Source organism: Ursus arctos, unplaced genomic scaffold (genome assembly GCF_023065955.2).
Source record: "Ursus arctos isolate Adak ecotype North America unplaced genomic scaffold, UrsArc2.0 scaffold_4, whole genome shotgun sequence".
Classification (NCBI taxonomy): Eukaryota; Metazoa; Chordata; class Mammalia; order Carnivora; family Ursidae; genus Ursus; species Ursus arctos.
In genome coordinates this window covers 67883656-67955744 of record NW_026623056.1, presented here as the reverse complement: position 1 = coordinate 67955744, position 72089 = coordinate 67883656, and the positions used below count along the sequence as shown (strand labels likewise).

The following is a 72089-nucleotide window of genomic DNA, read 5'->3' as shown; positions in this document are numbered from 1 at the left end:
CCTCTTTTTTTCTAAGGACTGGATTCAGTATTTGAAGAATCTTCTATTATAGAGGGTTTCTGTGTGCGGTCTGACTAAGCTGACTACTTGCCCATTCTTGCAAACTCCGTTTTGTCTGTTTTCTTGAAGTAATTTCAAGCCCTTGTAAGAGAATAGCTAGAACTAAATGTTAGGTATATTTCGTCAACACATGTCTGAAGCGAATCACAACCAATTCCTTAGATTTACTAGATTAAATCCACTGGGGAGCTTTTGTATTTTGCTCTACATGGATTTCATAAAAAATGACAAAAATTACAGAGAAATTGAAACATAATTTTGCCATTCACAGTGTGTGCATGAATGGTATCTGTGAATATTCAGCTAATGTACAACTAAATTTACTAAACTATCAAATAATGGTCTGATGATAACTTCAAAAGTGTACATCTGTGAAACAGCAACCATCTCTCAAAACTTTACAATCATGACCTTGAGGGGCACATGGGTGGCTCAGCCTGCTGACCCTCTGACTCCTGAGGATTTCTCTCCCTCTCCCTCTCCCTCTCCCTCTCCCTCTCCCCCTCCCCCCACTCGCTCGTGCACACGCACGCTCTCTCTCTCTCAAATAAATAAATCTTTAAAAAAAAAAAAAAACAAGAACATTACCTTGAAGTGTGTCCACTGTGTGTCCAAAAAAGACCACAGGTGTGATGCACTTCATTGAATAGTATCTCTGGGTACCATTGGTTTTTCTTTCATGTTCACCTTTGTCCCACCTTCCACAGGACCCTTTGCTGGACCAGGTAAGGAGGGACAAGCTCGTTCTGTAAATGGCTGCATTTTATGATGTGAGGCTACTGAAACCGTCTGTGACTTTCCCTTTCTGAATTTCTTTTTCTTGTATCTAAATGGACTTATGAGAAGACTAATTTCTACATATCAGGATACATGCTTCATCTATGAAAAGCACGAGATACTTTTCAGATTGGAGTTTATTTTACCGGAGTGCATGAACCGGACCTTTGCAAAATCAAGATGACATGCTAGAGTCCAATACTCCACTAAGGGCTGGAATAGGAGCTTTAAAACATTTCTCAAGTGTATCCAGCGGACCCACTGATTACACTGAGTCAGTTTGAAGAAAGTTGAAGATACATGGCAGCCTGTCCTGAGTAGATTTAATAATCCCCTTTAGTTTCAGGGAATTGTTAGTTGTCAGGAATTCTTGGCATCACGACATGATGTAGCATATATTGTAAAATAATATACTAGTAGACAAATGGCTAGAAAACATTGCAGCAAAGGTAGTGCATTCTTGGCAGAAGTGACAACATTTGGCATTAACCTCAAAGGTACAAGCAGAAGATTGAAAGCATGATATTTTCAAATTAGTATTTTTTTCTAAGATCCATTTATTTTTACACTATGAGTTAGAAGCTATAAGTCCTATTCATCCAATACTCTCTTACAATTTTAATACACTTTTTAAAGGTTATTTTTGCTATTTGATATTTAGGATTAAAACTCCCTGTATCTGCTCCCCCAAAAGGATGAGAATCTTACTTCATTTTCATTTTCTTCTTCGTTAACTCCAGCACTTCTCCTATTTAATTTAACTGAAATTTTTGCTCCAAGTGTTTATTATGCTTTGGGTTTTACATTGCACATCAAGAATTACTTAGATATTACTAGGAATGTGCTACTCTTCTTTTACATATCTGGGACTCCTTCACGCCCTTTTTTGGGATTCGTTGTTTATTTGTTGCTTTGTATCCTCAACTAATTTTTTCAGAGATTACTTAACTTGGTAAACACTCAGAGGCTTTGATTTTCTGAATATTTATTTATACTACTTTTCACTTTGATGCCAGCTTGGCTGAGTTTTTAGGAGTATAGGTTTGAAATAATTCTTCCCTTTAATTTGGAAGATCGTAATCTCTATCTTCTAGTACCAAATTATGCTCACGAGAAGTGATGCTGATGGCAGGCCGATTTTTCAGGTTTTGGGCTTTTTCTTTTTTTTTAGGTTGCCTATTTTTCTCTTTCTTTTCTTTAAAAAAGCCTTAGGATTTTATTAATCCTTGCAATTCTGAAATTTCACAATGATGCATGTGGTTTGGCTCTTTTAAAGTCTGGCTTAGCACTTTCGATTTAAAGAGCCATCCTTTCTTCAGACCTGAGAATTTTTTAGCTTGTTTTGATTTGATCATATTCTCTGCATTTTCTCTTTTTTCTTATTCTGTAATTCTATAATCTAGATTTTGGAATTTCTGGATCTACGCTTCATATTACTGAACTCTACACTTGTATTTCTCCTCTTTTTATCCATATGTTCTGCTCTGTGTGAGAATGTCTTAGCTCAGGTTTTCAACCCAGTATTTCACTATACAGAACTTAACACTGCTATTGTTGCCTCTGTGTTGAGATTTTCATTCCTGTTTCTTTTAGCCTGCAGTTCCAAATGCAGCTCTCCAAGTAAGTCTCCTTTTAAATGCCCAGAGTTTTCCCTTAATTCTTGGAATTGTTGACACCAGGCTTAGAGACTTTCAGACCTCTTACCTCCACAGCAGGCTTCTCCTACATGTGTAAGAAGCCTGTCGTTTCCCCCAGTTCTGTTGTGCTGAAGATCTGTTTGTATATGCTTTCTAAATCTCAGAAATTCTAAAAAATCTGTGGTTCATTGATTCTACTTTTAATACTTTAAAACATATTTTCTATACTTTTACTTTTTTGTTGTTTTGTGTGTATTAGAGTGAGGCGGGATAAGAGAGATATGCTAAAGCTATCCTCTATAAGAAATCATTCTTACAGGAAGAGCTTACAAAAGTAAAATTATTTTCCTTAAGTTCAGAAGAACTACTTCAATTCAAGAGTTTATTTCCTCTCAGCACAGGGTTTTCCAAATATGGGCATGGTAAATTACATACCACAAGCAATCTTGGATCAAAGATATTTTCTCAGGTCTTTTTGCGAGACAATAAGGTGAAGAGAAGGTCCTTTCAATTATTTTTTTGACCTTATACCCTGCTATTTGGGGATATTTTTTCCTAGCAATGTTCTCATTACAATAAAGTTTCACCACAATAAATGTGAAATCTCCTTACAGTTTATTGTAATTGGTGGAGATATTAATTTTTAATGGAGTTCTCATGAGGACAAGGAGACATCCTTTGGGATCATGTGGTGGTTTTATCCTTAGAGAAGATGAAGTCATTTTGAATATAGAGCATCCTTTAACTTGCTTAATGGGATCATTGACCAATAACTTTCTATCAGTGACCTGACTTGACTTCAGTGCTGAGTTGTCTAAAATATATGCAAGACTGTGACATTTAATTACAACACAGTTTTCAGAAATAGTATCATTACATGTTAGCCACTAGATCACGTACTTTTGGCAGTGGATATGGGCTAATTTCAACAACGCAAACTTCTTATTTTAAACTGCAGTTGCAGAGAGAGAGCGCAAAAACTCTCTGTGCTACTCTATGTGGCTATAATCCCAGAGTGATGAATGAGAAGGCATTGCAGTTGGTTGACAAAATAATGCTGAATATTAACTCTAGAGTACTCTACCTTCCTTCTCTCTTTATTTACTTCTTTCTCACAGCAGAGCGTGAATATCCATGTTGCGGATCTTTCAGCATGTTTCTGAATTAACGTATCATATTTTCTAAAGTTTGGGAGATCACTAGAAAATTACCGATAATAAAGAAGCTTCAGGAGTCCTCGTAGTCTGTAGTTTGATTAGATGCTTCCACCATTTCTTCCAGTAACTCAAACTGACTGAATACTTTCTTATTTGTAAGGAGATGTGCCCACAGTAGAAAAATGCACATACTTGCTGATTTAGCAATTGACTCAACGCTATTGGATTCAAAATATGAGTGATAGAGCTCAATCTAAAAAGAATATTTTTGTTTTTCTATAGCAAAATTGACTTTGACTTTCACATTCCGTTCAACCATAGCACATAGGCCTTTTTTATATGCATGTTAATTCTCTAATGTTAAGTCATTCCTTAATATACATGGGAATGATTCTTAATTCTGTTTTAACAATGAGATGGAAAAGTTCAGTAAGTTCACCCAAGTCCTACAATCAGTCATTGGTAGATCCGAGGTTAAACTTTAAGAATTCTGGCAGAAATGCAGAGAGAATTTTCCAATGACTCAAAAATCTAGTAACAAGGCTATAAATCCGAAAAGAGATGGCCCGTGGTTCAGAAAGCAGGAGGCTGGATGAAAATTACAAATACTCTCCAGAGTACCATCGATGCTGAGATTTCCAAGCACAACTGAAGGGAACTTCCTGATCCCATTCTCAAATAATTGGAAGCCAGTGGCAAACTTAGTCTAACTAAACCTATAAAAATGTCCAAACATAACTAGATTATAGATTAGATTGACCTAGCACACCACACTTATACTCTGACAGAGGAAAGGGTATGATTTTTCTGTGGGAAAATAATGTTTTAATTTAGTCTTTACTGTTCTTTTATGCGAAGTGTCCAGAATACAATTTAAAAAATGAAGAGGCAAGTGGTGAAAGGAGACATAATTCATGTTAAAGAGAGGACACAGTCAATAGAAGCAAAACTGAGATGTTTCAGGTGTTGGAATTACCAGGCAGGGACTTTAGGGAAACTATGATCAATACGTGGAAAGGATGGATGATGGGTGAACAGATGGGAATTTTATTAGAGATGTGAACATTTTTAAAAAGGCAAATGGAAATGCTAGAAATGAAATATACAGGAAATTAAGAATTCATTCAGTGGATTTATTGACAACTGGACTGGGCTCAGAAAAGAACTGTTGAACTTAAAAATGGGTCAGTAGAAATTATCCAAAATGAAATGGAGAGAAAAGAAACCCAACAATGAAAATAATAAATTAGAGTATCTGAGATCTGTAATTTGATGATTTACCATATGTGTAATTGCTATCCCAGGAGAGAAGAGAAAGAATGAGGCAAAAGAAATACTTGAGGATATAATGAGAATTTTCCAAAGTTAGTGAAAGACATCAAAGAAGTACAAAAAATCCCAAGTGGAGTGTATACAAAGAAATCTCCACCTAAGTTATATTTTTAATTATTTTTAAAATAGAAAAATGAAGAGATGTCAAGAAACAGGGGAACAATGATAAGTATTATGGCTGCCTTCTTATCACAAACAGTGTCGGCTAGAAGAGAAAATAATAACATTTAATGCTAAAATAAAAAGCTATTCACCTGTAATTCATATCCTATAAAGATAGCCTTCAAAAATGAAGATGAAATTAAATCAGTTTCAGAGAGAAAAAAGGTTGAATTCATTTACAGCAGATCTGTACCACGACACATATTTAAAGAAGTTTTTTGGAATGAAGAGAAATTATGCCATATGAAAACTAGGATATGCAGGGAAGAAGTAAGAGCACCAGAAAGAGAAATACATGGATAAATATGGGAATGGCTGTCACTACTTCTATTCCACATTGTACCAGAAGTCCTACTTACTGCAACAAAGCCAGGAGAAAAAGAGAGAGAGAGAGAGAGAAAGACATAAAGATTAAAAAGGAACAAGTGAAACTGTCGTACTTCACAGATGATATAATTGTGTGTGTATAAAACTCGAGGGAATCCACACATATATAATAATTAACTACTAAAACTAATAAGTGAATTTAGCAAATTCTCAGACACCGGTTCAGTATTCAAAAATTATTTGTATTATATTATTATTGGATCATTAAAAGCTATAAAATGAAATTTTAAAATACGTTTAAATAACCTCAAAAAACCTTAAATACCTAGAAATAAATCTAACAAAAGTTGAGCAAATTTCAGAACATTACTGAAAGAAATTTTAATGAACTTAAATACCATATTCATGAACTGAAATCTCAACAGTGTTAAGATGTCCATCTTCCCCCAAATTATTTATAGATATGATGCAATTTCAGTAAAAATATCAGCAGACTTTTTTGAAGAAATTACAAGTTAGTCTAAAAATACAAAGGACCCGAAGTAGCCAAAAACAAAATTGATAAAGAAGAACAAAGGTGATGCGTTTATACTACTTGATTTTAGAACCTAATACAATGTCACAGTAATCAAGACAGGATGGTAGTGGCATAACAATAGACAAATAGATTGACAGAATGCAATTTTAAAAATCCAAAAATAGGCACATACACAGATATGTGATATATACACATTATGGGACACACATACACATATATATGATATCTACATGCACAAATATTGAGTATTTGACCAAAGCGGCAAATCAAATCAATGACGAGGAAGAGATAACTCTTGTAAACATGATGTAGAAATAACTGGATTTCCATTTGAAAAAAATTTGTTGACCCGACCTCACCCAATACACAAAAAAGGTATTTTGCAATGGATCATAAATGAATGGTAGCAGAATATGCCACCCCAAAATATGCCATGTTGGCATAAGGGTTATTTTGAGTTAAAGATGCTTGAAAAACAGCAGGTGCAAGAAGAACACTCTGACCTCCCTTTTTCTTTCTAAAAGTAAGAGGAAAGATGCCCTTCTACACCAGGAGGGAAGAAATATTCTTATAACCAGAGACAAGGGCTTGAGGCCAAGAGAAATCTGTACAAACAGACCTTTTTCAAATAACTCTTATCTTCCTTTATTTTCTCTATACATTTACTTTTCTAGAATTGTCTCTTTTTGTTCAACGTTACATATAAACACTTAGGCCTGACCCATTCTCTGGGTCTTCATTTTCCTAGGGACTCCCCCATATATGTAAAAATCTGCATGCTGCTTTTCTTCTGTTAATCTGCCTTTTGTCAATTTAATTCTCAGAACTAGCCAGAGACCCTAAGGGGGGTAGAGGTAAAGTTTTGCCTCTCCTACATAAACTTAAATATAAAAACTGTAATAAAAAATCTTCTAGAAGAAAACAAGTTAAGAATATCTTTGCCTTCCTGGGGTATGCAAAGATTTATTAAACAGAATTTAAAAGATACCACCCTAAAAGAATACTTGGGTTTCATCAAAATTAAAAATTTCTGCTCCTGAAAACAAAAGGAGTGGGCAAGCAACAGACTGGGAAAAATATTCTTATCATTTCTATATCATGAATAAATAATATCCAGAACATATAAAGAACTTTTACAAGTCAACAATAAAAAGTTAGACAGCCTAATAAAAAATGGGAAGAGACCTGAACACATACTGCATGAAAGAAATTGTAAGAATGAGCCATCCTACATAGGAATGAGGCCAATGACCACGCGAAAAGATTCTCGGCATCCTAAGTCATCAGGAAGGTGCAATTTAAATATAATGAGACAGCATTTCATATCCATGGGAATGGCTAAATGACTAACAACACCAAATATTAGCGAGAGTGTAGAGCAACTTAAATACACATTGTTGTCCATCATAGAAAACATTACAACTATTTTAGAGAATGGTTTGCCAGTTGGTTAAAAATTAAACATTTATGTACCAGGAGTTCCATTCCTAGGTATTTATCCAAGTGATATAAAAAATAGATGGCTACAAAAATGCTTATATAAGAATGATTGGAGAAAACCTGGTTGTTAAGTATCTATATTCAGGAAAACGGATGAGCAAATTGTAGCACATTCATACAATGAAATATTCCTCAGCAGTGAAAAGGAATGACTTAGCAGTATCTGCCACAGCATGAGTGAAGCAAAAACATAACGTTGAGCTAAAGAACCAGATACAAAACAGTGCATATGGTGTCTTACTTCAAGGACAGGCAAACTCGACCGATGGCGACAGAAATCAGTCCAGTGGGGTCTGCCTAGAAAGGGGCAGGAGGAAAATTTCTGGAGCAACTGAAGTGTTTTGTATCTTGGGTTTTTTTTTTTTTTTTAAAGATTTTATTTATTTATTCGACAGAGATAGAGACAGCCAGCGAGAGAGGGAACACAAGCAGGGGGAGTGGGAGAGGAAGAAGCAGGCTCATAGCGGAGGAGCCTGATGTGGGGCTCGATCCCATAACGCTGGGATCACGCCCTGAGCCGAAGGCAGACGCTCAACCGCTTTGCCACCCAGGCGCCCCCTGTATCTTGGTTTTTGGTGGTGTTACCTTGGTGTGTACGTCAATTATCAAAATTCACACAAGTGAACACTTAAAATATGGGCATTTCTTAATTTTAAAATTACATAGTTTATAAAAGTGTAAAAGAGAAAAGGGAAAAAACAACAGCAGTTTCAGGCATCATGACTCCCTATGAACTGTCATTTTTTTTTAAACACTTGATTTTCATCTAATAAATGTTTTAAAGCAAGACTACGGTGACCGGTGCAGGATTTGCTAAGATATTTGCTCAGGTGGAAGGAAAAGGTTAGGTCGGCACCACCTGTTTCTGGGACTCTTCTGACTAGACAGCAGATTGCCTACTGGCTTATTCCAGCTTTTCTGAACACAGGGAGAGTCACAATAATACCAGGGAGCCTTCTGCTTGCAAGATGGACACCATATGTTTTCACTATTCGTTCAGAGCTCCTCTCCTCTCTCTCTTTCCTCTGCCCTTTTAGCATCGAGATCTGATGACCCCAAGAAATTTAATGTAAGAAGATACCGTGAATGAAATGTTCTTATTTTTTTAATCAAACACAAAGGGAAGACTTATATGTGTTTATTCTCTTCAGCCTTCCAATAGCTGTTACTTATCTAATTACCACCCAAACTTTCAAACTGTGTCTTAAAACGAATATCCAGGCTTTATATGGATAGCTGTGAAAAGTTATTAAGAAATCCTACACATATTATTTAAAGATACAACTTACCCAGTATAGGAATTCTGACTAAAATACATTAAATGTCAGGGAAATAGCAACATGTGGCAGGATTTCAGAAAAAGAAATTTAGTACTTAAAGACAGGTAAAGATATTACATTTTTTTAAAAAGATTTTATTTATTTATTTGACAGAGAGAGAGTATAAGCAGGGGGAGCAGCAGGCAGAGGGAGAGGGAGAAGCAGGCTCCCTGCTGAGCAGAGAGCCCAATGCGGGGCTCGATCCCAGCACCCTGAGATCATGACCTGAGCCGAAGGTAGATGCTTAACTGACTGAGCCACCCAGGAGCCCCAAGATATTACATTTTTAAGGTGGGATTGTGATGAGGTATTGAGCTGGATCTCTGGGTTTTTTTAATGACCAGATAAGGATTTAATCACAAAATAATTTATGCATAACTGTGATTTGAAAGACTGTAGCTGTTAAATTTAAAGTATACGTTTCTGCCTCTCTTTCATTCCATTTGCGTGCAGGAAGGAAGAAACATTGATCCGTCAAACTTGGTGCTTTTGGCCACAGGCATCTGTTTACAGTTTCTTGCCCTGGAGATATTTGAAATGCCCAGAGGAGGAGGGGGAAAAAGTTGTGTGTGAAGGGTGATATTAGTAAAAGGCACAGAAGGAGTGCAAAATTTGCAGACTGGTTCTGCAAGCTTAGGCCTGTTTTAGGATTTAGTTCTACATGGAAGTCCAGAGAAACATAATCCTATTGGCTGTATTATGATTACTAATTTTTTCAAACTGCCCCTTATTTGTGGAGCTAATTTCTTCCCAGCCACTAAAAATAATTACTTGCCTCTCGAGCCACATATTGTAGTAATAAAACAATGTAATTTACTTCTGAGGAAAAGAATTTGTCTGTAGCTTTAATGCTACATTGCATGCCTACAGTTTGAGGATGTCTATGAAGGAGTGAGGACAAGCTGCACAGGGTTGCAATCTACTGCCATCTTTAGTGTGGGAAGGCTACCTTCCCCATAGCCTGCTCTCTCCTATATGATCCACAGAAATTACTTCTGTTCTCATTTTATCGCCTTATCTGATCTCTGCTATCTCCCTCTCCCTCTCCAACTCCTGCGTGTTTTTCAGCTCACTCTTAACTTCCCACGCTTTGATTTATAATGCTCAGCTTTGGATCAAATGGTCACAAAATACGCTGCACCCAAACATAATTGGGAAAGCCTAATGCCACAGAAAAATAAACGACTGTTTCGAAAAAGAAGTAGGCCGTTGAGAAAGATTTCCAGGTCTCAGCTGCAAATAAGATGTGATGGTGATTCGGGGGGAACACGGTAAACAGGGTAAGGATGTGGTGATCCAAACAGCCCAGGTTTTCCGTGCTTCTCCAGCTCTCTGTGTGACCTACCGCTCCCAGCTGGCTTTGGAGGCAGCTGGAATGTACAAGCAACACGTGTCATACAGCTCGCGTTCACACTCGCCAAGGTCCCACATTTCTGACCTCTGGTAAAGCCGTCTTCTCGGGAGCCTGGAGTTTGTCCGGGGGTCACTATGTAGATGACTCTGGTCTTGGGCCAGTTTCCCCCTCTGCAGGCACTGCAAACTTTCACACAGTTCACGGTGGCCTGTGTTATACACAAGAAGTGCTACTTATTAAAACATCGAGAGCAGAATAACTGGTTTTGTATTTGCAAAGCCAGGGTGCGTGTATGTGCACTTGCTCACTCGGTAGGATGACCATCATTATGATTCAGGATTTGTGAGCATCAAGTGTGCATGTGTGTGCATTTTATTTATTTGTTTTTGTTTGTTTACTTTTGTTATTCCATTTTATTAATAAGATGGGATCGTACATTTCTCTAGCTCCATGTGTACTTTGATCTCCATACTTTTGACTCATGAAAAAACTCTCCGAGTTGTCTTCAATGTCTTTCATCAGTGTTTTACAGTTTTCAGACTCCAGGTTGTTCACCTCTTGGGTGAAGTTTATTCCTTAGTATTTTATTCCTTTTGGTGCAATTGTAAGTAGGATTGTGTTCTTAATTTCTCTTTCTGCTACTCCATTGTTGAGTTTTTTTCCTTAACGGATGTTGTACTTTGTCAAATGCTTTTTCTGCATCTATTGAGACAGTCGTATGGTTTTTATTCTTTCTTTTGGTTATTGTTGTTTTTTTAAGTTTTTATTTAAATTCCAGTTAGTTGGTTTTTTGTTTTTTTTAGGATTTTATTTGTTCATTTGTCAGAGAGAGAGAGAAAGAGCACAAGCAGGGGGAGTGGCAGGCAGAGAGATAAGCAGACTCCCTGCTGAGCAAGGAGCCCCATGTGGGACTCAATCCCAGGACCCTGAGATCATGACGTAAGCCAAAGGCAGACACTAAACCGACTGAGCCACCCAGGGGTCCCAAATTCCAGTTAATTAACATACAGTGTAATATTAGTCTCAGGTGTAGCATACGTGTGTTTTAAAAGTCATTGATTCTTTCTGCTGGTTTATCTGGTTGCCAAGGAAATTGGAAGACCACTCCAGGCACCTTAATTCACTTGCTATCAGAGTCTGTACATTATTCAAGTGCTTACTTTTCTCCCGAGTTAGTTTTATGTTCCATAAAGGCTGCTACTTCTTGGACTGAAATTTGAAGTTTAGTCTTTTTTTTTTGTCACTTGCCTACTAAGCTCCTGGGGCTGGGCAAGAATAGACCTGAAGCTTCTGCTAGCATAACATACAGAATCAGGCTTGTTCTCAGAGTATTTGAAGTCTTACCAGGTGCCCACTTGGTTAACTCAGACCTATGTTTCTTGCAAATGCTATCTGACTGGGGATATTTTAACAGCCTCTGAGGGCTGCCTCTCAAATCTAATGAGCCTTGCTTGCTTTGGCCTGGCCTATAATAATCCAAAGGTATTTCGGGGACAGCTTCGCCAATGGTAATTCTGACCCACTTACTCTACAGCAACTTCCGTTGCCATGAAATGCTGCAAATATTTGCGACACACTTTACAAAGCTAGTATGCGCTATCTTCGGCCACATTACATTTCTATTGTCTAGAAGCAGTACGCTTTTCTTACGTGTGACCATTTGGGGCGACCACAGGAAATGTAGGTTTAAACATAGGTTCACAGTTTAAAAAGAACTTAAGAACATGGGAACATAGTTGATGAGAATTCATATTACACGGATGAGGATGCATTTTCTTGACCCTAAGCTACATGTGGCAAAACACTACACTAACATGAATAATAAACGACATGATGCAAACCTTCCGTGACTTACTGTCAGAAACGTCTTCTAAATATCAAAACAGTTGCTCTGAAGCAGTGATTCTCAACTTAGGAGAGGTGGGGAAAGAGGATTTTGTCCCCCAGGGGGCACTTAGCTGGTCTGGCATCATTTTTGGCTGCCATTTTTGGGAATAGGGATGTTAATGGCATCTAGCTGGCAAAGGCCAGGGATTTTGCTAAATGTCTTACAGTGCCCGGCACAAGAATCCACGCCGCCCTCAGTAACGAATTATCCAGGCCTCAGTGCTAATAGTACAGAAGTAAAGCACCCGTGCTCTAGAGACTACAGCTCAGAGAAACGATATCCTTTTATGTCTCTTCGCAAAAATCACTAGATTAAATTTCATTCGGTTATGAAAGAAAGAGAACTTAACCTGTAAGTCCACCGCAGTATGGTAGCCACGTCTATTTTCGGACTAGCCTTTGACCCCTTCCTCCACTGCCTGTTTTCCCTGTATCGCAGGTGTGATAGCCTTCCCACTTTCGACTTTGGTATGGCTTGACTTTTGAAACATATATTCTGTATTTGAGAAAACAAGTTAAATAGGTAGGAAAGACATAAGATTCAAGCATGAGCGTGGTGAAGTTGAAAGACAGTGGACGGTGCCTCCTAGGGCCTCTCTAGACTTCAGGGATTTGTGACCCACGTTCCATAACCTAATAGCATATTGAATAATTATTTTAGAAGCTACAAATCACCCAACTGAGCAGTGTTTGCCAATGAGCACAGTGGTAGGGAGAAGCATTTTGCATAAATAAGTTTGGTTGAGTTGATATAATTTAAAGGCTAGTAGAATGATTTTTTTTTAAAGATTTTATTTATTTATGTGACAGAGAGACAGCCAGTGAGAGAGGGAACACAGCAGGGGGAGTGGGAGAGGAAGAAGCAGGCTCCCAGGGGAGGAGCCCGATGTGGGACTCGATCCTGGAACGCGGAGATCACGCCCTGAGCCGAAGGCAGACGCTTAACGACTGTGCTACCCAGGCGCCCCTAAAGGCTAGTAGAATGATTTTACATCGAATTCAAATTCTAGAATTTATAGCAAAACATTATTTTACTGCATTTGGTATCGAAAATTTCCCATATTGATCATGGGGGGAAAATGTACAAATATTAATTGTTCTAACTGAGGAGTATAAGTAGGGTTATAAAAAAACATTTTCAAAAGGAGGAAAATCTTTAATAAATTATGATACTATAAACCATATTAAAATTCCTGTCAAAGCATCCTGCAGAGTAGACCTTTACATAGAAGATGGAAAGAATTAGTTAAAAATAGTCTCATATTTTGATGTATCTTTTTATTTTTATTTTTAAAAAGATTTTATTTGTTTGAGAGAGAGAATGAGCGAGAGAGAGAGAGAGAGAGAGAGAGCGCCAGCAAGCACAAGCCAGGAGAGGGGCAAAGGGAGAGGGAGGAGCAGACTCCCAGCTGAGCAGGGAGTCCAAACCAGGACTCAATCCCGGGAATTAGGGCCTGAGCTGAAGGCAGATGCTTAACCAGCTGAGCCACCCAAGCACCCATTGATGTATCTTTTTAGAAGTGTATGTTGGGGGCGGCCTGGTGGCTCAGTTGGTTAAGCATCTGCCTTTGGCTCCCATCATGATCCCAGGGTCCTGGGATTGAGCCCCACATCAGGCTCCCTGCTCAATGGGGAGCCTGCTTCTCCTTCTCCCTCTGCCCCTCCCCCTGCTTGTGATTTCCTGCTCTCTATCAAATAAATAAATAAAAACTTCGGAAAAACAAAACAGAAAAAAAAAGTGTATGTTGGACTTAGTTGCAAGTATTTTGCTTAGTTATCCGTAGTGGATTTAAACTATGTCTGCAGCAACATTTTTTTTCCTGCTAAATGTAAATGAATTCTGTAGATTCTTTGTTTTGACTACGTGATGAAACAAACATACACACGTAACCCTTTCTCTTTGTCAGGAGCAGAATTCAGGTTGTTACTAATTATGAAAGCAGAGGCAACAAAATTATCTCAAAAAAGACTTGAAAGTTGTAAGGTATAACAAAATTAATAGCTCACCAAAGGTAAATACATCTACAGGCTTTTCCAAAGTTAACCTTACCTCCTTACGATATTGCCCAATTTAATTATCTTTCTTGTTCTTAAGATTTACTTCTGACTTACTTTTGGTTATTTATAAATCAAATTTACACTCAAAAGATGAAGCTACATTACCATAAAGACATTTAAAAAAGTATGGCACGGAAAATGAAGGCCAACTTCGAAAAGGAGCTCTAGAAAATGTTTACAGCAATAGCAACTTTATTAGAGTAAGAATGCAGCCTCCCAAATGGACGCTTTGAAAGCAACAACACACACTTGGATGTGTGAATTCTGATCTTTTTTTTTTTTTAAGTCATGCTAGTTTGTGCCTTACAATTTTGCTAGTGATACATTTCTTTCTTGGGAATGTGTATAGACCAAAGACTGCCTGTTACCCCACCAGCAAGCATGGGTGCGCGCGTGCGCGCGCGCACACACACACACACACACACACACACGGAATGTAGAAAGGACACTTTCTCTGTTGTAACGAGGCCAGCATAATATTGTGATGCCTTGGAAACATCCTTAGGTATCCACTCGGAAAAGGGAATGGCACTGGTTCAGACGCTGTGAAAGCAACAGGACCTGATGATCCAGTTTGTTTAAGGAATTAGTCATTCTTTATTCGGTTGAGCAGAACTTTGCATCTGAAAGTAGTGTGTAAGTCTCACAACTCTAGAAGGGTGAAGAACAGAATGGACTCCGAACATTTTGTCTTTAGAGTACAGATTCGCCTCTATTTCAGAAGTAATAATCTAACTACTTTCTACTTACCTAGTTTCAAAACAACTTTCCTCTTGCCTTGATGATTGAGGACTTACAGAACTACATATCACGTCCTAAGTCGAGTTTTTCTTTCTGGCAAGCAAGTCATTGTTTTTCAATACATAATCTTCCTTTTAGGCCCTTGTGACCTTTTCTCATTAAGGCATCTCCTTCCCCATCTTCTCTGTTTTAGCTCCCACCTTGCCAGCCCTCTGCTGGGTTACTCCTTCTCCTGGGTCACCCCTGGGTCACCTCACTATTTGGTAGCCTACCCGAATCAATCCCAGCCCTTGCGCTGGAAACTAATTTTTTCCACTTTCAAGCTCCTTGTTCTGTAGAAACCATGCATAATGCCAGGTGACATAAAATAAAACTGGTAAAATAGATTATATCTTGATGCATTACAACCCACTTCAGGCCATCTCTTTCGTGTCTAACACCTATTCGTTCAGTCAGTGGAGCTCCCCGCTTGTGTTTACCCTACCGTTTTTCTCTCTTCTTTCTATCCATGCCTATTCCATCTGTTTGACACGATGGAAAATCTTTGTCTGCCATTATTTCCTGTGAACAATAGCACATGTCCTTTGACCTTGCTGGCACCCAGTTGTGCTGCCACTTCAGCACATTGCCATTCACATTTTTTGGCAAGCTAGGAAGAACCATGGTGTTCATCCTCCTGAAAACACAAAAGACTGAGGTATAAAGGTGACTCTGCATCTCATCTTTATTAACTATTGTAGTCGGCGTTTGAAAGGAGCAAATGTAGATGTAAATCGAGGTCTTTTCTTAGCTGAAACTGAGAACAGCTTTTTGGATTCAGCAATGCTCCCAGGCGTGTATTTGTATGTCTGATTTGCATTTGGAGAAGGGAAGAGAGAGGAGGAAGTTTTGTGTCTGAAGCCCCGGGAAGGCTTTGGAAGTTGAGAACAAAGGAAATATGTAGGATAATGGGGTATCTCATTCCAGGACAGGGTGGTAAGGAATGGTTTGAGTCCCATGAATTCAGGAATTAGAAATCTTTTCCCCGTTTCTGCCTAGCAGGGTGGACTGAGGGGAAGCCAGAGCCCGGATGGAACTGCAGGGCTGTGCAGCGTTGGGGACACCAGGAACCGTCCCGGAGAAGGTCACATTCTCTGTAAGGATCCTGACACAGGCAAACGCCCTGCTGCCCCACGGACCATGGCAAAAAGCCGGGAGAGTCTGAACCAGCACAACCGGTTGGTTTTCAACGGGCAAAACACGCAGCTGCCAGAATCCCTTGGGTGCTAGGAAGAGCAAGCTCTTCAGAGCCCAAGATTCCTCCTAGGGAGGTAGCCGAGGGAAGCCTGTCGCTCAGTGTGCACATATGCGCCTTCATTTTAGTTGCAGACTGAGGCCTGAGGATATTGAGTTTTCATAAAGAAAGAAAGAGGAAGAGAATGTTGGGTACTATTACATGGGGGGGGGGAGTCGGGGAGAACAACATGGAAATCTGTCAATAAGCAAATATTTAAGATAAGAGAACATACTTTTTTAAAATCTCCGCTCTTCATTTCCTGTGACATATGATTTGAAGCCAGAATCATGAATTACAACTATGAGTCTCAATTTGAAATTAGACTTGAATTTTGAGATACAATACTTTTCCTTTTCTTTTCTTGTTTTAAATATTTTATTTTATTTATTTGAGAGAGAGAGCAAGTGAAAGAGAGAGCACAAGCATAGGGAGGGACAGAGGCAGAGGGAGAAGCCGACTCCCAGCCCAGCAGGGAGCCCGATGCGGGACTTGATCCCAGGACCCTGGGATCTTGACCTAAGCTGAAGGCAGACGCTTAACCGACTGAGGCACCCAGGAGCCCTGAGATCCAATACTTTTTAACAGTTTCAAAATTTTTCCATTTTTCCTCTGTAACTTTTATAAATTTACTTTATTTTTCTGGGCCAGATCTGATGTGCTGTATGGAAAATTAAAGATGTGATTCGGGCTCTTTCTATGCATGTAATTGTTAAGCAAGGTATAGATACCCTTTTTGACTATAGCTGGACACCTCAATCTACCTTACTTCTGGAAAGTTTCTTTGCGGTCTTACAGCTTGAGTTCCAGCAGGAAATGTTACATTAACCTACTTATCAAACGATTTTGCTAAATCTTTTTTTTTTTTTAAAGATTTTATTTATTTATTCGACAGAGATAGAGACAGCCAGCGAGAGAGGGAACACAAGCAGGGGGAGTGGGAGAGGAAGAAGCAGGCTCATAGCAGAGGAGCCTGATGTGGGGCTCGATCCCATAACGCCGGGATAACGCCCTGAGCCGAAGGCAGACGCTTAACTGCTTGCCACCCAGGCACCCCCGATTTTGCTAAATCTTAATAGAAGTTTTCCAAGAACAAGACTACCAAACTTTTGTCTTTGATAGGTGATGAGGTCACCAGAAGATCACTTACAATCTTACTTCCTCTTAGCATGCGCCTCTCTTAAGCGTAACTGGTTTTAGGTCACACTCTGAGAGGTTTTTGGCTCTTATCCCAACCCTCTAGTTTAAGTAAGATCTAGGATCTCTCTCCTTTGTGAGCATGTATTCTGGTACCTTCATTTTTTTAAAGTTATTTATTTATTTATTTGAGAGAGAGAGGGCACAAGAGAGAACACAAGCGGAGTGAAGAGCAGAGGGAGAAGCAGACCCCCCACCCGAGCAGGGAGCCTGACGAGGGACTCGACCCCAGAACTCGGATCATGACCTGAGCGGAAAGCAGATGTTTAACCGACTGAGCCAGCCAGGTGTCCCTCTGGAGCGAGGAATGAGGCCCTCCAGGAGCGAAGAACAGTGAGCTGTATCTGCTGGTTATCTGTGGGATCTGCTGGGTCTAGTTCCAAGTACCTTTGGGATGAAGGTTTGGGTGGTCGGCAGCACATAGTTTCAGATCACCAAGATCATTCAGATGACGGAGATGTACAAATTAAACACTGTACCCAGGGCAAAACAAAATCCCCGAAAAACAAAAAAACAAAAAACACCCAACAGCCTAATACATACCAGGAGTTTAACTTTTAAACAGGGAACCCCCAAGCTGTTTTAGCAAAGCACTTAAAAAAAAAAAAAAAGATCACTGGGAAGTTTGGTCAACTATGTGGAGAAAAATTGTTTCACCTTTTTCTTGTATTATGGATACGGACAACTAAATAACTAATTCATTTTAGAACTCTTCCAACGGCGCTCGGACCTTATCTAAATGCTAAATTTGCTAAATTCACATAAAAGCCCCACGAAACTGACAAAATATTTTGTTTCAATAAATGTCTCCAAAACTAGCCCCAAACAGTCTCTTCGAAGTTATAGAGCGCATTTTTGCATGCTTAGTTTGGTTTATAACAATTGAAAATATTTGCTTTTTAAAATTTGAGTGGAACAGAAACTCACAGGAACAATTGATTAGTCTTTTCTCTCAGAATGGCTGTAAGATTCTATGAAAATATCGGAACTCCCTTAGCATAACCAAATAGTTAAAATGGCTTTAAGAACTAGATTCCAAGCCAATGTTTATGTCTTGTAAAGCTACGTAGAAGCAATGTTAACAAACTACAGCAGGAGAAAAGGAAAAAACTACTGAAAGGTAAGTGAATTGGGCTTTTTTACTCTTAAGAAGTAGAAACTAGCCCAGAGTAGTTTCATTTAAGTGAGAGAAAGAGGTCTCCCTGGAATCCAGATAAAACTGACCCCTGAAGCGACAGGACTGATTAGCCCCTTGTCTCTGAACAGATTCCTTTCTCTCTCAAGTTGTCTCTTTCAAGGACCATGTTTTTCTGAATGTTGCTTCTTAATCTGCTTCTATTCAAGTTCTCTCTCTCTATCCCAACTGGCTGCTTCTGCTTTTTTTTCCCACAGAGCCTCAGATGGCTGCCCAGGCTTTGATCTTGCATGGCCCCAGGCTCAAATGCAGTTAATCGGTCAATTGGTCACTACCCTCTGAGCGTCCTAGAATTAATTCCTAAGGAGAAACTGGCTACACCAGGTGAATCATGGCAATTTGAGCCTCCAAGACCACCCAATATTATTAAGAGGACAATTGTGTTTTCTACCTTTCCATCTTTTCTACACAAGGTTGACATAGCTTCTATCATGTGTGTGAAGATAGAAAAGTAGATGGAAGATGGAAATGAAAATTGAGATGTTATTTGTGGGAGACACCAACCAAATGCTGGACATCATTCTCCAGGATCCTAAACGGGATTAACTTCTAAAAGCATTCATTCATTCATTCATTCATTCATTCATTCATTCACCCATGCATCCATTCATTCCAGCTTGCAGTTACCTATCAAGTATTTATTGCACGTCGGACATGTGCTAGACATCCGTGAGGTGTGGAATTGCGTCTCATCTCTAGGCCATTTGGAATTGGTTCTACACAATTTAGTACTTAAGAGATATAAGGCAGTATGTCGTTGAGTCCTGATTGCTAGTCTTGTACCTATAACCGGACTGTTTGTTTCTCATGGGTATGGCTATCGTAATTTGTATTCGAATACAAGCGGAGTATATACATCTAACAAATAGGAAAACTCCTGTACTGGCTCTTTATCTAGCTTCTTCTTTGCCATCTTGCTTTCAAGATGAAAACCTTGAGAAAAATAGGGTTTAAATATTGCTGAAAAGAAAGTCTGATTACAGTTCCTTGGAGTAGTAAGTCTATTTTCTATTTTTCCTCTTCCCTTTCTAGAAAAATTTTCCAGAAAAATTTTGTCTTTCCCTGTTTTGAAGTCTGCAATGAAGAATACTATTTTAGTAAAGGTAATACAGTATTCTATCTTGAATTTGAGTCTAAAAATTATGTTAAATTTTGTTTGACTTTGGAAGACTTTATTCTGGTCTTAGAAAAATTATCATAGTTTTTTGTACTATTCTATAGCAAACGGCATTTGGGAAGTTATTTTGCACATAATATTTATCTAAAGCCACTGCAATCCTTCATGGACGTTTTTTTTCTCTTCATCATGAGGAGACATGTCTGTGGACCTTATGCTGGGTATAAAGGAGGTATGGAAAGGCATGGGTAGGGGGCCAACTACAGAGGGTAGAGTCCTGAGGCCAATTGTTAAATGTACAAATCATAACAAGGATTCTCCAAGTTATGGTTTATCCATGGCTGGTGTTGTTTCTTCATCAAATAAATGTGGAGCATCTAGTGTGTCCTAAGCACTGTTCTGGGGATATAGTAGTGACTGAGACAGAAAAAAGTTATTTTCCTCGTGGAACTCATCTTCTAGAGGGTGAAATTCTGAAGCTTTTTGGAAAAATATATGACATATTTTAATGGTTATCCAAAACAAGATTCCGTTTTTAAAAAACTGCATAGTCATCCTCACATGGATGTTTAACACCTGATCTTTCTTTTTTTGAAGATTTTATTTATTTATTTGAGAGAGAGAGAGAGAGACAGAAAGTTAGCAAGCAAGACAGAGAGAGAGAGAGAGAGAGACAGCACTAGCCAGGAGAAGGGCAGAGAAGCTGACTCCCCACTGAGCAGGGAGCCTGAGCTGGGACTTGACCCCAGGACTCTGGGATCATGACCTGAGCCTAAGGCAAACGCTTAACTGACTGAGCCACCCTGGTGCCCCGATATTTTTTTTTTTTTTTTTTTTTTAAGTATGTCCATTGGGATGCCTGGGTGGCTCAGTCAGTTAAGTATCTGCTTTTAGCTTGGGTCATGATCCCAGAGTCCTGGGATTGAGTCACACATTGGGCGCCTTGCTCAGCATGGAGTCTGCTTCTCCCTCTGCCTTCTCTGCCTGTTCTGCCTGCCACTCCCAGTCTCTGACAAATAAATAAATAAAATCTTTTTTTTTTTTAAAGTATGTCCATGATTTTTTAAGCACAGTTTACATTGATGGACATCTAATATTTTGTTTACCAAGGACTATGTGCTCCTTTAGGAAACATAGCTTTCGTATGGTCCAAAGAAAACCCGCATCCCATTATGTTTTTAGAATTTTCTTCAAAGCTATCTGGGCTGGTTTTTAATATATATTCACGTGCTTAACTAAAACGTGGGAGATGGGGATAGGGGTTGGGGGGAAAGGATACTAGGTTTCTTTAAAATTAGGTAACTTACTTCTTTTATGTATGCTTTTATTTTTATTTTTTTATATCTTGGATTTAGGCTTATTTTCATTCTGAAATAAATGGAATGTACTCAGGATCTATAGATGGAAAAAGTTTCATGGCTGCTGGTACACAATGTTCTCTTTTACCTAGATTTTTAAAAATTTACCTTTGCATCATTGGGTGATGCTAAGTTTTCTGTTCAATTCACTGCATTTAGTGACCTTTTGTGGAGTCTGCTCTTCCAAAGCTTCTGAGATGGGAACACACAGCATGCTGTGTTCCATGTCATGTCAGTCATTACTCTCTTTGACTCTACTTGTGTTCTCAAGTCAATATGTTCCAGATTAATGAGGCATTTGTTCTTAATCAAGAAACAATTTAAGAATACAGTTTTAATTTTAATGACTTATTTATGATGAATTGTTTCTACATGCCCTTCTCATATCTGAGGATACCTCAAACCTGTTGCCTTTCTTTGTACAGTTCCCAAACGTCGGAACACTGGTCATTGCTATGACCCAGTGATCTCAAGGAACTGAAAAAACAGGGTTATTGATTTCCTTTAGAAAATCATTCAAATAGTTGCCTTAAACTAAAAATTACTTCGAATAACAATAATTTTAAAAGGAGTTGTTAAGCAAACTGCATGGTTATACATGATATGTTTTTAATGTTCCCTTTAAACATCTATATCTAATGAAGTCCTACTGTTTTATGAGGAACCCTGTTAGAAATAATTTGTGAAGTAAACTCATTTTCCCAACTGATCTGTACTATGCCATTAGCTGATTTAATTAAAATGTACTCTGTTGATCTATGTTTTATTTTTTATTTAAATAACTAACGTGTGTGTGTGTGTGTGCACATGCACGCACACACACATGCTTTATTCGATGCTATAAAAACAAGTGATTCATGACCTCTTAATAATAACAGCTGACATCTATTGAGCGCTTATTAGCTGCCAGGTTTTGTTCCCAGTGTGTTAAGTCTATTAACTCATTTACTATTCTCCACCGCCAATTTGGGAACCCTGTTTTATTCCTGTGTTATAGATCAAGAAACGGAGGCACTGAGATGATAGTGATTTGCTCAAGGTCACATAGAAGTTACATGGCAGATTAGAGATTGGAAACCTGGAAGTCTGCTCCAAATCTCAAGTCCCTAAACACAAGGCTATATCACTGTAGACAGAAAGAAAGCTCCCAGTATTGTCAATCCCTTCTTAGGAGCCTTAGTTATTTTGCACCACCTGAAATGTGTTTGTTCATTTGTTTTTAAGATTTTACTTATTTATTTGACAGAGAGAGAGACAGCCAGAGAGAGAGGGAACACAAGCAGGGGGAGTGGGAGAGGAAGAGGCAGGCTCCCAGCAGAGGAGCCTGATGTGGGGCTCGATCCCAGAATGCCAGGTTCACACCCTGAGCCGAAGGCAGACGCTTAACGACTGAGCCACCCAGGCGCCCCCTGAAATGTGTTTGTAAACCTTACTTACCCGTGGCCATTGTGCTAGCTACTTAGTTCTTTGGTCCTTCTCGTATAGGTGCTAAAAATGGAACAGAGGAACAAGACCCTTTCAAAGTTTATACATTAATTTACCAGATTCATGTTTCTTTTAAACAGAGTATATATTGACATCTTAAGAGATTGTAGAAAGTTCAGTTGAGAAATGGAAACTTGGATTGGCAGAACTCCTCTGTGTCCCTATGACGACTTTGAGCATATGAAAGAATAACACTAGTTGTCTTGTGATAATACAAATCATGTTGTTCTTGCTTAAGTAACTGACTTTCTTTTGGGTTTCATGACGAGTTCATTCCATTTCAAAGAGCTGTAGGAGAAATATGTCTCACTTAGCTTTTAAAATGAGGATTCAATATAATTATGTTTCACCTTGTTCCACCCAGGATTCCATGTTTTAGAATTATTTGAGATCCATTGCTGTTCCCAGTATAACGCCTAATGGGAATGATGGTTTTAAACTTTCCTACCACCAAAGACGATATCATAGAAAAGAAAATTAGTCAGATTCATTGATAAGAAATGAATAAGCGTGGTTTGAATTTTTCTTTCATAAGTTACTTTCTACATGCTCCTGAGAAGTCCACTGATCCGTCTGAGGCTCAGCTTCCCATTTGGTAAGTTCAGATGGTGGGAATTTTATTCATCAGGACTCTTTGGCTTACCTGTGGCAGAATCCAACTAAAACTAATTTGAGCAAAGTGGAGAATTTAGAAGACCCAACGATAGAAATCCATCTGGATTTGAGGCCAAACTGGAAATGGAGACCTGAGCACCATTAGGACTCTGTGTAGCTCTTGCCTCTTTGACTTTCTGGTGTATGAGCTTTACTTTTTTTCTCTCTTGTTTCCTCTCCTATTTTGTTCCACATGACTGGAAATACAGTTACTGATTGTTGGCCTCCTTGTTTTACACATCATTCTTTAGGCGCCCAAAGAATGACTGTCAGTTCTGGATAAAACATTCTCAGGGATGGAATTCCAATTTTTCCCATTGGTGTCGAGTGCCTGACTGAAACTCAAAAGCTTTGGCTAAGAATATGAGATCTGGGGTAGGGATTATGATAAAGTCTATTATTTTGAGTCTAGTGTCTACTCCTGGGCCAATAAACTGTTGCCCTAGAACAGTGTCTATGATAACCTCATGAATAGGGTGAGGAAAACAGGCATTTCCCAAATGAGGGGACTGGACAGATAACCCCATGTGTGTCTGCTGTAGTTAACACCTGCTTATACATAATAATAGGCCTTCTTCTGTGTTTGATCATAATAGATGATATGAGAAGTCTACTTTTTGATGGGTATAAAATATTTAGTCCCAAGCCTTCTGTACATATATAGATTCTTTTATAAAACATCTTTGTCTATGATTTTCTTGTAAATGGATACTTGTTTATTTATTAATTGATTAAAATTGAACTTTGGGATTCATGGATAGTTATTGTTTAATTGATTAAAACTGAGTTTTGGGTTTCAGTGAGAGCTTGGAATAAAGGATAAAGATTGTAGGAAGAGCATTAAATTCTGGTTTATTACAAATGTAACTAAATAATAAATAAGACTTGGGACCAGGAAAAAATAATAATATTGAATAAAAAATGGAAGGTTAATTGAATCTGGTAGATTAGTAGGTAAGAAGTGAAATTAAAAGAGTTTTTTATGAAAGCTGGAAAGCAGTATGAATTCATAGTTTGAGTCCTCAAGGAACCAGGCTCTGATGGATATTTTCTGTTTGATAGACATACTGGGAAGGAACCAAACGTGGGTGATGAAAACGCACCCTGGAAAGAATAATTTATACATAAGATGCAAAATGCAGAACCTTGCTTTTTCAAGTAAGTGTCTGCCCAGGTGTGATGTGGACAGGGCAATGTTTCCTACTTTCCCCAGTGTGGCTTTGTAGTACTCAAGGCTACTGTCAGTGTTTCGCCAGGGAGGAAGACTAACAGGAGAGTTCAATTCCTGCAAGTTCCTGGTGGCAGGAGGAGTGATGGGGAAGGTAGGCACCTTGCACTTGACACTTCATTGTACCCTGTTCTCAATAGGCTTTTAATTTTGTGAAGGAGACCACTCATAGTTCACAAAGGATCAGAGAGCAAGGCTGTGGTGTGTGCACTACTCTATCTGTCAAGTGCATTTTTCTCTCATGGGTCCAGTGTCACCTGGCATCTGTCCAAGGTTGTTTTGGTTTTTTTTTTTTTATGCTTTCTTGCCATGGAGGTCATGTGTTGTAATTTGGACTCTGGTCTGCAGTTCATGTTACTGCATGCGCTGTAAATTCAGTCAGGCATCCTTTATTGAACAGAAAGTACTTGGAGCCCTGTGTGGAGAACCCTGAACAAAGTATTTTAATTGGGAAGGGTCACTGACTAATACAAGAGTTCTAATCTTTATGGGCTCCAGATCTTTCTGTCTGTTAGCACTGGGCTGGGTGGCAGGAGGTTGTGGGCCAAAGCCTGGGAGAATTTCAGACAAAGCTTGAGGGAAGGCTTTAGACCCATGTCGGTCTAAAATCCCAGGCAGGCAACACAGATGAAAGCCATGGGACAAGAGACTGGGCCAGAGGAATCAGGAAACAAACACAAAACAGTTATAAATAGCAAGGGACAGAAGTTAGGTAAGGAAATGGGTTTAAGGACAAGGAAATTAAAACACACACACACACACAAAATCACAGTAAGAACTCGCTAGTCTCAGGGCTGGTTATTCAGGTGGAATCTGGAACCAATGTCAGCCTGACTATCTGGAGGTTTACAAGATAAGAGCTACTGGCCCATAGACTGAGGGGCAGAGAACAGATTCCATCCTTGACTTGCTTTACAACCCTCTTGGCCTCATTCAGTTTTAAATAGAGACCGTGTTTTATTCAGAACATTTGAGATGAGCTTTGTTTGGAACTCATCTGAACTTTGTGGCTGAGACCATCCTACCCCTCAGGACATTTTTCTTTCTGAAATAGCAGATGTTTCTGAATAGCTTATACCAGGACTCACAGACTAAGAATAATTGACGTCATGGATGTCAGACACTAAGCCGTGTGCTTGCCATGTAATAAACACTCAATAAACGTTAGTGATGACGATCATATGATCGTGTGATTACCATCTCTTTTTTTGCTGCTTGTCCTGGCAGATGCTGCCACACTCAGTGTCAGTCATATGGGAGTCAGTTGCCTGGGGCTCACGCAGACCTCATAATTCTTTTGAAAATACATCTGAAATCCCATTTCATCCCAACACCAGATTCCAGGCACATTGTAGCAAATCTCTTTTCTTTGACCTAAGAAATGCTATAAATGATTCTAGTTTCTTTAGCTAGCTTTAGATACCCCCCCCAAATCTATTTCTTCATCTCAAATCTTTTGGAAAAGCCAAGTGCGTGATGTTACTCTAGAGTCATCACGATCAATTTTAACGTTGGAAAGTGAAAATTCTTGTCACTGCAGAGACAATGAGAGGTCTCAGTCACCAGATTTCATTTGGCACTGTCCTCAGAGGATTTTTTTCCCCAAACATTAGTCCTAGCACCAAGACAAAGTTCACTTGTCTGAATTCCTGGTATTTCTTTTGGTCCCCCCCCCCTTTTTTTAAATGGCCACTGTACTAGAAACTGGACAATCTTCCACAACAGTTGCTATTTTTAGGAACATAGTTTCCGTCCTCATCAATCTCTGCAGTTTCACACCTTATTTGCTTCAGAACACTCAGACGAACGCCATCTGGCCGGAGGGCTTTACTGAACTTTGCTTTCTTCGATTGCGGCATCTCGTCTTCATTGGAAACTCTAATCTCTGTCTTTCTTGTGAAAAGTGTTCTCAGAAATTAGAATTTCCCCATCATTTCCTAGAGTCAAGTGTTGCCAAAGAACGAAACAAAACCCCTCTCTGGGCTTGTGTTCCTCTAACTTATTATTCCCTTCTGACCACCTACAACATCATCCAGTGGTTTATACGCTAGTGAGTCTATTATTTGGCCAAGCTGGATTTCTACTTTAGAAGATTGCCTTTTATTCACAAATGCTTTAACTTTTTCTTCTTTTAGAAGGGGTTCTGTTCAGTCTGTTGCTTGTCCTTTTTGACTGTTTTCTCTGATATATTCAGGTCTCTTTTCTCCTGGTTGTCGGCTTTTCATGGACAGCCAGTTAATTTCTTGGATTGATATTTCGGGCAAGAAGCACTAGAGGACATTTGAGCTCCCATTGGCCCCAGATTCTACAGTTCTGTAACTTTTCAATTCACATACTTTTATTACTTCTGTCCAAACCGTCTTCGTTAGATGGCAGTAACACCACCGGTAGGTGTTTGTATCACGGTGCTAGATCATCTGCTTTTGGATTTTGTCCCTGATACTCTTCAGCAGTATGCTGCCGGCTGAATTGTTTAACTGACGTTTTCTTATTTATAAAATGGGAGTAATAAAACTATCCACTCTGCAAGGTTGTTATGATAATTAATGTATCATGTACATTAGGAGTTAATAAACATAACATGCCTAGAAGGTGCCTGACACATTATAAATGTGTAACAACTGTTAGTAGGGTGCTATTCCCCTTGATTCAGGGGATGTTAGATTAGCCACGATATCAAATACCACCTGTCACAAAGCTGACGCCTTAAATCGGAGTCTAGAACAATGTCATGGTGAGAAAGGAAAGTCATTTTGTACAAATGTGAGAAGGAAATCAGATAGATCGCACAATATTATCAAACATAGGACATGATCAAGAAAAATTTGGCAGGAGTTTTTAAACTTAAGAAGACATGAAAACAAAAGTAACACGTGGGAAAGCATTATTTACAGTATTGGTGGGTAGTAAGTTTTTCTAAGACAGCTTTTCTCATATAACATCTTGATTTCATCCTAAGGGAGAAGATGGGCTTAAATCATTATGAGAATGGTCCTCCTTCGCTCCATGCCGACCATGTTCTCCTAGGAAAGTCATTTGACTTAATAGTTCTTTCTGATAAGGCAAATACATCATTGTGGCATCAAATCAGGACTTTTGCCCTTCGGAGGCCTAGAAGCTCATATCAAAGAGCTACCTGTGTCTATTATTAACCTACTGTCAGTTGGCATGGAATCTTTGGTTACATGGAGTCAGCTGTCCTCAGTCTTGAGGGATGATCCTAGTCCAGCATGGTTAATATGAGAGAACAAGATTTTGAGAGTCTGTGGCTGCTCATATGGGTGTATCTGCATTCTAAACCTCATTCTCTGGGTGAGCCAGTTATTATGGGAATAGTCCATGGACTCTGATTTGTAAATTATATATAATCAGTCAAATATATACAATTAAATATATATAATATAAAAATATATAATACAAAAATATTAAAAATCAACACTGTCAGTCTGGGCTACTGGTCTAAGCTAATCCCACGACTGGTTTAGATGTTCGAACTAAGCTAGGGCTGCCCGGTCCTGCCCCAAAGCTGATCGAGTAATCTCTCTTCCCTGCTCTTGGGACTATGAGACCAATATCTCTTGGGGCAATCTCCCTAATGCTTTCCATATAGAGCCTCCTTGTCTGATAATCAAAGGACCCCTAGTTTGCTTAAGGGGTGACTTACACTGTACATATTTGCAATTAAAAAGTAACTTGAATGATTGTTCATGAAAATTGTATATGAAGTACATAATTTCCCTGCCTTGACTTCATTTTTTTTCTACTTCAGTTAATAATAAGAAGGTGACCACACATGCTTAATGCTTGACTGGGTAAGAGATCTTGAAATCTTTGGCAATACCAACTTTTAAGCTCCTATATTTGGAATGAGAAGGTGTTTGTTTCCCCAACTGCTTTGGGATCATATAACCAATAATAATATTTTAATAAATATTGTATTGGGGGCTTGCATTAATGTGTGAACATCATTTCTTTCTGCAACGTTCAGAAACTCTGCTACTTGGTATGTCAGACTCTAAAGGGAGCAGAAATGTCTCAATACAGTGGCTCAAACAGTCCAGACGTCGCAGGGTTACTGGGTGGATAAGCACAGAGTTACTCAAGGCCTCGGGTTCTTTCCATCTTCTTGCTCTGCTCACTTCCAGGATGTTGTTCTCATCTGCATGGTTGAATGTGTGAAATACTATCTGCAGGCAACCATGTGTCTAGCTAGAGCTTTATTACTGTAGAGGAGAGTGCTGCTCTGGGGAAAATCTGGCACCAAAACGTGTACTTTTTTCCCCTCTAGTGAAAACTGGCAACTGCAGCTTCCATTATTTCAGAAGTACAGATTGGCTTTCCTAGTAAAACAACTGAGATGTCCTAGCTGATGCTCTAATAGGATTAAAATTTGGTTTTGTGAGGAACTGTTTGTACCGATTGGTAACCAAACTGTCTGGGGTAGGGAAAATGAGAAAAAAGGAGTTTTGTGTACAGGTGCCAGGAACAGGGTGAAGGGGGGAAAGAAGGGGCTGGGGAGTCCTTTGTGTCCCCTCAGCTGGCCCGAGCAACTGCCACTAAGGGCCAATAGAGAGATTAGGAGGGGTGCCTGGCTACCTCAGTCAGTGGAGTGTGTGACTCTTGATCTCAGGGTCATGAGTTCAAGCCCCACATTGGGCATGGGGCCTATTTAAAAAAAAAAAAAAACTTAGAAAGAGGGGTTAGGAACAGAAGCAGAAGAAGCTATTTCGATGAAAAACTACAGTGGTAGTGTTAAGAATGGTGAAGATAAAAAAAATTTGCTCAATGCTTACCAACTTCTGGTACTATGCTAAGCACCTGATATATATATATATATATATATATATATATATATATATATATATATATATATATAGTGTTCTATTTAATACTCAAATAATCTAATGAGCAAGAAATTATTATTATTGCCACCTGATATATATATATATAGTATTCTATTTAATACTCAAATAATCTAATGAGCAAGAAATTATTATTATTGCCACTATATTAAAGAAGATAAAAATAGAGAGTTGCCTAATCAGTTCAGATGGGAGAGTAACTTATTCCTCAAAAGAGTTATGAAAAATAAGGTGTCCTTAAACTGATCGTCCATTTGTGACTCCCAATGCCAATGGTGACTTCTAGAAGTGATTCCCATTTAACAGCATCTTACTGTGCAGTGGTCCTCATCCTCAAGTTCTCATCATCACAGTTATCACTTGAGAGCATTTAAAAACCCTAATGGCCCAGTTCTATCCCAGTCCAATTAATTCAGAATTTCTAGGGCTGCGACCCAGACATGAAGGATATTTTAAAGCTCCCAGGTGACATCGAAACACAGCCGAAGTTGAGAACTTGCTGTGCTAGGAGTATTCCAGAAAGCTGGCAGGCCTGTTTGAGTTCACTTTGTTGTCTCTCCTGTTGAGTTTCCACTCAACTTTGCCATCCATTAAGGATTTACTTCATCCTGTTCCCGTCAACTTTCATTCTATATTTTTGAAGAAGTGCCTTCCAGGGAATTACATGGGAGTTTTCTCCCTCAATTTGATCATAATTTATTGTTGGAAGCAGAAAAATGAACCAGACATTATCATGTGATAAGATAGTTACTCCGATGGTACTGCTTGGACAGATTGCTGTGGAAGGACACTTACATTCAGAAAGGGAAAGGGAGGTGAGGTGTGAAGGAAGAGCAGTATTGAGGTGGAGTACAGGGTTCCAGGGATCAAGGGCAAGAGGGTTATTCTAGGAAGAGAAATCAGAATGTGGAAGGCAGGGAGGCATAAAAAAAAACAAAACATGGCAAAGACCCAGGGTTCTCATGGCACCTGTTCATACACTGGTAGTACACCCCTCGCATTGTTGTGTATGGTTGATTTTATATGGATCCAGTCTTATTTCTATCCTATGAGGACATTCAGGGTAGGTATGCTCAGAACACAGTCTTGGAATATAATAGCCTTTTAAAAACTGAAGAGGTTTTCAGAAAAAGAAAAAAGCTAATCAAGAATGTAGTCAGACAGAAGGTTGAAAACAACTAGCTCAAATACAATGAGGTGACTTAAGAATAAAAAAGAAGAAATATCAATATTCATGGGAATATGTTCATAAGATGAACTGAAACCAGAAGTTATTCTCATGAAGATAATACCAGTCCAAGTGTCTCAGTAGTGTCCAAATCCTCTTCACCTCTTAATCTGACTTAATACCTGATTTTCCCTGAACACTCTCCTAAATGAACTGACTTCCTTTGGTCAACATCCTAATCAATATGACCACGTCTCTCAAATTGTATCCCTCACTTTGAAGCCACACTTTGACTTATAAGGAATTTCCACCCTTCCTTACAGCTGTTGAGAGGGGAGTCCTAACAAGAGGAAGTAGCCTTGTATGCTGTCCGCACTTCCTTCCTGTGACTGTGTCATTCCTGAGTCTGGGTCATCCAGCTGCATCCAGGAGTCTCAAAGGATGCCGTGAAAATGAGTCCAGGTCATGACCTCTTCAAAGCCATATCTTCTAGCTTTGAGTTGTATTAAAATTAATCAGAAAGTCCAAGAACTGACATTCAGCAGTGAAATGTATTTATGATGAATGTGTTTATTGTGTATCTTTATCTCAAGGTTCTCACCATTTTGTGTAGTTTTTTTCACTAAGCTTTACAAAAGTTATTAAGGTAGAAAAAAACAGGTGGTATTACCCTCATTTGGATAGACAAATTGGGACGAAGGTGCTTTCTAAAAATTTTTTGGAACAAATGTCAGTAGGACTTTTTCTTTTTTTCTTTCTTTTTTTTTTTCAAGATTTTTTTATTCATTTATTTGACAGAGAGAGATACAGCCAATGAGAGAGGGAACACAAGCAGGGGGAGTGGGAGAGGAAGAAGCAGGCTCCCAGCAGAGGAGCCTGATGCGGGGCTCGATCCCAGAACACTGGGATCACGCCCTGAGCCAAAGGCAGGCTCTTAAGGACTGAGCCACCCAGGCGCCCCAGTAGGACTTTTTCTTAAGCAAGTAGAAGCATTCCCAATAGGTACGTGTTAAAAAAAAATGGACGCATATATCACTTACTTTATTAGAAAAGGACACTTAGGGGTTGCATGCAGTAACAGCTTCATTTGATGGTGGTCCAGGGAGTTGTTCCAAGCAAGACGACTGGATTGAGTTAATATTCTGTTAATATTCTTACTTCTTAAATTTGCCACTATCACTTCAAGAAAGCTAGTCTTGCCTTTATTAAATACATATATAGAGCTCTATAGCCATCCTCTTGGCTTCATGTTTAAGCTTTATCATTTTGAATATCTCAAATATATTCCATTCCTTATTTCCATGAGGTTCATTGGGTTCATTCATCCATTTCTCTATTCTCTCCACATCCCCCAGCATGTTTAGCAAATATCTCTGAACTCCACAGTCCTTTAAATTGCTCTGATTTAAGCCATCTTTTGTGGTTCTTGAACTCCTGTTCAAGCAAAACAAATAAATAAACATAAATGGTGTAGAATCAGTTGCAGAAAATGCCTTAAGATAAGAGTGTAAACACAAGTATTTAAAAATGTCTCAGGTTTATCTTTTCCAGGGATGCCAATCTCAGGACAGAGGGAGGTGAGGAGAGAGCTCTAGTGACGGCCCTTTCTCTGAGACTCAAAACATAAGAAAATACGTTCTGATATTCAGTTCCGAGTCAAGTGATAAAGATCAAACACTCATTTTATTACAATATTTTCATTTTTATTGAACAGATTCACTTTGGATCTTGCTTGCATTTGGAATGTTTACTTTTTAATAAGTGATCTGTTTAAATGTGGATCAGAGAACAAGGGTTTCTGTTTTACAGTTCAACTTTTGACCTTGGGGGATGAATGGGCGGAGGCTAAGAGGAAAAGTCCACTGTGTTTCAACTGAACTTTTTACCCTTAAAAAAAAAAAAAAAAAAAGAGCGAGTTTAAAGTTCACACAGTGCACAAGAGGTCTCCACTGGGGATTTCTGGTATTATTAACTTCCTGACCTCAGATAATTAAAAAGAAAGAGCAGAGCCACCTCAGACTATGACTCAACTTTGAACTTTTAACCTTCCAAGTAAAGTATTTAAATTGTAAATGGTAGACCCTGGAAGCTTTCTTATTGCTATTAACTTCCTTCATCTCTGGTCACAAAGTTATAATTTAGGCCACAAGCATGGCCCGAACTTTCCTTTTTATTTACTTAACCTCTTTTAGCAGAAAGAATTGAGAACTCTATTTACCTAGAAATGACAGGTATTCAGGAGAAATAAGTGAAGCCTGAAGGGTCGTCGCATCTTGGAGTGAGAAGCAACCCTCCACGATCTTTCTAGCCTGCTCAGTTGTGAAGGAGAATACTGAGAACCAGGGAGGTGAGTGATTTCCTTAAGGTCAGACAATTAATAGGAGAACAAAAGAGCATCCCTGATTCATTAGCTATATTTGTTTCAGTAGTGGAGGGATTCAAACATGACTGGGGGGAAGGACTATTTCCATATGTAGCATAGGGGTCGAGATTTTTACATTAAAATTCATAAAATGGAAAAAAAAATCACTGCATTGGGAGTCAAGAGGCCTGGGTCCTAGTGACCCTTACCCTATTGATGGTATAATCTTAGGAACTCATTTAACTTTTCCATATGGCATAATTTGCATGGTTGTAAAATGGAATGTAGTTGGAGGAGGTGAGCATCCAAGACTGTTCTGTTAAAACATGTTTGGTCCGAGAATCCTTGCGACGATGCATGTTTAAGCACTGTGTAGATATACAATTCTCAGCAACAGCTGGGTTTTCTTCATGGAGGACAGTGCTAGATGGCTGTGATTTGGGGGTAACTGTCTATATCACGCTGGGCTTGACACTGATGATGAGGCTCTCCTGACTGTAAAAAAATAAGAAAAGACAGAAATCCCAAAGGGAAAGGGGAATATCCTATAAAGAAGCATAAGGGACAGGGGGGGAGAAGAACATAAGAACCTGGACAAAGAAAGGAGTGATGGGGGGGCATTAGAAACGAAAGTGACAAAGAGACGGTAGCCCCCTGAAGCCCCTTAGTTGGACGGGACCCAGCCAGTGCTTGTGATACCGAGAAAGTCAATGAGTACGTTGTGAGTCAGCCGGAGCCACATACTGTTAATACCCAAGCTTAGAGAGGCCGCTCTCCCTGGCACTGGAACACCACACAGCATGCAGGAGAGCCAGTCTTCGGCGGGCCCACTCTTCCCTCCTGCTGTTTGCTAACACCTTTATTGCCTCCAGTGAGGTACTCACACCACTCTCATTCCCATCTGTCAAGGAGAGCTCCCTTCCAACATTCCGTCCTCCTTTCCTTATACAGAAGAGACCCTCCCCATGGGGCTGCCCGGCATGGGAGGGAGCTGGTACCGAGCTGGATGTGGCCAGTTTGGAGTGGCCTGAGCCATGATTTTCTTGCTTCCTGGTCCCAAGAAGCAAGGGAGATGTGACCACAGGATCCTGCCTGCGACCCTCCTGTGGAGCCAGCTGGTGGGGAGGGAGATTCTGATGGCTGTCTGGCCCGAGGCTGTCTGCGTAGCCTGGAAGCAGAGGGTCCAGGGTCACTGCCCGGTCAAAGTGCTACAGCTGTGTTTGACCCCATCTCATCACAGATGTTTCCCCACCCAACTCCACAACCCACTCTCAGCTGCTTTACACTGATTTACTTCTCCTTTGCGACCTCCTCTGTTCCTTCTACCCCTCCACCCGCCCCAGGCCAGCCAAGGCAGGAGATTAATATTTGAGCAGGGGACTGCGCTGAAGTGAGGATGTTTGAATGGGTGATTCAAGTTGCAGACCTGGGGACCTGGGTGGCTCAGATGGTTGGGTGTCTGCCTTCAGCTCGGGTCATGATCTCGGGGTCCTGGGATGGAGCCCCGCGTCGGGCTCCTGGCTGGCTCAGTGGGGAGCCTGCTTCTCCCTCTCCCTGCCTCTCCCCCTGCTTGTGTGCTCTCCCTGTCTCTCTCTCTCAAATGAATAAATAAAATATTAAAAAAAAAATAAAGTTGCAGACCTGTGGGCGGCAAATAACTAGCAGTCCCAGGTTTTGGTGGGCAGAATTACCCAGTGTTTCCTCTGTTCAGTAAGCCCTATTGATTGACTAAATTTCTCCCACATTTTCTAGTCTTGAATGCATTCCTTCCTGGGTAGATGTCCAGAGTACACTCACGTTAACCTCAAGATCCCCTGAGGAAGGAGGTCACAGGTCACCAGGCAAAGCATGACTGTCATCATGAAATAAGTAATATTGCCTCATTGACACTTACCTTCATCAACATCTAGAAAAGAAATAAATAAAGGGCTGGGTCTTGTCCACCAGATACCCCTGCAATGGAAAACATCACAATGCAAATAAGATATATTGCACTTGTGAAACTTAAAAAAAAAAAAAAGGTTTATGCTACTATTCTCAGTGATGGGCTACAGCAAATTCTGGGTGGCTTCATTCAGGGCAGTGATGATAATTCTATTTTTTAAAATTAATTTCCTTCTTTTTATTTATTTTTTTAATTATCTGTACCTTAAGGTGATGGGAGAAGGATAGAGAGTTAAGCACAACCCAGAGAGCCAGTGATAAATAATTCAGTATGTGAGTTATCTGCACTGAAGCCTCTCCGAAGCCAGGCCCCATAATCCTCCTGGCAAGTGGGAGAGTCTGAGGTCTCCCAAGGGTAGCCACGCCCCTGCCCCCGTTTCCCAGCTGCCCCGGCCCCCACCCCCGCCCTAGGTGAAGAGCGTAGGTGAAGAGCGGTGTGCGGTAAGTAGCGTTTGCCTGTTCTAACTACACCCTCACAATGCCAACTCAGCTGAGAAGCTAAGACCTTGCCTCCAGAAGCAGTCAAAGGCTGATGGATTCTCTGCTGTTGTCTCCTGTCCCTGGCAATATTGCCTCTTTTGGCATGAACCATTTGAATTGGCGATAAAACTGAAAAAAAGACTGGAAAATCGCACCAGCGAAAAGGCCCTCTTCTTTGTTTTCTTCCTCCATACATTTAGATAAAGTAGATCCTCTCTAATTGATATTATTTCTTTGATTTGATGTGCCCAGCTGGCAAGAATAAGCCATCTTTTGATGATTCAATTTAGTAGCTTATCCACACAAGCGCCAGGAGTTCCAGAGCCCTTAATGGAACGTTGGCAGCCAAGACCGCAGTCGCCGCCCGGCAGGTACGCGGAAGGGGGAGGCTGGGAATCCAAGGAGCTGCAATCTTGTCGTTTCTTTTCGCCAGGGGCTCCGACAGTGAGCTAGCGTAGGTGTTATTTTAGATGACGATGTGTCGCACCTAACGGAAGTAACACTGGCAGACAGGTGCCAGTTGGAAATTGGTTGGTTATCTAGGATGACAATTGTTGGCTATTTATTCAATCATCAGTCAGATGACGTGTATCATGGCCATCGAAAACATATGTCAGTCTCTGGACACAGGGATCTTCTGGTGATCTCTGAGATATGGAAGAGCAAGGTAGGAATTATCACTGCTCAGTGCCTGTTTATCCATCGAGGACTGCTGGGCAGAGGGCCTGCCCCCAGAGAAGCTCCTACATTTTGTGGCATATTAAGAAACTAGATTTGATTCTTCTTGTCGAGGGCCGGAGAGACCGATCCACTTTACTGCTGAGAGGAAAACTAAGAGGTTCCCTGTAACTTTATGGTAGCCCCATGAATAGGCCTCCCTTTTCCCTTTCACCACCTTGAATTGAGGGAGATAGATTTGGGCCAAAATTTTTCTAATTGTTGTATTGAACATCAACCAAATGCAAGGCATTATGTGGGATAAAGGATAAATTAAATATGGGCCATACTTAATCCCAAAGGAGAAAAACCTTTTCATACATAATTGTAATATAAGGATAATTCTGGAAAAGTCTATATGAGAAAATGATCAGTCTGTGTTGTTGTTTATAAGAATACCAGAGAAAAATTACTCTTCGGACATAAAAAAAAATAGGAAAGTACGTTGAAAATAATAAAAATATAGTATTTTTTAAATCAGAGGCACTGCTTTGTAAATACTGGCAACCAATTAAGACAAGAATGTTAAAAAGATGGATTAAGTTTATGTAGTAAATAATAATTCCTTACACTCCTCAAAATGGTAGTGTTTGAAGGGCTTTTTTTTTTTTTTTTTTAAATGAAAGATTCCAGGAAGCCAGAGACTTCTGGGTAATGTTTAAATCATTGGGAATTGATCTGACATTTAATGGCAAAATGTTGACTCTCTAATGCCGTAACAAGGTCATTGGGTCAAGGGACCTCCATTACCTAACCTTAGCTGTTCTCTTTACATGACATACAGAGTATTGATCAGGGCTGTTACGCGGGATTGGGCATAGAGTTCTATATCCTTATTATAGTGTTCTTAAACTCTGGGTCTAGCCAATATATTCTGCTATGATCTGCATTTTCGTGTGGTCCCAGTGAAGGGGGCTTGCTCTGTTTCTTGTTTATCCTCCTTCTTTGTTTTGTCTGTACTCCCTGGACAAAACTTAGTCTTCTGAACGTTCTATATCCACGGTTCATTCACTGATGGTCTTAACATTCTCTAGGATTCCACACTATATTTTGCCTTCAAACTTCATTGATCTTCCAAACTCAGTGACGCTACCAAAATGGAAGTCAGTTTTCATGTTCTTAGAGCTATGACATTGGATGATCGCAGTCACATTCATACTGGCTAGTCATTATTTTTCGATCATGGAAATGTTGGGCACTGATTGGTTTCATAGGCTCAAACTGACTCCTCAGATTTGAACAATGAAGGAATAATTCAATTTAATTTCTAACACTGTAGAACTATGATGCTTAGCTTTTCCAAACAGCTTTTATATATTCTCTCATTTTATTCTCATAACACGTATATGTATAATAATTCATAAGAGGATCCTAACATTTCATCAAACAAATACATTTCCATTGCAGATGACTAATGTAAGCCATAGGAATAGTGTGTTCTACAAAGGGTCCAGGACAATTGTTCTACAATTGATCCTTGAACCTTTATTGTATCCTTATGGTTCTTAAGACCATAAAAAGGTTTAAAGGGTATGGTGGAGATTGCAAGTTGTCCACCAAACTCTGTGTTCCACTGCTTATATAGTAAGATGGAGCCATAACTGAGACAAAGGTGCCCAGGCATGGACTATATTTTCCCACTCCCTTGGCAGCTGGTTGTGGCCATCAGACTAAGCTCTCTCCGGTGAAGTATGAGCAAACATGATAGATGCCATTCAAGCTTTGCCTTGAATATTTGCAAGCTCACTCCTACAGCTCATTCTTCTTTCTCACAGCTGAAATAGTGATGACAAGACAAACCTTAGAAGCCATGTGTTGACCGTGGAAGGATCACCCTCATTCTGGGTTGGTTCCTGAATGACTGAGTGGAGCAGAACCCCTTCACTGCCCACCCCTCCGCCCCCCTTTCAGATTATTACTTGAGAGATAAATCCACTTCTATTTTATTTCAGCCATTGTATTTTCAGAATATTTACTTCAGTAGGTTAGCCTGCATAATTGGTATGGATGGCTACTTGATTTTACTAGAAAAAACTTCAAGAACATTCAAGCCTGGGCAGGTGATGAGACTGAAAATTATCAAGCCCTGACTTTATTCCCTCTCTCCAACAGATACTTGATGGGGAAGGAGAAGTTAGGAGAACAGGAGAGAAGCTTGAAACAGAGGTAGGTCAAGGCTGGTAGAGGCAGTTGTGGAGGCCAGAGTCGTGCTGCAGAGACGTTTACACCTGCTCGGAAATGAGAGTGGAATAAAAACTTAAAAATATACAACCAGAAAATACCCCCTCCCTTTTTTTTTTTTTTAAACTACGTAAAGCCTTTATTGAGCATGCAGAACTCATTGGATATCACCAGCTAATGAATTCTCAGTTCTTTGTGTTTGATTTGCTAATCATTACAGTGAATCAAACACAAAGAATCCAGCAAGGGTTCTAAAAGAAGCCCTGTGAACGGTCACCGTGGACACATACTGCAGAAAGTAACCTCTGTGTTTTCTTCTTAAATCTTTTCCAATCAAATTGTGTCTTTTCTCTTTAACACTTGTCACTTAGATCTTTATCTTAGTAGGTCATCTCAAAAGTCTTGCATGCTAGAATCCAGAGAAAGAGAGAGATAAGCATCGCGGACATTTATCGATGATACAACTACTTAATATCCTCCAGGGGTACTCCCCACATACACATTCACAAGAAAGCAGGACCTGATAGAAACTTTAAAGGGATCTCAAAGGAGAAGCCATGGGGGGAGTGTGTGCAATAACCCACAGTCATCACTGCCCTAATAGTATCTGATCTGAACCTGGCATAGCTTCAGAAAAAGCCATGTGTTCAGGCTAAAACAAGAATGAGAAAAAAGGAGAACGTTGCTTTCTTCTAATGTGGTAAATAGGGCATGAAGTTTTTATAGTTTGCTGGTAGAACCGGTTTTACAAGTTTTCTACTTACCCATGGGGCTTAGCCTTAAGGGAGAAAAAATATTTTTTATTCAGGAAGTATCTTAAGACTTCTGGTAGGGTGTTTAAAATCAGTATACAGAATAAAAATCTATATTAATGTTGTTGTGTCTACATTTCTTGGGATGAAGTTTGAAACTGAAACTATTACATTTTTAAAAGTTGTTCACGAGTGCCATACTTTCCACTTCTGTTTTTGACATGAGGAAGTGCTAAAAGAAAGCTTCCTACTTTTGTATCCTCCTTACGTGTTCCCTTGTTATTAAGTTTTGGTAGATTCCTCATATTCGTTTAAATTGCTCTCCCAGATTGTTTATTTTAAATGTCATGAAATGATTGTTTCATGGATCCCGGTCTTGATCAGTTTGGAGAAGAAATGGCTTTAAGTGAGAAACCCCCACAAGGTATCAGTACGTGTGCCCCCTCTGGGTGAGTGTGTGTGAAAGAGAACCAGGCCCACAGCTCGTGGCGGAGAATGTGACGCAGGGAAAGGAGACAAAGAAACCTAAAAGCCAGAAAATGTTCAGTGTGTTGTATTTGTGCTTTTAAATTTCCTTTCAAGTTTCAGTATCTCTCAACAGACTCGAGGTGCCTTCTCAGTATGGCTGCTTCTACAGATGGTACTGGGGGGGAGGCTGAGCAAAGGATAGACGAAGAGAAAAGGAGTACATGTGTGTTTGTATGTCAAGTTCATCTCCTTCCTTCCTCTCTCCTAGTTCAGTTAATGGGAAGTATTCTTATACTGATTCTTTCATTTAACAGCTTGTCTGCTTTGACAAAGACAAATCAACTTCAGCTTTTGGTGACCCCTGGGGAAATATTCTATATCTAGTGGTGAAACTGATTGATTTTATTAAAGCCACTGTGAAATCTCTGCTTCCTCAGGAAGAAAATTATATTTTTCTTCACTGGAGATTGAATAAGAGAAAATAATCTGAATAAATATTATATGTCATATTCAATTTACAAAGATATAAATAGAGAGGGTACAGATTGCCTTTAGACTTCAAGTTTGAAACTAAATGTGTATACATATGCATATGTTTTATACGTTCTTAGCGAAGAATACTAATACAATCACAAAGACTTAATAACTGAGTATTTTATCCACTCACGAATTAAAGTTTTTATTACATTTAAACAACTTTTTCTCAATGAGAAGCAAAGTGCTTTTGTTCCTTTTTTCATTTGAGGAGCTGAAATTTAATCTTGAAAATTTGGCTGTGCAGCTGATAGCTAGCTGGCTTAACAAAATATCCCTCACTTCCTCTTCCACAAGGATCTCTCTGATACTTCAATTCCATCCTGCACAGCAGTTTTGAAGTTCTAAAACAATTACAAAATTTTCTTGTCTCTGATGATTTTCAAAGACTGTGAGAACTCAGGTATGCCGGAAAGGCATTTGGAAGGAACAAGAAGTACAAGTATTGGCTTCATTCCGTTCAAATTAGGGTAGCTGCATTACTGCAGATTTTTTTTTCTAGTAATGCTATTTCTCCACATTTTTCCTATCCTGTTAGCTTTAGCATTCTGGATCTCACACACACACACACACACACACACACACACACACACACAATGTGGCCACCCTATCAACAAGCAACCCATATTTTTGTCAAGTAAGTGGAGGAGAGTAGAACTGATTTCTTATTACTGAAAAGAAGCTGTTGTCAAAATAAGTGATGTGAGCAAGACGAGGAAATCCAGGCTGCTACTACCATCACTCTAGCCAGGCTTGTACTTGGCATCAAGACTGAAGGGAGACCCAGTTGAAAATGAAAACTCTTTACATACTTCATTTTACTCAACTCTTATAATCTCTCCTTGAAAGGAGAATGCATTTTGTGTTTTGTTTTGTTTTGCTTTTCTAAGCAAGGAGCAGTGGGGGTTATCTTTTCTTGGACAAGCTAAACTCTGTCACCTTGTCAGAGGAGACAGATGAGGTTGGAGAGGACTCTGCCTCCCAGAACCACAGAGCCGAGATGTGATTCTCGTTCATGACAAGACCAACATGTACTTGTTGGGGGAGCAGTCAAATAAGTTGCCATCTCTCTTGCTGAACCAGAAATTAAAGCACTGATATAAAAATTATACAGCCACGCTGTATAAAAATTTGAGCCATGCCAAGGACCTTTTTCTCATTTTAGTGTCACTAGTTGTTAGTTTGCTTGTTATGTGACATCATTTTTTAAGAGCCATGAAACCACGCAAAGAATGGAAAGACCATAATATGGTCCTGTGGGGATACCACTGCTTGAAAAGCAAAAATGTATATTAAACATGTGTCAGCTGGGATTAGAAGGAGTGAACTATTTAAAGCAGAAGGCATGTAATCGGAAGTGTTTCTACGTGTCTTTTCCCTCCACCTTCTTACTTTGAAAATTTAAGAACCTACAGAAAATTGCATGCATAATACAATAAATACGCATCTGTAGGTCTGTGCTGATAGGGTAGCCACTTTCCATATGTGCCTATTGGCTACTTCAAAATTGGGCTAATCCAGATTGCGCTGTGTTGTTCTACATGCCTTTCCAAAAATAAATACTCCCTAAAGTTTTATGAAAAGCGAATAGATACTTGGGCCTTTAAGTAGATAAAAATTACACCTACACACACAGATCATTTATATTATATATATATACACACACATATGATATGAATTCATACTAATATATACAAAGAACACATATACGTGTATCTGTGTGTGCATATATTTAACTATGGATGTAGACTTCATTTTCAATAAAGCGCTGGGAAAAAAGGTGAGATGAGGGTTTAGGCATCCAGCTTTTAAAAAAGTGCTTGATGTTTCTCCTAAGGAGTTGACCTAGGCCCAAAAAGAAGTTTATTTATCCTCGCATGAAATAGGATACATTAGAAATAATAGAATCTTTTTTTAAATAAAATCAAATATAAGTTAAAAACAAATCTTAAACATTAAGGTGTTTCCTTTTGGTGCTTGTGATTTTACAAGACAGCTTAAATCTAACACTTTCCTGTTGGAAAGCTTCTTTGTTTCTCTACCTACTCCAATGCAAGCTAAAATATAGGATTATTAACATTTATTTGAGATCAAGTCAAAATTTAATAATCAATATCCAAAGATTCACCATTGGCAGATCAGCGAAGTAATTAAAGAAAGATTTAAAACCAAGCAGTCAGTGACTTTGAACCTCTTTTAATCTGTTTCCATATAAAATGGAACCAGATTGTTTAATACATAAATAGAATATACCCAAATGATGGATGGCATTCCCTTCTGAGTAGTCTCTTCCTTTGTAAGATGATTCTCTCAAGAAAGTTTTTTTGTGGGGTTTTGTTGTTGTTGTTGTTTTGTTTTGTTTCGTTTTCTTAAGTAGACTCCACGCCCAGCTCAAAGCCCAATGCAGGGCTTGAACTCCTGACCCTGAGATCAAGCCTTGGACTAAAATCAAGAGTCAGCTGCTTAACAGACTGAGCCACTGAGGCGCCCCTGAAAGTGCTTTTTTTTTTTTTTTTCAAAAAGCACATTTCTATTATTATCCATAAAAGTGCTCTACCATGCTTCTTGGTAAGTGGATTTGAATCTTGCAAACTGACAGATTTGTTTAAACCAAGTAGGATGATAAGAGTGACAGAACTTCCTGTATTAGTCAGCTCAGGCTGCCACAGTAAAATAGCATAGACTGGGCAGTTTAAACAGCAGACATTTCTTTCTCACAGATTAGAAGCTGGAAGTTCAAGATCAAGGTGCTGGCAAGACAGGTTTCATTCGGAGGCCTGTTCTTTTGGCTTCTAGGAGACCACGTGGTCTCGGTGTGTTCACATGGGCTTCTCTTGGTGTGTGAGCAGAGAGAGAGGGCTCTCACTCCCTCTTGTTATAAGACCACTAGTCCTCTTGAATTAGGACCCCACTCTTATGACCCCATTTCACCTTAATTTCCTCCTAAAGGACCTATCTCCCAATAGTTATATTGGAGGGTTAGGATTTCAATATATGAATTTTTTGAGGGACACAGTTCAGTCCATAGCACTGTCTGAATTTTCCACTCCCCAAAAGGCAGTAAATTATAAAAAACAAGGCTATTTTTATGCATGTATGTGCTTATGGCTTAAACAGTCCAGAATATACTTCTAAATGAAAGCTTTAAATAAATTTTATGTCATGCCAGCATGGTTTGAAGAAATAGGTAAACTACTTTCGTGTTTTTTTAGTCAACAAAGTAATATATTTCCTTTGCAGAAAACTGGGAAAATGAAGAAAAGAATGAAGAAAATTGAAACAATTGTACGTTATTAAAATTCTCTGAGAATCACATTTCCCCAGTATCTTTTCTTTCTTTTTTTAAAGATTTATTTATTTATTTGAGAGAGAGAGAGAGAGAGAGCAAGCATTTGTGCAAGCTGGGGGAGGGGCAGTGGGCGAGGGGGAGAGAGAATTCTCAAGCAGACACCTCGCTGAGCATGGAGCCTGACACGGGGCTCGATCCCAAGACCCTGAGATCCTGACCTGAGTTGAAATCAAGAGTTAGTTGTCTGACTGACCTAGCTACCCACATCCCTCTCCCAGTAACTTTTCTAAAAAAAAAAAACAACACAAACTTAGAATCAAGGGCGCCTGGGTGTCTCAGTCAGTTGAATGTCGGATTCTTGATCTCAGCTCAGGTTTTGATTTTAGGGTCATGAGTTCAAGCCCTGTGTTGGGCTCCACACCCAGTGTGAAGCCTACTTAAAAAAAGAAATTAAAAACAAAGAAATAAAAACAAACAAAACAAAACCAAAAAACACCTTGGAATCATATAGCTGAGAAATGTTATGTGTCCTCACCTTTTCCATTTTAAATTATATCAAGAGCATATTCCAAATTAAATAACTTATGAAAAACTTCTCTTTGAGGGATTTTGGTTGCTTTCACTTTTCATGTTGTACATAAGAGTTCCTTAATCCTTGCTTTTATTTATTCATCCTTGTACATAAATATTTGTTGCAGATCTGTTTATTTCCTCAGGATAATTCTCAAAGAGAGAAATTACTAGGTCAGAAGATATTAATAATTGTTAGACACTTGATTCATATTGCTGAATAGCTCCCCTGCAAAACCGTATCACATGAAACTCTCACATGATATTTGAGAGGGACAAATTCATTTGCCAACACTAGCCATTACACCTAAAAACATCTTTCTCAATTTGTGAAGGAATCTGCATCTGGTTTTATTTTGCAAGGGAGAATTGACTTTTTTTTTTTTTTGTATCTGCTTATTCATCCTTTTCTTCTATTTGTGAATTGCCTATTCCCATCCTTTAGATTTTTTCCTTTGAGAAAGTCTGGGTTTTTTTCACTAATTTGTTTCTTTGTTGATGTCTTATTTTTCAACCCTTCGTTATGTAATGTTGTAATACGGTTTTTTGCCAGGTGTTCTTTTGACCCTTGATTTTGTGTATTTTATAGAAATATCCATATCTGTGTAGTAAATCTGTCCATCTTATTCTGCCTGGAAGTGGTTCTCGAATGTGCATCAGAATGTCTCAGTGTGTTCATTACAACGCAGATTCCTGGGCCCTGCCGGTCAGGGTGTATTATTCATTAATTCTCTGGGGTAGCCCTAGCAACTGGTTGCAAATAACCCAGCTGATTCTAAATGAAGTGGTTAATAACCACACTGAAGCACTGTTTTGCAGGTTCTTGCTTTGGATTAATACTTACACGGTTTCTCTCAGTCACATCACGTAAATAGCTAAGTATATTTTCTTCTATTTTCTCATGTTTTCATTTTTCTACATCTATCTGTTTGGTTCAGCTGGGATGTATCTTACTATAAGCTTTGCCGCAAAATATTGAACCATTTCTCCTAGCACAGTTTATTTAATAACAACCCAGGATTTCCCCAATAATTTATAATTCCAACTTTACCACTTACTACAATTTTATAAATATTTGAATTTATTGTTGTGCTTGTTTTTTTCCCCCATTGATTTATCTATCTATTCCAGCATACTCTTTTTATTACTCTATCCTTTAAGTATTTCTGTTACTATGAAAAAATGTCCTCTCCCCATTACTCTTCTTATTCAAAAATATTTTGGCAATCCTTACCTGTATAATTTAAAAAATATTAATTTGTCAAATTAAGATAACCAAAACATTTTTGCTAGGGTTGTATTTAGAAAATAATTTGAGGAAAAATCACATACGCTCTGCACTGTGGCTTCACTAGAACATGTATTTCTGTTTGTTTATAGCTTCTTTTATGGTTGCTATGGTCTGAATGTTTGTGTCCTCCTCAGAAGTCATATGTTGAAATCCTAACTCCCAAAGTTGATAGTATTAGGAAGTGGGCCTTTGGGAGGTGCTTAGGTCATGAGTGAGAATAGTGCCTTATGAAGAAGCTCTAGAGAGATCTTTTCTTTCCCACCATGTGAGTGCATACCAAACTCTGAATCAGGAAGGGGGCTCACACCAGAAGGCATGGTATACATATGTGATACTCAGATACTTATCAAATGGATAAAGGTGGGTCTCATTACTTTAAAGCAATACCATTTTGGTATTCTAGCGATGATGAGAAGTATCAGTAATTTTTGAAAAAAAAATTCAATGGTAGTTTAATGATCTGTTCTTTTCCTTTGTAAAATTCATGTTTCATCTTTGTTTAGACCCTGAACTTACTAATTCTCCTGATGTGTATGACTCAAAAAGAACGTTTCTGTTTTTACATAAAATGCTATTTTCTGGATACCAAAACATAGAATTTTTTTTTTTTTTAATTTTAGCTGGCTTGGGAAGCCCTCATAATAGAGAACTGGATTATATTCCAATGTTCTAGTTTTGAAAAATGATCATGGTTGGTACTGCCCAAATTGAACATTGGTCATTAATTTCCCTCTATCCAGTTTTGGAAAAAAGCGTTCACTTGAAAAATTGTAAATAAATACAATAAGATTTTTTTCCTGATAGTTCAGAACTTTATTATACTGCTAACGTTGTTCCAAAGCAGGATACAATTCAGTTTAAAGCTGCAAAAGAAAGGAATTTGGGATGCAACAGAGGTGGATCCTTCCTGGTGGCCTCCGCAGCAGACACTCCCTGCTTTGTTCTGTTTCTTCATCTTAGTCTGATCTGTAGCCTTCCCATGGGCATCTTCGTCTGACTGGTTTCCTGCCCTGCACCTGGGGCCAACAAGAGAGGAGGAAAGGCTTATTCTCTTATTGAGGCCCCTTTGGAAGTAATCCTGGGCTGTAGGAGATGTCAGACTTCACTGCCAGGCAATGACAGCAATGGAAGAAGTGAAGGGAAAACATGCCAAAATGGAGTGTTCAAGACTTTTCCGACTCATCTTTGGGACGGGGATTTACAAAGGTATTTCTTATTCTTAAGGATATTATAAAAAACAAGAGGAGGTGAGAAGCCTCATTGCAGACCTCCCAGGGAACATTAGCCTTAGCAACATGGATGAAAGAATGGTTAACTCTGAAAGGGTAGGTGAGGCTTCTGAATATTATTGAGTTTGGTGTGCGGCAGGGAAAGATGGCCAGTAGGGTGGCCCATGGAGCTTAAGAGACGTTCAAATTATAGACATGAGCGAGAGAGGCTCTAACAAGGAACATGAGAATGTAGGAAACAGTGTGAAGAGTCCTGGAAAGTGTGTGGCAGGTCTCCTGGGATAATATGGGGTGTTGAAAACCTATGGACAAGAGCATTTTAAGACAATGTTGAGTGAAGACTAAAGGTTTGCTCAACAGCATCTGGATTAGTTTCCTATGGCTGCCACCACAAAGTACCGGAAAATGGGGTGGCTTCAAACAGCAAAAATATATCATCTCAGGGGTCTGGAGGCTGGAAGTCTGGAAACAAGGTGTTGGCAGGGCCATGCTCCCTCCGCAACCTGTAGTGAAATCCTCCCTGGCATCTTCCTAGCTTCTGGGCTTCACTGGTGTTCTTTGGTGTTCCTTGGCTTATAGCTATATAATTTTAATTTCTGCCTTCATTGTCACAGAGTATCCTCACTATTTATGTGTACATGAATATGTATATATACATATATACTTAGTATTTTTGTCTATATATATATATATATATACATAGTCACATACACATAAATAGGGAGAAACACACATCTCTATACATACGTCTATATATAGACAAATACGAAAATTTTAGTAAATCAAGATTGTTTTCTATTAATTTAAACTCAGCTATTCCAAGCAGTATTAAAACACTGATTTGATATAGACTTATCAGATTCTCTCTATATAGGTTTACACATATGTATATATGGAAATGTAAAAATTTTCCCATGTTTTATGCTATTTCCTCTTAATAGTTCACAGTTACTAAGGCAGGCAATATTGTCATAAGATGAAGTTCTGAAATGAGGAAGGCATTTTCAGTTTATAGTCTAATATAAGTTGTTTTTCCTTCAGAGTTTAGAAAATCATCTTATTTGCTTTTTCTATAATTAAGTAAAGCTGTTGTATTAAAATCCTATTTCTCCCCCCAAACTTTCCAGCGTAATGAAAACCTCTGAGAAGTTTAAGATTTTCTCTGCCAAAAAACTGCCTGTGTTTGAATATTTGTGAGTATATACTGTCTGTGTATCCTCTGAAACACACATAGAATGTGTTTTATTATTTATTAATGAATATTTTGATTGATTAAACAGATACTCAAATTGTGCATCACTTTAAGGTTGTTGGATTTAGAATAGTATTTGGTTTCAGTGATAACATGCATCATGAAAACACTTAAAAATGTGATCTTATTTCCTTCTTGTAATCTCTCTTCAGGAAGGTAAACAGGAACTGTTAAAGACATACCCAGTGTGTCTCAGGGGCTACTTTATTGGCTCAGTCCAACTCTCAAGTGTGCTGGCATTTTTCCTTTTAAGGACAGTGAAGTCCTATCCATGAAGGCCACAGTGTCGTGCCTGGGGAAGCCACCGCCAGGAGGAAGAAAGCCATTCCCTGACCAGGTTCAATATTGCCCCCAACAGGAGCATCTCTGCAATGGTAGGTTTCCTTTACCATCCGGCAGCTTAAGAGCAGGGATGCAGTCAGTCCAGAGACAGAACTTCTGTTTTCACAAGCAAATGAACAAAACAACAAAAACATAGAAAAATCATTGTTCTCTGTCTCAACCGGAGACCCAAACAAATCCTCTCGGATTCCACTTGCAGATTCTAGCTTGACTTTCACATTCTTCCTTGATGTCCTTTTCACACGGCCATGAAGCACTCTCTGTTACAGTGAGAGCCAGCTGCAGGGACTTTCCCACCTGTCTCATGACTTTTGGAGAAGCTTGCCTTTTCATTTGGCTTTGAGCTGGGCAGGCTATGGTTTCTTAGGTTTAGCTTTGGGAAGGTGCCCCCTACTGGGCTTTGGTTGGTGGAAGAACTTGAGGACCCAGGCAGCGGAGCTGCAGTAGTTGCCCGTGAATGTAACCTGGACTTTGGAACCTCCTGGATGACACAGTTGCTTACCCATCTCGTTATCAATCTGGAAATCTAGTCAAGCGATACATTTCCAGTCCCCTGACTGTCTTATGACCAACTTGTGGGTGTCAGGCAAAGTTTAGTCCAGAAGGACTGCCATAAAGTTGTTGACTGGACCCTGTCTCAGGAAAAGTTTAGCATATCCTGGCAGCCTTCATCGCACACCACCAACTCTGAGAGGTCAAGGGTATTATGGAGAATAGTAACGTTCTTGAAACTGACTCATGAGCCGGCCTGTGAGTAACTGACTCATCCCTGGTCTCACAGAGAGGATGTCAAATGGCCCAATAGGTGCTTCCTGAGAGTCAGTGACAAGAGGGATGAGGAAGGGGTCAGTCATGTAACAGAAAGTCCAGAGAAAGGCCAAGTCAGTCCCAAAGAAACTGTCAGTCTCTCTGCACTTTTCCTACTTGTCCAAATGTTCCACTCAGCAATGGAGATAAATGTTATAGGTAATTTGTTCTGAAATCACTGTCTGTCACTGTCACAGGGCCCAAGCTTTCCATGAGAATAATTCTGTTTCATTCATCATGCTTTCTTTTGAAAATGTAACTAAATGTAGGTGATGTCATTTCTATTGCTGTACTTACAAATGGACTTTGAGTATTTAATTGCGTATGATAGATGTTAATATTTCTGTGTTCGATGTAAGAGAGGTCATTATAGTATGCAGTGTAGTAAAATATTTGTTTTATGTTAAGAGAGAAATACTCAATCATTTTTATTTACATTCTTGTGCAGCTTGGGTCAGGCTGCCCTAAGGAGTTCTGTTTTCTAAAGAATAAGACTATGGAATGACTTCATCAGAGATTCCAGTTACAGAGTGAAACAAATACAGCCTTAGGACTTCTGCTATGCATAGCACCCTTAATTTTCTAGAACAAGACAAAAAAAAAGTCATTATGAATAATTTCGAATAAAACTCTGATTTTTTATTTTATTTTTAAAGACTTCTATGAGTTTGAAATGATCAACAAAAACCTTTTGCTCTGATAAGATACAAATGACAAAATTAAATCTAATCATGATACAATTTTAAATGCAACTTTAAAGCAAGATATATATTTTTTAAAAGACTATTTTTTTTTCTTATGAACAAAGAACGGTAAGTTACTAACTTGCCTTTAGGCATTTATGTTGGTATGTGTGCATTTATTCCAATTAAAGGAATATATAATACATCAAGAATAATGATAGAAAGATAAATTATGTCTTAAATATAGGTAAGGAAAGAGATATTTCTTCCTTATTCTTTTTTTTAAGAAACAAAAAGGGTAGAGAGCAAACAGGCTTTCAGTTATGAAAGGAGTAAGTCACAGAATGACAGGCAGAAGAGCAGAAGGAGTACAGTCAGTGGTTGTAATAGTGTTGTATGGTGACACATGGCAGCCACACTTGTGATAAGCACAGCATAATGTACAGAGTTGTCGAATCACCGTGTTGCACACCTGAAACTAATGTCACATTGTGTGTCGACTATAGTTCAATAAATTAAAGCAAAAACAAACCCAAGTAGGGTAGACATTAGAGTGACCAGCAGGGGGCTACTTTTAGGTTTCTTTTTCTCCTTTCAATTAAGAGCTAACATTTTACTCCTTAGTTTTATAAATAAGGTATAAAGTCTAAACAAAACAACTTTTTCTTCTCTTTAGTTTACTCCTCTTTTCTATTTCCTTTCCCACCACCAACACCTGTAACATGTGATCCCTGCTGTCTGGCCACTGCCGCCTGTGACCCCACCAATTAAAATTCTATCTTTGAAAACTGCTCAGGGGAGGATTTGGATGATGGGCTTCCCACCAGATATAAATTAAAATTAAATTAAGAGCAAAGGAGCATATTCTGGTTTGATGATTTAAATGGTAGTGACAGAAACCTGGTTTCAGCCTGAACCATTTGGGAAGGACTTTCTGAAACGATGGGCTTCAATAGTAGTATAAAAGGTAATGAATGGCCATGTAATATGACATTTTAATTGTGTGTGTTTTCCCAGGAATTTGAGAGTATGTAAAAGGCCTGCAGAACTAGTAGGCAAATCCTGACCCATTTTGGAATATAGCTTCAAATCATCTTCCCGGAGTTTTTTGTTGTGTGTGAAGCCTTACCTCCTTTTTACCTCCTTTTTTGGGCCCATTACCTAAATGTAGGCCCAATGAGTTTAACAGTAGTGCAGAACAATTCACCAGGTAGTGAATTGGAAGGTAAAATTGTGTCATTTGTGTTATCCAAGGGAAATCTCAAGAGAAATTGAAACTGACCTCATGTAATGTTTCTTTTTTTTAATAATATTTATTTTGCTATATTAGTCACCATACAGTACATCCCCAGTTCTTGATGCAATGTTCCATGATTCATTTCATGTAATGTTTCAAATAAGAATTGGGTTCTAACAGAGGAGGTAAGCAAGATAGTTATAATAACTTTGAAGTCAGTAATTCCTGGTTCAACACACAATACATGAAATTATGTTAGGGTTTTGTTTTAAGTCAAAGAAAACGAAACTTTGACTGTGAGGATAACACAGAACAGACTGATTTAGAGTCACGTTTCCCAAACTGAGCTACATAGCAGTGGACATGGGTCACTGAAACCATAGGAGGAGCCTGCAGCCGCCCATTGTGCCAATTTACGCAGGCATTTGGAATAAAAGAAGAGGAGTGATTTAGCTGGCAAAAAAATTTTCAAATTCTCTTATGCTACCTTAATAGGGCTATGTTATGAAAGGGTATAAAATTCAAATGATTCATCTAAGATAAAATATGAACCTTCAAGAAATTTTGAACATGCAAAGGCCCGCTGTAGATTTAACCCCCACTCCCAACCCCTATCCTAGATACATGAATTAGATAAATACTTTGGAAGCCAAACTACCAGATTTCTCATCTTGGCATAATGGTTGATTGATGTCAGTTAACTTTTCATGCATCAGTACAATTGCTCCCAGCTTTTAACACAGTTGAGGAATTCTTAGAAAATTTGGATTATAGAATTGAATATTGCCTTAAACAATTCTTGTGGATAAAGGTATGAACACCACTCTCAGTGTGTTTGTTCAGTCTTGGGATCTACCTGAGAGGAAAAGAGGGAGGGGTTAGAAGCAGAGACACCACAACTACGATGAGAACGTAACTCTGATTTCTATGTGCTTACATGGCTTTGTCTTCCACCAGACCTTACTTCTCAGGGTTAGCCTTCAAAACAGGGATGAAATGTATTTTTATTACTGGGTGATTTAACCAGTGTCCAAGATTATGACTTATAAACTTGAATTTTAAGACTGTCTATGGGCATAATTGAGCCTAAAATGTAATAGGTTCCTTCTCTGGTCCTAAAAGAAGAGGTTAATAAGAATAGATTTCTGTTATCTAGTTATGGTTTGTAAGCAATTCCTGGTAATGATATCGCAATACAACTTATTTGATCCAAATTACTCCTCAGTAGCCATCAGTACAACTATCCTAAGGAAAAGATGCCCTTTGATATTATAAGGAGCACTGAAGGAAATGTGCAAAAATAAAGCCCCCTTTCTTCTAAAAAATGCTGTATCACTCTCCCCTTCTTTTATTTTTTTGCTTTTTTTATTTCTTTTTCTTCTGTGAATGGGAATAGAGAGTGTAAATTAATGTATGTAATCATGCATTTATTGAACATGACTATCTCTAGAATTTTTCTTGCCTTGTTATTATATTGTTTTGGAAAACTTTGATAGAAAAAATTAAGAGAAAAATGAATGAAAGATCGGTTAGTTGCATGGCACTAACTTTTAATTAAAATACAGCTAATCTATTTTTCAGGTGTAGACTATTCGTATCCAATTACACAAAGCCTATTGTCAATGAAAATGTAGCTGTTTTTCTTCCTTCCATCTTCCCTCTCCACCCTTGGTATATTTCCTAGTAGTTTGTCCTGGAAACCTCTTAAAAAATAAACAACTCTGTACTCAATTATATGCTGAAAAGGAGCCTTAGAGATTAATGATAAATTATTGTATTAGTGGCTCAAATTTTTTTGTGGAAAATTATTTCATGCCTTTTGGAAGCAACCTCCCATTCTGACCCTAACTCGGCTGGGAGACTTATTTTGGCCAATGGACTTAAAGCCGACGTGATACAAGTAGAGGCTTAAAACACACCTCTGCATTTCTGCTCCCTTATATGGACCTCTGCCCCTGCCATGAGAATATGCCCTGGCTATCCTGCAGGAAAGATATAAGAGGTGTCCAATGAAGGAGAGCCGAGTTTTCCCAGTGATGCCATCAAGATAGGCTAACCGCACTGACTGGTTAGCTGATAACAGATGCATGAGTGGGCCTAGCTGAGATCAGCCAACCCATTAGCTGAAAGAAAGGAATAAGTGGATTTTGTCTTCAGCCATTAAGTATGGAGCAATTCGTGTTCAGCATTAGCAGATTCCTACAGGATGTTTTGCTCTAGACTTCCATTTTAGAGGTGAGAAAACTGAGACTGGGGTTTACATTTTCTCCAGCTTTATAGAGCTCCTAAACCCCCTATGTGTTAAAATTGATGGTGTGAACTCTATTCCCACATTATGTAAAAGCCCAAATACCTAATTTGTAATAAACTATTCAATCCTTACCAGATAATAGCATAGTAAACGATGTTGCCTAGAATTGTTTTGGTCAGTATTATAGGTAAGGTTAAAGATTTTGTCGAGACTAAGCGATGTATTGCATTGCAGAAATTGTGATTTCTGTGGAGTTACTCTCTTGTGCAATGGAAAAGTTTGTTAGTGTGCTGAATTTGTAGTTGCATTTGATGCTTAAGGGGTTAACCCTGTGAAGCACGTTATAGCTGTCATCTAGAGACTGGACTGGTTTCCAGTTGATTTCAAGTTGCAATTCAAATTGCCATCTTTCATATATAACAACTACGTTGTTTTAATTCTCGACTCTCAAAAAGTACTGGAAATAAAATTCTAAACTTTGGAACTGGAATAAATGTTACTCTGGAATGTATGTAAAGGCAACAGCATATGAGTTAGGGTGGTTCTTTTCAATTATAACTCAAGTTTTCAGATCTAAACTGTGAAGCATTCTACTGAATTATACTTCTCTTATGGCAATATATTTGGATTGAGAAGTATAGATTCAGAATGGTTTTTCTCTTCTGATAGTTTGATGTTTAATGCGATTTCCTTTTATTAACTGTATTCCTTATTTTCTTTAAAATTATTAATATTTTGATCGAGTATATTATTAATTATGTAATTTTTCTTCTTTTTGGTTTGGGAGGTAGGAGATGATTAATACTCCTTTCATGAATTTTTCTTTCTTCTGATACTGCCTTACCTTTAAGAACTAGGTTTTTAAAACTTATAGCACTGGAGTTGATTCACTCCGGTTTTTATTTATTTATTGAATGTGTGCCTTTGTGCTAATATTGCAGTGTCATTAGCGTACCACAATAAATCTGTATTTATGCTTTATATTAAATGTACGAATTAAGTTGATTTTCTCTAGTCTTTCTGCTAGCTTAGGTTAGTTTTTTTTGGTGTATGATAAGATTTAAAGAATTTAGAGGGAAAATATGTAAAAAAAAAATCATTCCATGAAGAAATGTGCCTAAAAGTTTAAAGACCAATGCTTTCTGTCACCAAAATTCAGAAGAGACCATATTAATATCACTGTAATTATTACATTCCTCCTAGTAAGTTATTGAGTGCTTCCAACATAAAATATGAAAAAAAACCCAAACCCTAGAATATTAGTTATCTATACAATATATACAAAATGTATAATAAATTACCCAAAACTTAATGGCTTTAAACTACATAAATTTAGTATTTCAGTTTCTGCTGGTCAGGAATCAGGAGCAACTTAACTGGGTCCTCTGTTCAGCATATCCCACAAGCTACTATTATGGTGTCATCTGGGGCTCTGGTCTAATCTTGAGGCCTAACTGAAGAAGGATCAACTTCTAAACTTAGTCATGTGGTTGCTGGCAGAATTTAATTGCTTGCAAGCTCGTGGGCAGAGGGTTTCATTTCCTCACTGACTGTTGGCCAGAGGTCAGCCTCAGTTCCTTGACACATGAGCCTCTTCAACATGGGAGCTTACTTTGTCAAAGCCAGCAAGAGAGGGAATCTGCATTCGAATCACTTAAGTGAGGTCTCATCACCTGTTATACTATTCATGAGAGCAGGTCACAAGGTCCAGCCCACATTCAAGGAGTTCACACAAGAGCATGAGATTTTATAGGTGGTAGGGATCATTGGGGGAACTTCTTAGAAGTCTGCCTAGCATAGCTAGAGCAAAGTCCAATGATCTTAAAGTTGTCTCCCTTTCATATATACATCTTTAAACTTAATTTTTCTTACCTACAGCATTTATTACATATACTGTAACATCACAGACAAATGAGATCACTGTAATACACACCAAAAAATTATATAAAATTTGCATGAAGTGGTTAAGCATTTGGTTCTAGAGTACTCTAGCAGCATTAGTGAAGATGCAGGGTGTTCAATAATGTGTTGGGGTACTGACTTCAGGTTTCATTTTTACCTGTGAGCTGTTCACGTCTATAAAAAGAGAGAGTGGGTTATATCCTTTTGTTCTGCTCCAATGTGTGTCGAATAAAATACAGAAAACAATACTGAAAAATGGAGAGCTGCTAAAGACCAGCATGATCTGCACTTGCAGCCAGTATTTCACACAATATTGGAGAAATAAATTTCTTAAATTCTCAATTGTGCATAGCTTTGCAACAGCTAGAACTATAGAAAGAGTTAATAAAGATTTTTTTATATGGCATTTAGATGTGAACAGTTTCAGATATTGAGAATTCTCTGTAATTAACTGTATGGGTTCCGATCATATAAAGAGTTGGTCATCCCAACACAAACTGGCACAGAAAAGCAGAGCAGACCCTACATTATGCAAAAGAATAAAATCTAGACCAGGCCAGGCCAGAGATGTTTCTCTTCACCTTACTTGATCAAGGTTTTTTTCGTCAACTCCCTAGTATAATGTTGAGGCAGACATTACTAATCCTCATCAAAATCCATTTCTTTCCCTCAAACTTCACAGAAAGTTAGAATTTATAGAAGTTTTTCAGTTATGCAGGATCATGTGACTTTCTGGCCAAAGGATCATAAATCCGAAGTGATACGTGTCAATTTCTAAGCCAAAGTATAGAAGAGTGTGTCTGAAATCTTCATGTACTCTCTTCCTTCCTCTGCAGCAACCAGTGATTTTCAAATGGTGGAGTCTCTGTCAATGTGAGTCCTTGATTGACCATATAAAGGAAAGCCCCTGCACAGTGATGGACATGTGCTATGTCTAAAGTGGTAACTTTTTTTTTCATGTTAAGACCCTTTGTCTTAATGTTCTATTGTTGCCGTAGCAGATTACTCAAACTAAGAGGCTTAGAGCAATGCAATATATTATCAAATACTTCTAGAGGTCAGAGGTCTTAAAATCAATGTTTTGTTAGCATTGCATTCTTACTAGCTTATTTGGGGAAGAATCCATATCCTTGCCCTTTCCATATTCTAGAGGGCACTTACACTCCTTGCCTTGTGGTCCCATCCTCCATCTTCAAAGCTATCAGCATAACATCTTCGGATCTCTGGACTCTGTTTCTCTTTTTTTTCTTTTTCTCTCCTTTTGTTCTCTGGTCCACCTTCACATTTCCTTGTTTGACTCTGACCCTCCTGCCTTCATATTATAAGAACTCTTGTGATTACATTGGTGCATCCAGATAATCCTGTGTAATTTTCCCAACTCAAAATCCTTAACTTAATTTGCAAAATCCCTTTTGCACATAAAGCAACATATGCATGGGTTCTGGGGGTTAGGATATGGACATATTGGAGACATTTAGCCTACCATATCTTTGAATTTAGGGGTGTATGTGTTATTGCAGCATAGCTTAGTGTATGCTGAGTAATACAGAAGCCACTGGAAGGTAATAATTACAGAACTTCATTGTGCATTAACTGTGGTATGAATATGCTTAAATTAGCTATTTAGTGGATTCAACTCGTCTCAATTTTTCTTTATCTTTATGAGGTTGCAGATTGCAGAACTTGCTTATAAAAGATAAGTACAAAATGCACCACACTAATAATTATGTATCACTTTTAGGTTTCTGGCTTCTAGAGTTTCCAGAAAAGATAAACATCAAATAACAGAAAAACAAACTTTATTCCTATTTGTGTCTTTACATTACACATTATTTATTATATAACTATATCTGAAGGAATTATAACATAACTTAGGATATTATATAAATGATCTGAAATGATAATGAAAATATGATTCTAACGCCTATTTCATGATTGCAATAACCACATTTTGTTTATTGGGTTGTTCTCCTATCTGGACAAAAAGACTTTTTAATCTGCACATGATATCTTAGCTTCACTCCCCATTGTGTAATTACTTTCAGCTGTATTATTATTTCATGTTCTATTAGGTAGAATCGTATAATATGGAAGGGCTCATTAAAATGTTTTTTTTTTGCCTGTGTGAGTAGTTATGTTCAAGACACAGGCAGATCAGGACATGTGATTAGGGTACATGCAGCAAGACTGCAAATGAAATTTTGTGGGCTCAGACCTTATCTCATAAAAGAGAGGAAGCTAGTGGGTATGTGGCTTGCTTCCATTTTTATCATTTCAGCTCCAGAAGATCATTATTATATTTTTTGAAGATTTATTTATTTGAGAGAGGGAGGACGAGTCGGGGGAGGGGCCAAGGGAGTGGGAGAGAGAAAATCTCAAGCAGAATCTTTGCCAAGTGCAGAGCCTGATGAGAGGCTCAATCCCATGACCCTGAGATCATGATCTGAACCAAAACCAAGAGTCAGATGCTTAACCAACTGAGCCATCCAGGTGCCCTTCAACTCCATTGATTTATTAATTTATTTATTAATTAATCCAGCAATTCAACAAGTTATTTATTAATTAACTTATCCATTTATCCTTTCAACATTCCTTCAGTATCCACTAGGATGATACTGTAGTTTATTTATAAGGATATAGGCTTTGGAGACCGATTGACACTTAAGTTTTAATTTCAGATTCACTACTTACCAATTGCATCAACTTGGGCAAATGTGGCCCCTCTGACCCTTAGTTTTTCCATTTATAATTATGATAATAATGTCTACACTTAAGGATTATTGTGAAAATTAAAGATAATGTACATGAACACTTGGTAAATTATAGGCATTCAACAGGTGATAATAGGTTGTTGAAATAGTAGTCGTTATCTGCCAGAAACTGGGGTGCAAAGATGAAAACCACATAACCCCTTCCTGCAAATAACTACAGAAGGAGCAAATAACCACAGTGCAGAATAGGGGTATGACCAAGCTACGTATCAGAGAAAAGGGAATGATTTAGTCTTTGGGAAGGTCATAAAAGGGTTCATATGATAGGTTACATTTGAGACAGTTAGAAGTGAGTTTGGCATCTGAGAGAAGAGACATCAGAGCAATATATGTAGTTAAAGCAAATCTGAAAAAGCAGGGAGCATACAAGAAACCTCAAGTAATTTGGTTTGTCTAGAGCATAGGACTCTCCAAAACTCCCTCCTTCACCATCTTGCTCTTTCAAGATTCAGGTGTAGCATCACTTGTCTGTGAATCTTTCCCTAATATGTGTGGCTCAGAAAAATCACCTACTCTTTCTCTCATGCTCCCACTGTAGTGAATAGATACCCCAAATACATAGTCCCTACCACTTCTTAAAACTTCTGCTTGTCTTTTCTCTCTACTAGATTGTAAATTTCCTAAGTTCGTTGACTATGCGTTATTCAACATATTTAAAAAATAAATATTAAGTAATATAACAAATATTACTTGAGTGAATGAATAAATTAATAGTAAGGCAATAGTAGGAGACTAGAAGAAGCCTGAGTGAGTTTGCTAAGCTAAGAATTTAAGATTTCTTCCTATGGGTAACAGAGAGGCATGCCAGGGAGGAGGATAAACTGAGGAGGAAAGAGTGAATTTTAGGGCATCATAATTGTTCAAGACAAAAGTTATGGGAGAATGGTGGAAATTGAGGGGAAGAGACTTATTGAAGACACATCTATAACTTAGAATGACAAATCTTGGGAGAGGAGAATATTTGGATAAATATTCCATATGAAACATGTTGAGTTTGAAGTTTCTATGGAGCTCCTCTCAAGAAGCAGTTGTAAATTTTTTATAGTAGGTAGTCAAGAGAATGGCTAGTGCTGGAGAGAAACATTGGGGAATATAGATGAAATCAAACTATAAAGATGGTTGAGATCATCAAGGAAAGTATAAGGACTGAGAAGAGAAAGTAGTCAAGCAAAGAACTACAAGGAACATCAGCATGTAGGTGGTGAAAGGAGAAAACAGCGCTAGAAGAGCAGACTTAGAACAACATAGCTAAAAGAATAAAACTCGTAGGATTTTGTGTAACTGAAGCTAAGTGAGTTTCAGGAAGGTGGAAGTCACTAAACAGAAATAAAAAAGAAAGAACATAATATTTTGAATAGCATCTCCCAAAATTAATAACTAAGAAGTTGGTGATGGCCTTTGCTGCCACATTTTCTTTCTTTCTTTTTTTTTTTCTTTGTAGTTGTAAAGGTGAAGCCTAATTAAAATGTTTGAATAGAGTCTTTTTCAGAGAAGGATTCTGCATACAGACTCTTCTTTAAAGAATACTCTGATCTGAAGGATGAAGATAGGCTAGTTATTTTAAGATGAGAGAGGGCTAAATGTGGACCAGTTTAGTACATGAGACTTGACCATAATTTATGGCCTGAGAGAAAAAGCCAGTATAGAACAACTGTTGGAAAATACAAGATAAATATAGGATTATTGTTGGATTAAGTTTTATGAGGCAATGGAGCATGATAAGTAGAGTGACAGCGCTTTGGACTTCTCTATACGCCTGAGGGAGTGGGGAAGAGATTACACAGTCAACATTAGTTTTGAAGTGGTCATAAAATGGTGACTCTGAAATATTGTTTTGGGCATTTACTTGGAGGTATGGCTCATTTTTTTTAGTAAACATTTATTAAGGTTGTACTATGTGACCAGCACTGGGATAGAGTTTTTCACATTTATACCCTCATTTAATCTGAAGATAGGTCTTTGATCCAAAAGAGAAGTTTAACAGAGAGTTTGGAAAGCAAACGTGGGGATAACCTTTTGGAGGAAAAGTTCTTAGCATTTCTTCAAATGGAACCATCTCAAATTGCTTCTTGGCCTGTGCGTAGATTGGCCTGTCTTCTGACCTTAGGAAATAACACATGGCGTGTTATTTGTACACGTGATGTGGTGGTGGTGGAGGACTGTGTGGTATGTTTGTGTTTTGTGGCCTTCAGGTCACAATAATTGCCTTTGCTATAGGGATTTAGACTTATCAACTTTGGAAGCCCAATGTTTCAGCCTTTTCAGGTTGGTTCTAGAAAGCCATCCATGATAGCAAAGAGCATTAGGAAACAGACATCTAAGGTGAATGATGCTTGTACTATAAAGATAAGGACCAAGGTTTCTTATTCCAGGTTGATAATTCTTCCCAAGAGGTCATAGTCATCTTCATATGAGATGTAGTTTGAACATGAAATCAGAAAGTTTGAATTTGTATGGGAAATTTTATTCTAATCGTGTAAGAACAATCAAGAACACTGATGAACTTTCTCATTCTACTCTTTTGATAGGAATTAAATACAAGTTAATTAAATGATCTATTAAAATATGAGAATTCTATTTCCTTAAGAGTGTTTGGGCTAACATAAATTCTCATTCCAATGGTCTATGTAAGATAAACCATTTATTTTATTTTATTGAGCCTTATCCTGCCATATTTATTTATGTAATGGTTAATCTATAATCTTGTTTTAATATCAACCAGAGTGCTCTGTTTCTATTGATCTTTCGTGTTTTCTTCATTTCTCCTCTGTTCCTTTGTCCCTCTGTCTCTTTCAGCAGGCATCCTCATTTATTTGTTACGTTTAAATCTATTGGCCCTGAACTAAATGTTTAGCCACTGTGGTGGGAGGGAGCGGGGGAGGAGTGAGGAGGTCTCCCTCTCTTCACTTAGGTAAATGGCTAAAGTTAAGGACTCATTTACCTAACTTAAAAGGGGAAAGGGAAAGGGAGAAAATACTTCTATGGAAAGAACAAATAAGTTTCTCTAGGAAACATGAATGGATTCTTAGAGAAACAAATGGGAGATAAAGCTTGTTGTGATAATGTTTGTTTATACAGGTGTGAGTGGTCTTTTTCTGTCTTCTTCATGGCCATAAAACTCCCCTGGGACTTATGACAGCTTAATTCTTTTAGGAGGCTCTGCCTTTAAGCAGATAAGGGGAATTCAGGAAAAGATTCTTCACATTGCCTTATTCTGTATCCCTTAATTTCTACTATCTGAAACTTTCCGGTAAGTTTCACAAATAAGAAGCTGTGTTGTTTTAATTGCCCCATATCCCATTGAACCCAGTCCTAGGTATAGCCCACTCTAGTTAAATAGTTACGTTTCATTTCTGAAGGCGGTGGTGCAGGTGGTGATGGGGCAACCAGCAAAGTTAGGCCTTTATAAGGGGCAAACAATTAGGCATTTGATGGGTGATATTTCTATGGAAACAGAAGAAAAATGAAGATTAAAAGTCGGAATACATTATAAAAGAAGGTTGTTGGGGTTTTTGTTTCTGTTTTTGTTTGTTTTTCAGTCCATTTGAAGTATCTTTAGATGGTGGAGTGAGGATCGTCATGGCAGTGTCACAATCATGGCTATTCCCTGGAGCAAAGTAGGGAAGATGTAGGTGTTCCAATGACGTTTCTGGGTGATCCACACTGTTATGGTGATAAATCCTTTGTATTAAGTCATCCAGCTTATTTGGAACTGATGCAAATAACTATCATAGTCCTGTCATAGTCCTTTCCATAAGTCTCTGAGGCAGTATTTTTTGTTGAAGAAAAAGTACTTTGACTGGTAGCTGATTGTAAGAGCTTTCAGAAAAGCATTAGAATAAAAAAGTAACTATCTGTAAATGAGGAAAACTTAAAATCGCTGTGGTTAAAGATCTAATGAGAGTTCATTATAATGCAATTGAAAAGGAAACTTGGTTGTCTGTCACACACATTTTAAGATAAAAACCTAAATCATGGCTGATAAAATTATACCAAGACATATGATGGATAACAAAGACATTGTCAAATTTCTAGGAACTTTATATGTAATTTCTGAAATACCTATATTAATAACATGTACACATGCAGATATAACCTAGGAAGGTTAAGAATCTCTACTTATTTGACAATGTTTCTTATGCAATTTAGCATATCAAATTTAAACCTAATTAGTTTGACATCTTTCTTTTTCCAAGGTGAGGGAACGAATCCTTTGAGATTTTTTTTTAGGGTCCCTCTGGGAAATCTCAAATTCATTTCAAGGTCAAGAAGACTTCATTTAAAATTTGACTTGGGGAAGTTGTCAAAATGTCAAAAGGTTTGAACACTTGATTAAACGGGATCACAGATCACTATGAAATGATGCTTAGTTATCTATTTAACCGAAGTGATAATAAGAGATTTTAAAAGTAAATATAGGAAGTAACATAATTTAAACAAAATAGCTCTTTTAACATTGAGAGAGGTCAAAAAGATTTGGTTGAGGACAACATGATAAAGATGACATAAAGCCAGGAAATTATTCAACAAAACACAGAACCTTTGTTTCCTAGGTAGATTACACAAAAGGTAAAGAAAAACCTTTTGCAATCTCTTCTTAAGAGCAGACCAATAACCCAAGAAAACTTTGTCCCTTTAACAGAAAAAAGAAACCAAACTCTAGTTTTGCATTGGCCCATTATTAATATTAAAGCTCATTTAAAAACCTTATAATAAATCCATTCAATCTTAGCCAGTTTAACCATATGAGATATTTTCTCTTGCTTTCTTTTCTACCAACTCTTTATCACTTTCTGTAACCATTCAGGTTTTTGTCCTTCATTTTTCTCTTTCTCATTCTGGAACAACCTTTTAAAAACCTCTAAACAATGAATTTAGGACAAGATTACCCTCCTTTTTTCTTTAATAAAAACATTCTACTTTCTTTGAATACTTTGCATAGAGTTTTTTTTTCCCTTCAATCTTATTATTCCTAGTAGTTTCATTTACATATATTGATTAAAATTCTTATCCCTTAGCAACTTTAATTTGTAGGGAAAAAAGAGGAAGTAGACAATATGAACTGTCATAAATCAGCTTTCTGCAATAGATTGGAAAATTTATGATACAACATTTTGTAATTTCTTTACAGTAAAAATTTTTTAATATAGCAAAAATAACATGTTTATTAACGGACCCAAATATCTCTATTCTCTTGGTAAAAATAGGAAGCCAAAAAGTATATAAATTTAAACTTATGTTTAATAATTAATGTTTCAGTATTTTATCTTATTTAGAAATGTAGATATTCAGGGTGCCTGGGTGGCTCAGTTGGTTAAGCACCTGCCTTCCCCTCAGGTCATGGTCCTAGAGTCCTGGGATCAAGCCCTGCATCAGGCTCCCTGCTCAGCAGGGAGTCTGCTTCTCCCTCTCCCTTTGCCCCTCCACCCACTCATACTCTCACTCTCTCTCTCTCCTCTCTCAAATAAATACAATCTTTTTTTTTTAAAAGAAATGTAGATGTTTAGTAAATATCAATAGTTTAACTTAGCTTAGTATAACTTTAAGGTTCCAATTTACTGAAAAGATTTTGGAAACTACTTCTAAGCAGCTATATTATAAAACACAATTATTGTTGAAATAAAGTCTGAGAGAACACTGACTCAGCTTGACTAAAATCAAATCTGTAAGTTTTGTAATCTTAAACATCTAAGAGATATAACATCAGCTTACTAGACTAGTAAGCCCAGGTAGAGTAAGAGTTGTATTTCTGCATATATGTGATGCTGACAATTCTGAAGGCAAGCAATTTTTATTAAGTTAATATTACCAAACTAGTCTTATTTAACATTTTTCCAAATCATGTGACCTTAATAAACATTTGGGTTAGTTTCCATATTTTTGAGGGTTTTAGGAATATTTAATTTATAAGCACCTTTTTTTTTTTTTTCAAGTAGGCATGGAGGGAGTGGGAGGAGAAATCTTTTGTGCTGGGAGTCTGTAGTCTTTATAGGCCAAGATTGAGACTTAGCTGAGAAGACTCAGAATAGCCTGATTGAAAAGGCTGAGGCCTAGTGAATTACTATTTAAATTTTCCTTTCTCTTTAGTACAAGATAGTCCTTTTTTCAGGGTCCTAGCTTTTTACGCTATCTACTGGTATCTTGAGATGAATGGGGAAGGCTTTCTTGTTGGTAAGAAAAATGAGTGGGCTTTGTTACTCCTAGAGTTATATTTCTGTTTCTACAAAGACTCGATTTATATGGTAAAGATTATTGATTTTAATTTCTCATTCTTATTGCTTTCTTGCAAGCAATTTTCAAAGAATTGGTTGGCAGTCTCAACAATAACACAAAGGGGCTGACCTGCCCATCCAACATTATTTTGATTATTACTATATATATATTTTTTACATCAGGAAGAAGATTTCCTAATACAGAAATTAAAAGATTTCTATGTTCCAGGGCTTCTGGATTTAGAAGTGTGTGCCTTTGGAATGTCTGCATATGTCATTCAACAAAGACTGTAGTATATATTTTCTCCTTTCGAGTACATAGTTCCACTTTTCCCCAATTAATATTTGGAGGGAAGACTTGTAAAATAGTTCCTATCAAGCCCTGAATATTGCCTATAAGTAGGTCAACTACTGATTTGCAGAAGGGTCTGGAAGAGAGTCTGACTATTTGTTATCTTGGTGAGGAGAGTTTTTGTCTGGCTTGTTACATAACTACAGTAAAACTGTGGGTGGGAGGGTTTATGGTGGGTTTGGATTTACATTTTTGTTCTAAATCTGATTTTTGCTCTTTAATTTTGTCAAGGGAGTATTTTAGGCCAGCCATGGTACTGTTGTCCTTCTTTCAATTTGATCTTCTCATAGGTACCAGTAGGACATTGGTGTAGGATGAGAGCTCTCTGCCCTCTGAAAATCCTTTTAAATATAAAAGTTTTGGGGCACCTGGGTGTCTTAGTCAGTGAAGTGGCTGCCTTTGGCTCAGGTCATGATCTAGAGTCCTGAGATCGAGCCCCTACATCAGGCTCCCTGCTCAGTGGGAAGTCTGATTCTCCCTCTCCCTCTGCTGCTCCCCCTGCTTGTGCCCTCTCTCTCTCTCTCTCTCTTTCTCAAATAAATAAATAAATAAATAAATAAATAAATAAATATTTTTAAAAACAAGTTTTTTCCAAATTAAAGGGTATGTTATCTGGCCATTGATGACTTAGGGTCTCCAAAGGTATAACTGTTCCAAAATGTAACTCAAACCAATAAGACTTATATTTAACCATGGACACAAGACACATTCCCCCAAAAGGATGCAGAATGTACAATCCCCATGATCCAAAGTCACTCCCAAAGATAAACAAAGAACAAGAAAGAGACTTAAATGAACTTGAGAGCTGGCAATGGTTTGTAGGACACCAACTGCAAATGGAAAGCCCAGGCTACCCACATTTCTGTCCAGCCAACTATAAATTCTTAGGGCTTCCCAATGTCTTTGAGCACAGACCCAGCATGCAGAAAGTCACAGAGAGAATGCTCTCATGGACTCAAGCCAAGCTATCAGGACACAAAATAAGACACAGAGAACACAATAGCTATATCTGGGAGGAAAAGGATCTGTAACAAGAGTACTCAAACCAAGAGTCAGAATACCCAAAGTAAGAGTTCTTCAAGTGTTTTCTCTTGCTAATCTAATCCTGAAAAGAAAAGACAAAGAGAGGCTCTTATTGCCCTAGCCCAACTGGACCTTTAGGAGAGTTCCAGGAGTCCAACTATTAAGGAAATTTACCTTTTCTGACTTAGTCAGAGATCCCAACATCTCAGTTGCAGCCTCCAGAGTGATTGATAAATCCCAATCATCCAATCCTCATCATCAAACTATCAGAGAGGAAAAACTTTTCCTCTACTTGCTTAGTTTAAGGGACTGTGTGCCTGCAAATTAACCCGACAAAAGACGGATTGGCAAGGGAAAAGAAAAAAGTTTATTTGTATTGACATGGGAGCACACACAAAAGGTGGCTCACTAAATGGCTAAAGTTAGTGGTTTTTATCTAAATTAAAAGGTGAAAGGGAGAGGAGAGAAAAGGATTCTGGGATGAACAGATGAGTTTCTTTAGGAAAAACAAATGGTTCTTCGAAGAACAAACAGAAGATAAGAAAGCTTGCGATAATGTTTGTTCAGGCAGGTGCAAGTGGTCTTTTTCCATCATGTTCATGGCCATAAAGTTTCCCTGGAGAAAGGATTTATGATAGTTAAATTCTTTTGGGAGGCTCTGCCTCTAGGCAGATAAGAGGAGTTCAGAACAAGGTTCTTCACAGTGCTATAATCTGGATTTCTACCATAATCCCATTACAGCTACTGCCCACCTTAACTCCTATAATTGTCCTGTTCTATAATGCAAGACATAATTCCCTAAAGTCTCATACCTACTGACAGTGAGGATGAATGTATTAAATATAGCATATACTGTGTATATTTTAAACCACTGGATAGTTGTCCTAACTAGATTTTTCAGTTATATATATTTATTTTTAAACCATTATGTGCTGCAGGAAATACATAAAAGACAAAGCCATTCAGTCTGGAGTTTCTCCTTGAAATGTGTTTTTTCTTTTCTTATGTAAAATGAGGATAACAATACCATTTTTACAGGATTGGTAAAAGATAAGAGATAAAGAAGGATGAAAGAACTTGGCATGTCCTTGGTAGATAGTAGGCATTCAATACATTTTCAGTTGAATCTAGATCTAGTTGAACCCAACTTCTCATCATGGCAACAAAATAATGCATCATGTTTTGTCTTTGTTTCCATTCATGCCTTGGTTTACTTTTAACGTAGTTTTAATTATAGCAGAGATATAATAGTGTATTAGTTAGTGTATTCTAATTTTTTCACTTAACATTATTTGATATATGTTTACACTGCATTAGTACTATGTTACCCCTTTTAAGGTCATTATGCTCTGCTGTCACTAGAAATCAGTCGAGTGCAGTCACACAGTCATTTGCAAGTGCTAGTTATTTGTTTGGCAAGGTGGAAGCTTATACTTTTAGACCATAAATTAATGACTAAGTTAATCTCCCTTTTTTAATTAAGAAAAGGCAACTAAGCATAAATGCTGATTAAACAGACAATGGTACTTAAAGTAGTATATAGATAATATATGTTACACAAATTACTTAGCCTGTGTCTTTCCATGAGGAGTAAAGAGTGAATCAAGGTGATTGTCTGAAATGTATAGGCATAAAGTCTAACAAAACAATGTTTATCTCAGCCATATCTGTGAATTTTTGCAGGAATTATCTGTTTAATTGGTTCAATAATCTGCTCAGCTCTTTAAAATTTTCTCTAAACCCTCTTTGTTCAGTTACTAAAAAACCATTGTTTTTCCCTTCGCTCTTTTATACATGTAAACATTGAGAAGATAAATAACAAAGAGTGGCTACTAAGCTCTTTATAGGAGGTGCTGAGAATAAAGGCAAAATACAGAAATAAAATTTCAAACTGCTCACATGATTTTGGGTGGAAATTTTTATATTGTTCTTGGTCAATATTTCTTAGTCTTGAAACAAACCTTAGGGAATCAGCATCCTAAATTATTTCTATAGGGTGTAAATTCATCTGCTGTTCCTTCACATAAGTTATTTATTTTTAGAGAAAAATCAATTTTGAAGTTGAGACTTTATCAGGCCAAAAGGCCGTTTAAATCCAGTGATGAAAGTGCTATGTCTCATTTGCACTCTACCAATTTGAATTCAGGTATCTGTGAACCTTGAGAAACTTTGCCTTTTCCCTCATCTTCCAGCTGCTCTTATGGTCGAAGAGGAAAGGGTATAATGTTTATTGTCTAAATGCCAAACATTAATTGAATCATTTAATGGGTATGGATACTAAAGAAAAGGAATAAAAAGGAGGCATTTCAATCCTCTCAAAGAACAAAATAGCTTCTACTCCACTCATTTGGTATTCGACTACATTTGGTAGGTACTCTTTTCTTCTTGCTTTCACTGTTTATGTTCAAACATCTAAATGCATTTATCAGATTGCCTTTGGAGACTGCCTGTGAGGATAGGGATTTGCAATCTGTTTCAAAGATCACAGCATCTTGTTATAGGAAGCATTCATATTGTTATGAAAAGAAGTAGTCTATACTAAAAATATACAAGTGTCACTTGAAATCTAAGCTTTTAAATAAGAACAAGGATATCTGGCCATACTCCTGCTCCCTGAACTCACACAAGTCTGGAAATGAAGAAACTTTTCTTAGCAAATAACCAAACAACTATGCAGTGTAATAAAACCTCGCTAATTTATCCTTCATTGATTAAAACATGTAAAACCATCTTAAAGAGCTGAAGTTTAGTTTACAGTCATTGATTTTCTAATACAAACTTGTAAGAGTTTGGAAAGCATAAGTAAGGGTTAAGTGCACAGTATCTTCAGGTAACTTTTGCATAATTTCTAAGAATATGAAATAGTATACAGTATTTTAAAGGATTTATCATTCTGACCTATACTTTACTTGGGATAGATGTCTCCTCCAACCCAGTCTTGGTCAGTTCATACTATGAAAGATTTTATTATACAGTCTATCTTCTGCCAGGAATGTTCTTTTCCCAGATACTCACGTGACTTGATTCTTTATTTTCCTTCAAGTCTTCACACAAATATCACCTAGATAAAATTGCATCCCTGCTGTCTCCAGGGCACATTCCAGCTCTCACCCTGTCTTATTATATTTTTTTCTCCTTAGCTCTTATCACCTATTTGTCATTCTGTGTATCTGTTTATTGCCTCTCACCTTCCACTAAAATGTAAACTTTATGAGAGCAGGGACTTTACTGGTTTTGTTCATTCTTTGTTCCCAGTGCCTACAGTAACTCCTGGCACATAGAAGGTGCACAATAAATATTTGTGGAATGAAGGAACAAATGGAATTTGCTTGACTCTGATGCAAAAAAAATCGACTAAGGAAAAGACACCAATTGATAAATAACCGATAGAATATTAACACAGAGAAAAGACCCTTTCTATTTGTGCCCGATGTTCTCAAATCTATTTGTTGTTTGTTTTTTTGTTGGGCTTGAAATGTAGGCATCCAGCCAGGAGCCTGCATGCTGACTAATGAGAAAGAGATACAGATCTAGCCCAGCAATATTCATACATTCTATATGCATTCATTTTTCTCTAGTGACATTTTAATATATTTTGGTGAAGATATTCCCAAGATAATGAAGATATGTCGAGTGAGCATTGAAAGTGATGAGTCTTTTTTTCCATTATCAAAGACAAATACAGGTGTATAATATATGCAGAGCATTGAAAGTAGGGAAAGAAAATGAGAGAATCCCAAGTAATGAAAAGAAATTAAAGCTCTCCAGTAATGAAAAGGAAGGCCAAACTGAAAACATAAATCTCTAGACTCAGCAAGGATTTATGCTGATGTGGAGTGAGTGGACCAATGGCTTTCATGATGTGATTCATTTTGAAAAAATGTCATTTCTACTGCCAAGTAGAGTTCATGGTTTAGTGAAAATTTCATCTTCAGTCTAATCACATGAGCCAAATTCTGGCCTCATTTATTCTGATATGAGGAAGGAACTAATTCCTGAGCTTATTTGTGAGAGTCTCGGTATAATATCAAGGAGGGATGGTCACAGCTAAGGTGAGATCTTGGTATATTTGTATTAGGCCTTACGCTATCCACTGGAACTTCTGTGTAATATGACATTAATAGCACAAAACCCACTTAATTCAAGACTGTTTTACACTTTTTCCAAATGACTGAGAAGATATCAACTCACTTATAATGCAGTCCTGATGGTCAGACCATAGGATATCTGATCATGCATTATTTTCAGCAGAGACTCGTAGAATAGCAAGGCAGGGGAGAATGTAGACAGGTCATTTTCAAGCAAGACTAAATCTAAATCAATTCAGGGAGATTTCACCTGGTTTTGGGATTGAGTATTAAAGAACCACTATCACTGATCAGATTTTTTAAAAAATTGACCATGTTGTAGTAAACTAAATTAGGACATATCCTCTAATACTGCATATATAATAGCAAAATTAGGGCAAGTGGTTCACACAGTTTGTACCTGAGGGTACTGATGATTAAAACGAATCCAGCTATTTTCTGGGGAGGATGGGAAACCTCTCTGGTTAATCAGGTAAATTAGGTAGTAGTAGCTAATACAAATAGTCACACAGTGTGGGCCATCCTACACTGGTCTGCTACATACTGGGTGTCATGTATTATGCAGTAAAATTTGACTTCAGTATTGTTTCAAAAATTAGAGATTGGCTATCTAATTCAGTCATTAATAAACCAATTTCCAATTCTTCTGGCTGGAGTAAGTAAATATTCATAGAAGTAGAGAAGAAAAAATGGAGGTCAGAGAGTAGATGTAAAAGATAGATGCACAGCACTGCATGATGTTGGTTTTTGTTGAGCTGAGAGCTAGATCAGGATTGGGACTGCTTGGTACCGTCCCAGATGACAACAGCCACTCAAATGGTCTTCTGTTGAAACAATGTCTATTCTATCAACTGTGGGAAAGGACTAAAAACCACAATGTTGATTCAGCAGGTTTTTCAAAACTTAGTAGGTAAAATTGTTATACTCAGTATTTTCACAACATTATTATAAATCACAATGTCCCCCTCTTGAGAGATCCTTTATTCATATATTTACCAATAAGTCTCACAACTATTATTGTAGATTTACCCAGACTTTGATTGCTTACAGAAAATTGTACACATTGATTTAGGAAGATGTCACTTGTTTCAAGCTTTAGCCAATATTTCCATTTGCTCTCATTTGAATTCTCCTAAAGTGTTCAAATTCCAAAAGCAAACATAGAGTATGAAATAATGAATAAGGATCTAAAATACAACATATATTTGAAAAACTTATTCTTCTATCTTATCAAATGAGTAGAACTTTTGCCAACATAAATAGAATGTTTTCCAGTATGATATTTAATCAATATAATATCCTTTCCTTTTTAAAGCTGAAATTAATTTAGCTATATTGTTATTGGAATGAAATATGCAGAATAGAAAACAAAATATAATTAAGCCTCAATAAACCTCCAACATGGCTTTCTCTAACAGTTGCATATGAAAAGAAAAGGAAAAAAAAGCAATATAAAGGCTTGTTTTCCTGAAACACCATCTGTTATTTTTGTTTGAATCAAGCTCAATGCTCAAAAGGTTGTGGATACTGTGCAGTAATTAGCACCATTATGGGAAATGTTGTTACTTCTATGTATTGGACTTCCCCAATTATACAAATATAGAATTCCAAAATGATCTCTTTTATCAGAGGTGTGACTAAATTTCTTGCTTGCACTGTAATATCAGCAAAGTAATATTGGATTGTCAATTTGTGTGCTCTGAAATGCAAATAAAATAGAAGCTTGCTCTGCATATTTTCCATCTAATTGTTGTTTTCTTTATGTCATATATACAGAGACTTTGAAGAAAGTGGTCATGAAATTGCTATCAAATATCTATAAATTATATTGATTTCTCTACCTTAGGGAAATTAGTTTTCTTATAACTAAAAAGAAAATTAGATTCCTTTCCCCAAGGGGAGACCAACAAATTTCAAGTACTTTTATATATTGCATAAGAATCAGTAAATGTTTTGTACATCATCTCCCCCCTGTTCTTTGGGAACGGTAGTCCAGAAATATTTAATGCGTGGCATGTGGTCATAGATATTCTACATGAAGGTTATATCTGTCCTTTAGCTTACAATTAAAATGATAAATTTAAGATCCGTGTTTCTCAAGCATTGCTTTTATAACATTTTTTAAAAATTAATCTTGAATCAAACCAAGAAAGAAAGCTAAATGGTATTTAAACACAGGCCAAAGCTACTCAGATTAGGGCTTTTACCCTGACTATGAATTCCGAGAGGGTAAAACGTAGGTGAGAATTCACAAGGCTCTTTAGAGTCCAGCAGTAGTCTGGCCATGAGCTTCATCGGGGTCAGCGCTATGTCAGGATTGCCACCTGATTATATCATCTCATGATAATGATGACAGCTAATATAAGTGTACACTTGGTATGTACTGAATGCTTTCTAGAAAGTAACTCATTCAATTATGACAACAGACTCCTTAAGGTAAGGTGCCATTGTTATCTCCATCTCAAAGGTGAGGAAAAAGAAATAACAGACTCTGTGGTTCCGGGAAGTAAGTGGCAGATCGGAACCAAGGCAACCTGGACTCAAGGTGAGTCTGTGCTCCTGACATCTATCCAGAGAAGTCAGTCAGCAGCTGAGGTTTGCCTTACAGCCATCTTAACGGGCAGACCTCATGGAGGAAGGCCAGTGTGTGAGTGAGGGCCCAGTCCCTACAATAATAATAGTAAGCCCTTAGATGGCACTCACTCTGTGCTGAGCACTTTACATATATCAGTTTAATCTTCAAACACTCCCCCAGGAGTAAGGAATTCTTTTAATTTTCACTTTTTAATTGTGGAAAGCAAGACACAAAGAGATCGAAGAGCTTGCCTACCACTGCACTGCGGTGGCAGAGGCAGGCTTTGAATTCAGGCAGTCTGATTCTATAGTCTAGATTCTTTGCTATTATGGAATACTGTATCATGTCTTAGACATTTAAGACCTTCAGCAAATAATGGGTGATATTCAAT

The 72089-nt window shown here is 38.0% G+C and overlaps 1 long non-coding RNA gene across 1 annotated transcript; it reads left to right on the top strand.

Moving 5' to 3' along the window:
• Positions 1–45830: 45830 nt before the first annotated feature.
• LOC130542608 (uncharacterized) lies at positions 45831–48957 on the top strand. Its single transcript, XR_008957280.1, has 3 exons — positions 45831–46180; positions 47331–47396; positions 47709–48957. It is a non-coding gene; the product is annotated as an uncharacterized LOC130542608 (long non-coding RNA).
• The last annotated feature ends 23132 nt before the right edge of the window (positions 48958–72089 follow it).